The 72,089-nt window shown below is 40.9% G+C and overlaps 2 protein-coding genes and 2 long non-coding RNA genes across 9 annotated transcripts; 1 reads left to right on the top strand and 3 right to left on the bottom strand.

The window, feature by feature from the left end:
• Nucleotides 1-10,719: 10,719 nt before the first annotated feature.
• Nucleotides 10,720-11,458, bottom strand: LOC129767376 (uncharacterized). Of its 2 annotated transcripts, none has more exons than XR_008741513.1 (3): nucleotides 11,299-11,458; nucleotides 10,923-11,226; nucleotides 10,720-10,861 (listed from the first exon to the last, which is right to left on the bottom strand). It is a non-coding gene; the product is annotated as an uncharacterized LOC129767376 (long non-coding RNA). The 2 variants fall into 2 exon arrangements; XR_008741516.1 differs by having other exon boundaries at nucleotides 10,923-11,124.
• Nucleotides 11,459-22,048: 10,590 nt separating this feature from the next.
• Nucleotides 22,049-22,810, bottom strand: LOC129761303 (uncharacterized). The gene has a single exon (XM_055759022.1). It carries the CDS (start codon nucleotides 22,808-22,810, stop codon nucleotides 22,049-22,051), a length of 762 nt encoding a protein of 253 aa, XP_055614997.1.
• Nucleotides 22,811-24,925: 2,115 nt separating this feature from the next.
• LOC129764361 (inactive dipeptidyl peptidase 10) lies at nucleotides 24,926-57,965 on the top strand. 5 transcript variants are annotated; one of them, XM_055763355.1, is made up of 14 exons: nucleotides 24,926-25,434; nucleotides 25,562-25,676; nucleotides 28,271-28,369; nucleotides 28,427-28,530; nucleotides 55,096-55,184; nucleotides 55,245-55,477; nucleotides 55,535-55,679; nucleotides 55,746-56,031; nucleotides 56,086-56,912; nucleotides 56,978-57,169; nucleotides 57,228-57,280; nucleotides 57,338-57,445; nucleotides 57,505-57,710; nucleotides 57,772-57,965. In XM_055763355.1, the coding sequence occupies exons 1-14, from the start codon at nucleotides 25,372-25,374 to the stop codon at nucleotides 57,904-57,906; spliced, it is 2,655 nt and encodes an 884-aa protein (XP_055619330.1). In that variant the 5' UTR covers nucleotides 24,926-25,371; the 3' UTR covers nucleotides 57,907-57,965. The 5 variants fall into 5 exon arrangements, 4 of the variants coding, with proteins under 4 accessions (XP_055619330.1, XP_055619338.1, XP_055619355.1 ...); XR_008741126.1 differs by lacking the exon at nucleotides 57,772-57,965 and having other exon boundaries at nucleotides 57,325-57,445; nucleotides 57,505-57,644; XM_055763363.1 differs by lacking the exon at nucleotides 57,772-57,965 and having other exon boundaries at nucleotides 57,338-57,414; nucleotides 57,505-57,675.
• An 8,171-nt stretch (nucleotides 57,966-66,136) lies between these two features.
• Nucleotides 66,137-66,703, bottom strand: LOC129763306 (uncharacterized). Its single transcript, XR_008740882.1, has 3 exons — nucleotides 66,520-66,703; nucleotides 66,398-66,466; nucleotides 66,137-66,342 (listed from the first exon to the last, which is right to left on the bottom strand). It is a non-coding gene; the product is annotated as an uncharacterized LOC129763306 (long non-coding RNA).
• Between the last annotated feature and the right edge of the window lie 5,386 nt (nucleotides 66,704-72,089).

Below are 72,089 nucleotides of genomic sequence, written 5' to 3'. Positions count from 1 at the left end.
CATCCGTGTAATTTCGGTAACGTCAGAAAAATGTTGAGTTAGTTCCTTCGAGATACGAATGACATTGAGAGGTTTGGATTTTCGTCTAAAGTACACAATGAATGGGCCTTTGGAGCCTTCAGGGTATTCTTTAGGACGAAAATCCTGTTTCTCGTCGATTTCCTCGTCTTCGGAACTATCAACTTCGTAAACAGAATTTTCTACCTCAATTTCTGCTTCATCCTCCTGCTCTTCAGGAGGAGGTTCGGTATCAGAAATATTCAATTGCGTCAACGGGGGGTCCTTTCCGCCCTCAGCCATATTAGAAAAATCGGCCAACTGTTCAATATGAACAGAATATAATAATTATCAAAATGAATAAGTAAAAAAAAATATTATAAGGTTATGCTGCGGATAATATTTATATTAATTTATTTTATTTATATAAAATTCTAAAATGAAAAAAAAGACGGGTGGGTAATGTCGGGGACATAACCGTACTGACGTAGGACTATACAATGGGGACAGCTTTTGTTAAATATATATTTTAAATATATTGTTTTATTTTCTTCTCCTACGTGAATACCTACCTGTCTACCTGAAAAATGGATTAGTTTACTGTTTACTCTTTATGAATATGTTGATGGTTCTGAGAAGAACCTTTGGTGTTGTGTTTTTGTTATCACTCGATATTCCCATCTTGTTCGGTTAAACCTTCCTGTTTAGCTATTGCGTTTGCCACTCGCCACAGCTCTCACAGTTGGAAAATTTCTTCCCATCCAGCTTGAACATGTTGTTCAGTAAATTACATTGAATGCGACGTGCCGGAGAAACACTTTGCCACTCACTGAAACTAATTGTTGCCTTGATGAGCGCCGAACCGAAGCTGCTCTGTTCTTGATGCGGGTTTCCTGATTGTCGTGAGCAGCTTTGCAAGCCAACTCGAGCACTCCGACGGCCGAAACTCTATAATCGCTGTTAGGTATATTGGTGCTCCGGCACCAATCCGTTCGGCCTAGTTACCCTTGCGGAGCAATTGGCGGATACACCTACGGGGAACTGCACACCTGCACGATTCGAGTGGGACTTTGCCTTTCCCTTAACTTGTCCTCCTTTGTTACGTCCACGATGCCGATGCCGTACAACCACACGGGTTTACGGTTTGAAAGAAAATAAGATATTTTTTTGGGGTCCGCGTGTTTTATACTCTAGCGGTACACACTCACAGGATAGAGACAAATCGGCAGACTCAGCCAGAGGGGCGAGTCCAACGAGACGAACGAATGAGCGTTAAAAGGGAGCGATGGTAAAAAAATACATTCATTACGATTTGTTCGCTCGTTGGATTCACATGCAGGCTAAAAAGGGTCCTTTTCAGGATCACAAAATTCAATCTAAAGAGTTTATTGTTTTGTTTTCCGTCGATATCCCCATCTTGTTCGGCTAAACCTTCCTGTTTAGCGATTTGTTGCCACTCGCCACAGCTTTCACAGTTGGAAAATTTCTTCCCATCCAGCTTTGTGACATGTTGTACAGTAAATTACATTCAATGCGACGTGCCGAAGCGCCAATCAGTGTCGCATTGGAGGCGATTTTAACCTGTAATTGAACATTTGCGATGACAGTGGTACAGTGTCGACTTTCAATGTGGGGTCATAATTTGGATCTCTTTGTTTACAAAAATGTCCAACTAAATAAGTCGCATTACATGTCCGTCCAATTAGCTAAATGTCGAACTAATTGTAAATTACTGTACTGGAAATCTGGAAACAATTTAAGAATTGGTGAAAATTGAATAATCAGGAAAGTCCCCAACTATCAATAAGCTCAGAACAACTGCCAAATTCACATACTCATCAGATCCTGGCAAACAAATTATGAAAAAATCAATTTGTGTTTTATTATTATTTTGGATAATGTTTTAGAAAGCATTGAACTGTATTTCCTAAACTCTTTTTTGGAAGGTTTAATGGCCCTGAAAAGCGCCTTGTTTTATGGAATGGTTCCAATTTAGAAAACTTAGTACTCGTGGTTTTGAAAAAAAAACATTTCGAACGCCCTCGATGCCGCTTTGTTCTGGATTTGCCACCAAAGCAGTTTGTATACTTTTTTCCTCTGCTACCTGATGCCGTTTTGCGATTGCGTTTGCCACTCGCCACTCGCTGCAACAGCCTGTTGTCTTGATGTCCACCGAACCGAATGTGTTCTGTTCCGAATGCGGGTTTTCTTATCGTCGCGAGCAGCTTTGCCAGCCAACTCGATCACTTCGGCGGCCGAAACTATATAACGCCGGCTAGGTGGACTGGTGCACTGGTACTAACGCGCTCGGCCTAGCTACCCTTGCGGGGAACTCCAGACCAATACGGTTCGAGCGGGATTTTGCCTTTCCCTTCACTTTTCCTCCTTTGCCATGTCCAGACATGGCTGCTTGGGTTGGTTTGTTGATGTGTTGTGATGCGAACCGATGTGGTGTACAGTTTGAATGAGAATGATCGTTACGGAAGGAAGGTCTTGAATTATAGAGACTTTAAACTTTTGCAGTTCATTCGTCTCTAGCCTTGAGAATGGCCCTTTGAAAACTCTACTCTACTCTATTACTCTACTCCAGCGCTACCACCTCCGCCCTCTTGCCTTGAGAAAGGCACTCGATCCCTCGCCGTCCAGCTCGTCCAGCAACGATGTTGTCCAGTCGGTGTCCACACAAAGAAAGATCGTTACGGCAGCGGAGCGGGGATTTTTAAGCTTACTGGCTGGCTCGAGAATTACGCATGTGTGAGACTGCGACCAATGTTTCGTTCATTTTTTTCTTTTTCCTTTCCAATCGTGCTTCATTCTATTTCGCTGCTGCTCTGGTTGCCCGTTTTGGTCGGTACGATTTGAGGAGCACAAAATGGACCAATCAAAAATGGGCACATAGTGCATTTTGACAATGCTTGATATTTCACAATTATTCAATTATTTATCTCAAGAAAAATGAAATGTTATTCGTCATGATAGATGCGTAGATATATTTCCTATCAATTGATGCAAAAACTTTTGCGATCTATTGAGAAATGCTCGAGTTATAAGCGTTCCAAATCTTGCATTTTTTCCTACTTGTTCAGTGCCTAGATTTCCATTTCACCCCCTATATCTTCCGGTTAAACGTAGTCCTACGTCAAAAAAGTTCCAATAAAATTTCAACGGTAATGTAACCAAGAAAAAATAGACACCCCTAATGCCAACGTTTGCCGATTTGGTAAACACACAGATGAACAATGGTGTAAATCGAGCACAGATGGTAGAAGGAATGATAGGAGGACAAAAGAAAAATAAACTTATACTTGCCGCTGCTGTGTGGCGTGTGTGATAAATCTGTCTGAATTGTATCCTCTGCGTCTCGGTCGCGCACCACTTTGAGCTTCGCTCTACTCGCAAGCCCAACCGATGAAAAAAAACACAGTCTGATTCGATGTGGAAAAAAAACGGAACAAAACCAGCTGTTGTTGTTATTGTTGTTTTTTGTTCGATGTGCGTTGTTGTTGTTGTTTTTTGTTGGGGTTGTATTGTTATTTGTTTGTGGTGTCTGTCTTTGTTCATTTCTTGTTCTTTTCTTATCCTTGTTGGTTTGGATTTCATCTTCGGATTTTTGATCTGAATCTGAAGATGAACCTTTACCGATTTTTCTTTTATTTTTGTTCTTGCTCGGAGCATCAGAAGTATCCATAGAAATGACTGATTCGCTTTCGGATTCAGTTGTTGAACTACCAGTTGTGGAATCTGTCATGGTTGTATCGAATGTAGTGTCAACTGGGGGGATGCTTTCGCGGCTAGAAGTGGCCGAAGCGGCCGAGGCGCAGTTACATTTGCAATTGCAGCTGGGTGCTGGCTTTTGCAAGTTGGAGAGTCTGTCTTGCAGAACATTTGCGAATGTTGGAGCATTGTTTTGAAGTTGCAGCTGTTCCTTTGCCTCTTTATATGAAATTCCATTGTCGATTCTAATTCTTTCGGTTTGCCATACGGGGCAATTCCTACCAGAAGAGGAGTGGTTCCCTTGGCAGTTGACACAAAAAGCTGAAGCATTGCATACTTTGTTTGCTTCTGTTTGTTGTTCCGGGTGTTCTTGGCCGCAGTTTCTGCAAAGCGGATTTTCGCGTTTGCATCGCTTGTTCGTATGCCCAAATTTGTAGCACTTGAAGCATTGTATGGGATTGGGATAGAAATTTCTAGTCCCGACTCGAATGAACCCAAAGTAAATAAAATCGGGAACAACAGTTCCGCGAATGGTCAATATTAAAGTTGGCACAACAATGTTGTTGTCCTTTCTGGTGTAACCGTTGGTTCCAAGCGCCATTTGAGCTCCACCCAAATCCAGAAAACAGGAAATAATTTACATTGAGTCCTAATTGCCGGTTACTTGTGAGTATTCAACCCTTTTACAAATGGTTTGAGTCCTGGGTAAGCAATACCCACCGCGTTAAACTGTCCAGTTGACCTACCGTCATCAAACGGGGTTGCCAACTGGGCAGAGAAAAAGAAATCGATTGTTTCCCCACATAAAAAGCTGGAAAAGAAAAAGCTCGGTAAATGACCAGTGCCGGCAAACGACTTAAAACATTTGAGGAAGTTAGAAGTGCGCGCCGGAACAAATCAAATTTTAAATTTTGAAGCTAGTGATAAGAAGTGGTGAAGGATTACTGATAGATGAAATAGTAGGTTAATGGAAATATGAAAGTGGAAAAAGTTAGTAACATTTGGTTTTGTTTCACAGTAAATTATACAAGAGAAAGAAAGATCAGAGGAAAAAAGAAAGAGAAGGAAAAAAGAAGCAAAAAAAAGGTAACTTGTGGTTTGGTGTCTCTTTAAACCTAGCTCGTATCTTAATACGCTGGACAGGTCCGTCCAGCGGGCCTTTTTTTTTATGCGGTTTATTTCGTAGCTGTTTAGCTGCGGCAGTCATCGGCTACCAGAGGCACACGCGGACCCCACCATCTTTGTCCTGTTCGTCTACAGTATCCGCCATTGCGGGGAAACGCTGGCGAAAACCTGCAGATGGTGTAACATCTGTAGTCTGTTCATGAGACAGCTGCACCGTTAAACCCATACCCCTAGGGATACACTGAGAGCCCACACCACAGTTACCGCAAGTATCATGCATGATCGAATGTGACGTCACGTATAAAATAAATTAAAGAAAGATAGGAAATAATGAGGAAATAGTAAAAACAGGAAGAGAAAGAGTGGGGTGGAAGATTAAAATAAATTTAAGGTTGTATAGTCTAAGAAAAAACTATAATTGTTTTCCTCCACTACGACTATCCCGTGAACCTTGTCGTCCTCCGGACTCAAAAGGAGTCGCCAGCCCTCGTCCTCATTTAGTTGGAAGTAGGTGTGCTGACACTGCATAGCCTTTGAGCGAGAGCGGCTTGTGGGCTTAGCAGGTGGCTTCTTTGGTGCGTGAGGTGGTCTGGCAGTGCGAGACGATAGAGGAGAGCTCCTATTTGTGAGAGGTGAAAGTATTTACCAGCAACCGGCTAATGAATAAGCGACCCTGAGAACCCTATCCCAAATCCTAAGAGTTACAAATTGGCGCCCAACTAAACTGTGAAAACAGTCGGTTACTTAAATTTCCACCTCCTGTTCGAGGGGGGAAAATAAATTCATATATTTATATCTTTAAAAACTCGTTCTCCAAACGAATGGAATTAGAATTTATTATAATTGGTAAACAAAATAACAAAATAGTTTGTATATACAAGACTTGTGTTGGTTTTCTAGTGATAAGGAGGTTATATAATTCTTTATTATATGAGTTTAATTCTCATTATTTACAATTATACTTACTTTGATGGAATATGAAATAAGGGTATGCACACACAGAAATAAAATGTGTTGCGCATAGGTGATTTTTTTCGAAAAATATTAGAAGATCGCTGGAAGGCGATTGCGATTGCGATACGATTTTTGTAAGTTTCTGGAAACAGATTTACGCCTGAGAACCAAGCAGTTGTTTTAAAATCGGGAGTTAAGTTCTTTTGGAACATTGACTGAGAACGGTCAGTACGATTGGAAATCAGAGTGAGTCTGAAGAGGCCAGACGTTGATCTAACTGTAATTGGTTAAAATTTGTTTCACTGATTTTTAGAAAAATCGTTATCGGTTCAGGTCGGAAAATGGACATGGAATTTCAAATGCAGTACAAGAGCCTTTTGGTTCACCATTTAGAGCGACATGAAATTGAATACGAACTGAAAATTTGAGCAGTTCAATTCGAATTATCAGATAGTCGTTCTGCATTACAACGTAAGTTGCGGGATCGATTGAAAGACGAAAGAGAGAAGAATCAATTTGATATTGATTTCACGCGATGTGATATTTCTATAGATGAGGAAATAAGAATAATAGATAGAAATATTAAAATAATCAGAGAGTTTTTAGAAGGTGTGGTAAGGTTTGAAGGATTGAAAGACAGTCTTAAAACAAGATTAGTCCATTACTTCTCGCGAGCAAGAAGAGTGCAGGAATTTTCCGATATAGAAAATGTCCTCACAGACTTAGATGAAATCATCAGTACCATTAGAGGGTTAATGAATACGTATTTTTCGCAATTTTCTGCTCTGCAAGAAATACGCGAAGAAATAACACAGCAAATTATACAATCGATATCGAACCTGGAATTATCAGTGCGTCGGAATCTAACTGAAACCGATTCGGAAGATAATAGACGAGAATTCGCAAATACTCGCGAGAAAGTAAACCCAACAAATGATGAAAATTCTGAAGTTGAGATGCAGGGGACATCTGCTCCACCTTTAGTAAGAAGAAAATTAGAATCAGTACGCGAAACAAGAGACTTATCAATTGCGGGTGGTTCTCGTTATATATTACCTCAGTTCAAAAGTAAAAACCGGGTCAGTAATGAGACGATCAATAAAGAAAAGTATGTTCGTAGAATCACGCTAGAATCCAAAAATAAGGGAAAACTGCCACATCACGAATCGTCAGATTCCAGATCTGACAGGGAAAACAGTGACTCTAGTCAATCTCCCAACCGTTCGCATATCAGGGGTCGTTCAAGAACTCAACAACGTTATCCTCAAAAACGTAAGCCGATTTCCGAATGGAATCTGCTATATGATGGAAGGGATGATGGACAAGGGCTAATGAGATTTATAAATGAAATAGATTTTTATGCTAAATCAGAAAAGGTTTCTGATAGAGAATTGTTTCGCTCCGCTATTCATTTGTTCAAAGGGCAAGCAAAAATATGGTATATGACCGGTTACGAAAACGGAGATTTTAGGTCCTGGAAGGAACTCGTGCGAGAATTGAAACGAGAATTTCTTAGTCCAGATCATAATCATGTAAATGAAATACGCGCCATTTCACGAAAACAAAGTTCTAAAGAACGCTTTCAGGATTATCTCAACGAAATGCAAGAGATATTCAATGCTTTAACGAAACCATCTCAGAAAGCAAGAAATTCGAGATTGTATTTCGAAACTTACGATCGGATTATAAGGGACTTGCGGTGGCATCCAACATTGACAACTTAGCAGATCTCAAAAGATTTGGTCGAAAACTTGACGCGACATTTTGGTACAAATACTCATCAAGTTCGTACGAGACGCCCACTTCGCGAAATCGGCCTCAAATCAACGAGGTGAATTTAAGATCGAATTACAACCAAAACCTTTCTGTAAATGACGGTAAATTCAATTACAAATCTAGGAATTTGAGAAAGAGACCAGAAAACAGCTAAATATTGATCCAAGAAATAATGCACAGCCCAAAGAAAACAGACACGAAGAGAATTTCAAAGGATTGCAAACTTTGCTGGAAAATTACCAACCCCCTAAACCAGGAATTTGTTATAACTGTAGGTTACCTGGGCATCACATGAGCGAATGCGAACCCCACGTCATAAATTTTGTTTGAAATGTGGATTTCATCAGGTAGAAACAAAAAGTTGTCCATATTGTGCAAAAAACGCAGAAGAGTCGGCTTGAAGGGGCAAGTCCGCACGTTTTCAGCTTCAAATCCCCATCAGAATCAGAGCATTAAAAATAAATTATTTCGAAGAGGTTTTCGAAAATTAAAAATCAAGTATCATATCGACCACACAGACGCAGAGGTGGAGGAACTTTTCGTGTATTTGAATCACGATGATCGACCATTTGTTCAAATCAGAATATTTGATATAGTTATCCTTGGTCTATTGGATAGTGGAGCTCACCGTACTATTCTGGGTACAGGTGCTTCTCAGCTAATCGACAGGTGCAAATTAAAAATGTTTTCTTCGAATGTACAATTAACTACAGCCAGTGGTCAAATATTAGCAGTAGAAGGATACGTAAACGTCCCAATATCGTTCAACAATACAGTAAAAATATTATCTGTATTAGTAGTACCAGAACTGCACCGAGAACTCATACTAGGGTCAGACTTCTGGAGGGCTTTTGGAATCGTACCTTCAGTGGTGTCCGCCTCAGTCGAAGAAATGGAAATCAGTCTCAGAAGTCCTAGTTTGACAGAATCTCAAATGGGAGCATTAGAACAAACAATAACCAACTTTAAAGCAGCAGTTGAAGGTCGATTAGATGCTACACAGCTGATAAGTCATCGCATCGAATTAAACGAAGAAGCGCGGAAACAGGGTCCAGTACGCATAAACCCATTCCCTACTTCGCCCAAAAGGCAGGAGCAAATCAATGTAGCACTAAACAAAATGCTAGCGGCAGGGGTAATCGAACGGTCCTATAGCGATTGGGCGTTACGTCTCGTTCCCGTTGATAAGTCTGATGGCACTGTTAGATTATGCTTAGATGCACGCAAATTGAACGAAAAAACACTCCGAGATTCGTATCCATTGCCACATGCTGATCGAATTTTGAGCAGGCTGGGTCCTTGCAAATATATTTCCACGATTGATTTATCATAGGCGTTTCTAGTCCCCCTGCACCCCAAATCAAAAAAATACACGGCATTTTCTCTGTTAGGTAGAGGGCTATTCCAGTTCACCCGGATGCCATTTGGTCTAGCAAATAGCCCGGCTACTTTGTCCAGATTAATGGATCGTGTTCTGGGTTCAGGTGAACTGGAACCACAGGTATTTGTTTACCTAGACGACATAATTGTCATCAGCAATTCTTTCAACGAACATTTGAGTTTACTTCAAGAAGTAGCAAGGCGGCTCTAGACAGCCAACTTATCGATTAACTTATCAAAATCTCACTTTTGTGTCAAAGAAGTTCCATATCTTGGGTATATTTTGACCGAGAATGGTTTACACCCCAATCCTGATCGTGTCGATGCGATACTTAACATCGAAAAGCCACGATCACTAAGGGCATTACGACGGTTTTTAGGTATGTGTAATTACTATCGGAAGTTCATATCTAATTATAGCGAAGTAGTGCATTCATTAACTGAGTTGCTCAAAGGCAAACCAAGAATAGTGAAATGGAACGAAAGGGCTGATGAGTCCTTCGTGAGGATCAAAGAGAGATTGATTACCGCTCCTATTCTAACGAATCCAGATTTTAGTAAGCCGTTCTACATCCTCTGTGATGCTAGTGACACAGCCATTGCAGGAGTGCTCACACAAAATCACGAAGGAATTGATAAACCAATTGCTTATTTTTCCCAGAAATTGAGTGGCACCCAGCAAAGATACTTCGCAACTGAAAAGGAAGCTCTCGCTGTATTGAGCTCGATCAGGAAATTTCGATGTTACGTTGAGGGAACCTCTTTCACCGGTTATACAGATGCCTCAGCATTGACCTACATTCTTCGGAGCAGCTGGAGAACTTCATCGAGATTGTGTCGATGGAGCCTAGAACTTCAAAGAAATGATATGATTATCAAACATCGTCGTGGAATTGACAATGTGGTGCCGGACACCCTATCACGATCGATTGATGTTCTGGATATCCAGGAGAATAGTCGAAACGGAGACTGGTACTGCAGCCTACTCGGAAGGGTCAGAAAGGAACCTGAGAAGTATAAAGATTTCCGCATAGATAAGGGAATTTTAAAGAAGTTCGTATCCACAAAAATGAATCTGTTAGATTATCGTTTTGAGTGGAAAGTGTGTGTACCAACCAATATGCGAGAGAAGATATTGGTGGAGGAGCATGATGACTCTCTCCATTTGGGAGTAGAAAAAACCATAGCCCGACTACGGAAGAAATATTATTGGCCAGGGCTTTCAAATGACGTAAGAACATACATTCGTAGATGTTCGATCTGTCAACAAAGTAAGCCGGCAAACCGATCTTTACATCCGGAAGTAGGCAAACAACGGATAACCACCAAACCCTTCCAAATTGTTGCAATTGATTTCATACAATCTCTCCCCAGAAGCAAAGCTGGCAACTCACATTTGATGGTTATTATGGATTTTTTCTCCAAATATTGTTTGCTCATTCCGCTTCGGAAAATAGAAGCCGATAAGGTCGGTAGGATCGTTGAAGAGTGCTGGTTCAGACGATTTTCAGCACCGGAATATATAGTGACAGATAATGCTACAACGTTTCTGTCCAAAAGATTCAAGGAACTGTTACTGAAGTATCGGGTTCAACACTGGACTAACGCGAGACACCATAGTCAGTCTAACCCAGTAGAAAGACTAAATCGCACGATTAATGCTTGTGTACGCACGTACGTGCGTTCGGACCAAAGATTGTGGGATACTCGCATATCGGAGGTTGAACATGTATTAAATAATTCTCCTCACAGTACAACTGGTTTCAGCCCATACAGAATACTATACGGTCACGAAATCGTGACTAGGGGTGATGAACATCGCTTAGATCTCGATGACCTGGATATTTCGGAAAAGGAAAGAATGAAAACTAAAAACGCCATCGATCAGTTTATTTACGACCTGGTTCGAAGAAACCTAGAAAAGGGATACGAAAAAAATAGAAAATATTATAACTTAAGGTATAATACCAACGCACCTTCATACTCAGTGGGACAGAAAGTTCTCAAGAGAAATTTTAGACAGTCGTCAGCGCCAAGTAACTACAATGCGAAATTAGGTCCTTGTTACGTTCCATGCACAGTAATCGCGCGGGTTGGCACAAATTGTTATGATTTGAAAGATGAGTGGGGTAAACCCATAGGTATTTTCTCTGCGACAGATTTGAAGCCGGCAGACACCTGAAAAATAAGTTCATTTAGGTGATATATGATCCAGGATATTATTAGTTATATTGGCCGTTTTGCTCATATTCCGCCGAAGTTAAGAGAGAGAATGGACCACTGAGAAAGGAAGAAACAGTAATTAGAGTTACAAACGAAAATGCCGTTACCCAATTAATAAAATTAACTTACCATGATTATTCCGAATAGGATTGATACCTCCGATGTTTCCCTAGTTGGTTCTAATAGAGCAAAAAAAAAAACGAATAATGATTAAGAAAACAACAAAAAAAGCATATAATGAAAACATTGGAAGGTATCGACCCGGTTAAGCCAGTTAGTCATCAACCTTTTCACTACAACCATGCTAAAATATTGACAGTTATCAACTTTAGTAACTTCGTTTGGCAAGTGTTGGCACTGCTGATGTGTCATGGAGGAAAAATTTTGCAATTGGAACTTCATTTCTAGAGATTGCTGTTCCATTTGAAATATTTTCAAGTTAGAGAATTGAACTCACTTACGGCTAGAGAAAATAATGTTCGTTTATTTTCTACCTATGCGGAGGGGTAATGTAACCGTTGGTTCCAAGCGCCATTTGAGCTCCACCCAAATCCAGAAAACAGGAAATAATTTACATTGAGTCCTAATTGCCGGTTACTTGTGAGTATTCAACCCTTTTACAAATGGTTTGAGTCCTGGGTAAGCAATACCCACCGCGTTAAACTGTCCAGTTGACCTACCGTCATCAAACGGGGTTGCCAACTGGGCAGAGAAAAAGAAATCGATTGTTTCCCCACACAAAAAGCTGGAAAAGAAAAAGCTCGGTAAATGACCAGTGCCGGCAAACGACTTAAAACATTTGAGGAAGTTAGAAGTGCGCGCCGGCACAAATCAAATTTTAAATTTTGAAGCTAGTGATAAGAAGTGGTGAAGGATTACTGATAGATGAAATAGTAGGTTAATGGAAATATGAAAGTGGAAAAAGTTAGTAACATTTGGTTTTGTTTCACAGTAAATTATACAAGAGAAAGAAAGATCAGAGGAAAAAAGAAAGAGAAGGAAAAAAGAAGCAAAAAAAAGGTAACTTGTGGTTTGGTGTCTCTTTAAACCTAGCTCGTATCTTAATACGCTGGACAGGTCCGTCCAGCGGGCCTTTTTTTTATGCGGTTTATTTCGTAGCTGTTTAGCTGCGGCAGTCATCGGCTACCAGAGGCACACGCGGACCCCACCATCTTTGTCCTGTTCGTCTACAGTATCCGCCATTGCGGGGAAACGCTGGCGAAAACCTGCAGATGGTGTAACATCTGTAGTCTGTTCATGAGACAGCTGCACCGTTAAACCCATACCCCTAGGGATACACTGAGAGCCCACACCACAGTTACCGCAAGTATCATGCATGATCGAATGTGACGTCACGTATAAAATAAATTAAAGAAAGATAGGAAATAATGAGGAAATAGTAAAAACAGGAAGAGAAAGAGTGGGGTGGAAGATTAAAATAAATTTAAGGTTGTATAGTCTAAGAAAAAACTATAATTGTTTTCCTCCACTACGACTATCCCGTGAACCTTGTCGTCCTCCGGACTCAAAAGGAGTCGCCAGCCCTCGTCCTCATTTAGTTGGAAGTAGGTGTGCTGACACTGCATAGCCTTTGAGCGAGAGCGGCTTGTGGGCTTAGCAGGTGGCTTCTTTGGTGCGTGAGGTGGTCTGGCAGTGCGAGACGATAGAGGAGAGCTCCTATTTGTGAGAGGTGAAAGTATTTACCAGCAACCGGCTAATGAATAAGCGACCCTGAGAACCCTATCCCAAATCCTAAGAGTTACACTGGTGATGCGTTTAACGCCGATCACACCTTGAGCGGTGAGTTCTTTCACCAGTTCGGATTCAGGAAGGTCGATAACTTCGCTGCAAGTCACAACGCATTTGCGTTGGTTTAATGTTGGGTGGAAGATCACTTCTACAGGGGTATTGTCAATCAGTTTGGTAATAGAAAGTAACTTACACACTGTATCCTCGTCCCTGGTTGTCAAGATATACTGGAGTTTCTTTTTATCATCTCACTGTGGTTTTGCGCTGTTGATTTTTTTTACAACTGCCTTGATGGTATTGCTAACTGTGAAGGGGTTTGTTGGAGGCACCTTGTCTCCTGTAGCTCTCAGAAGCCGTATCTGGAGATTACCGTTCGAGGGGTCCGCCCATAGTGGAGCGGTGGCTTCGTTGGGCCTGTCCTCATAGAAATTTGTAGCCCGGCCTCCCGGAGGCCCGGAGCTACTTGAAGCCATGCTTCTGCTTGACTATACCTAGGTTATAGTCAGCAGGTACGAATGTAAAATCACTTATTGGAGGATTTGTGTGATTTTCACTAAGGGGTATTTTCCCAGAAAATTACACTTTGTTCTAATAAAGCACTTTGAAAAGCCACCAATGGGTGCGGAAAATTGCAAATCACACTTAAGGCAATAATTGCTTCAGTCACTTCACTTTTCACTTCTTTTTAGGTTTTATTTAATAATAAGATTCACTACACTACTGCCCCTACAATGAAATTGACAACACTCCCCGAAAAAAAGGGGGCGTGGCGTCAGTGACGCCGTAAAAAGCGCGCGCTTTTCCGGTTTGCCGGTAAGCGCCCGCTCTCCACGGTCGAAACGAGCTATTGCCTTTTCCCGCTCTCCTTCTGCTGTCACGTTCAAATATTTGCAACAAATCTCCTTCTAAAATCGCCAGGGGGGACGTCCCAGTCCGCTGTCCAGAAACGCCAAAACTCCGAGCTGCTAAAAAAAAAGCGACCTTCTCGGTCGGAGGTTAAAATCAGTATGATATATTTTTTTCGTTTCACGTTTCTTTGTTTTTAAGAGGCTTTAAACTTTGCAGTTCATTCGCCTCCAGCCCAGTGAAGAGCCACAATAAAACCAGTCCAGAGGGGACTGGCGAAAGGGAAACCAACAAAATCACTCATCAGACCTGTCCGCTCGACTCTCGGTTAAAGAAGAAGGTAGGAAGGGATCCTATGCTTCATAAGATATTTAATATATGCTGTAAAGAAAAGTAAAAATTTACTGATCCGAGGACCAAAGCAGTAACGAAGCACAAGTGACCTAGCGAAAGGCGTGTTCCAAAGCCAAAAAACAAAACGGCCCCTCTCAGGAGGATAGGAAGGAGAGGAGTGGAAAGGATTTGGGTGGGATTAGTGGAGTGGGAGGGGGTGGGAGTGGTATGGGAAGGAAAGAGGGGAGGAGTGGGTGTGGGGTGGGGTGAAATGAAATGAAATACAGTTTGAATAGATAATAAAATATAGTGGTTTTGAATTTAATGGTATACAGTATAGCTGAAAAATGGAGAGGTTTATTTAATGAATTTATTCTCCTTGGTGAGTGTGGCTGTAGGAATAGGAAGTTGATTAAAGTATAATGTAATGGATGGAAGATAGATGTGGGTATGAAAGTATATATTATATTATTTGTTATTTAATATTATTGAATGCGTGTATATACATGTATGAATACCTTCCTTCCGACCCGTACATACATGTGTATACACACATAAACACGCATACATGACTGTGAAGTGGCGAACTTTAATAAGCACTTTCCAAGGTATTTAGTATTTCGGTTTAGATTTTACCAAAGAAGTCGGTTTCTTTCAGAAACGCAATTAAATTGGTTTCTTGGGTCTCGTCTCTACTGAGGATATCTCGGAGACTCTGACCTATGTTGTGTCGGACTCGAGCATCTTTGGTATGTTGACATTCAAGTAAAAGATGGCTAACGGAAACCGGAGCTTCGTTGCAAGCACATTGGGGTTTTTCGGCTCTGCAGAACAAGTGTGAGTGGGTGAAGTTAGTGTGCCCAATTCGAAGACGGGTAAGGACTTGCCTTTCCCTACTATTGAGGCGGTCATCCCAAGGGAGAGTGGAATTTTTAATTTTATGAAGATGAGTGGGACGGCTGTTTATCCAGCCTATGTCCCAGCTTTCACGGACTTGCTGTTTTACCCAGCGGACAATGTCAGATGGAGGACAGGGCATGTCTGGGGGATCTATTTTGCTGCCCTTGCCGGCCAGTATGTCGGCGGCTGTGTTTCCACGGATTCCTGAGTGACCAGGAACCCAGCAGAAGGAGATGTTTTTATTTGAAGCAGCCTCTTCTGTTTGCTTAATCCATGGGTGTTTGCTGTTTCCACTCAGAAGATCGTGGAGACAGCTAGCTGAGTCTGAGAATATTGTGGTAGGAAGAAACTCATGGGTGCATTCTTGGGTAGCTATTAAAAGGGCGAAAGCTTCCGCACTGAAGATGGAGCATTGCGGTGGAAGAGAAAAGCTACCAGTGTATCTACTCTCAAAGATTCCACATCCAACTCCATCGGCACTGACTGAACCATCTGTGTATACCTGGTGGTTGATTTGAAAATTGGATGCAACGAGGTTATTGAAGCAGGCTTTGACTTTTGGAGAAGGGTCTCCCGCTCGAACTGTCTTGAGAAGTTCAAGGTTAATGTTCGGCGGTTTGACGTTCCAATTTCTTCCCGTCGCAGATGAACGTTCACATATATCGGGAAGATCTTTGTTCGTGAGATTTTTGAACCATGTTTTGGCTCTATGTATTAATGGGACATTGTGGTCGCTTTCGGGGAGTGACAAGTGACGGATGGCTTTATTGGTGATGGCTTTTGTTACCAGGTGGGTGAAGGGAAGTTGCCCACTTTCTGCCATTACAGCAAGAGTGGGACTGGTGGGAAAAGCGCCAATTGCGAGCCTAATTGCTTTATTGTAAATTGGTTGAATGGTGTTTAACACCCTGTCCCCTCCACGGCTGAAGGTGCCTATTCCGTAAAGGATTTGTGGGACCAACCAAACATTTACAACATTTAGCAACGTCTTTCTATGACCAGAGGCTAGGTTGCCTGCGATAGACTTGATGATGTTCAATTTCTTTCTGGTGGCTATTTTGGTCTTTTGGGAATGTGATAGGAAGTTGAGTTTCTTGTCGAAAGTAACCCCTAGTATTTTCAATGTCCTCATTGTAGGGATCGGGATTTTGTTGAGCTGAAGATAGGTTCTCCTTCTGAGAGCTTTTCCGATATGTATGTGTTTGGATTTCTCCGGGGAAATTTTAAAACCTGTTTTTAGAGCCCAGTTTTGGATGGAGTCTAAGGTTTTTTGAAGCCTCTTTCTCTGAATTAAGCCGAAGCAGCTCGTAGAGATAAGAGTGATGTCATCTGCATAGACTATGACCTTTATATGGTCCGGGATAATCTCGAATAGAGATTGCATGGCAATGTTGAAGAGGGTTGGTGAAAGTGCTGAGCCTTGTGGGAAGCCGTTTTCTGGGATTTTTAGAGAAGATTGGTGGTTGTTAATAACGGTTTTGAAAGACCGGTTTTCTAGAAAACTTTTAACGAAGAGACCTAATCTCCCACGAATCCCCCAGTCGAAAAGGCTTTTCAGCACTGGGTACCTCCATGCCCGATCGAAGGCCTTGGATAAATCCAGGGAAACAATATCAATGTGGTGTAATTTTTCAGTTGCGTCGTCTAGGATTTTTTCGATTGCTACAAGGCAATCTTCTGTACCTTTTCCCGCACGGAAGGCGAATTGTCTGGGATCAATCAGCTTATTTGACTCTAGAAAAGTCGTTAAGCGTCGATTGACCATTTTTTCCAAGACTTTCCCAACACAACTTAGGAGAGTGATGGGGCGGAAATTGTCAAGAAGATGGTTGTTCATGTCTGGTTTCGGGATACAGATCATTAGACCCTCTTTCCAGCAACTGGGGAGGGTTCCACTGTCCCAGACTTTGTTGAGGAGCTTCAGAAGTGCTTTTTTCCCGAGATGGGGTAGATTCTTAAGCATAGGGTAGCTAATGTCATCAGGTCCTGTGGATCCTTGTTTGACTTTGTTCAGTACCCAATCGAGCTCTTTGAGGGAGAGGTTTTTGTTGAAGTCAAATTCCACATCGGTATGAAAATCGATGGGAATTCTTTCGCATTCCGTTTTGTGGGTTAGAAAGGTTTGGTCGTAGTTTTGATTGGAGGAGGCGGAAGCAAAGAAATCTCCAAACGCCTCGGCGATGATTTTCCGGTCATTGGTGTATTGACCGTTAATTAGAAGATTATATTCTTTGCTTCTTTTCTTTCCATGAAGCCTGCCAATCTTACTCCATAACTCCTTTGTTGACGCGTTGGGATTAATTTCGCTGACGAATTTAACCCAACTGTTGTGCTTGGCTGTGTTGATAGCAGTCTTAGCTTCTTTGCGAGCCCTTTGGAACTCTGCAAGCAGAGTGGGTCTCAGTGGGCTGTCCGGATGGGCCTTTCTTAATTTGCGTAGGGCCTTACGTCGACCTTTGATCGCTGCCTTCAGCTCAGGCGACCACCATGGGACACATTTCCTGCCAGGGATGCCACTGGTTCTGGGGATGTGCACCATTGCAACTTCTAGGACAACTTTGGAGAATTCCTTGGCTGTCCAATCTCGTTTAGCGGAGAGGCGGTTTTCAATGTCAAACTGATAGCCAGCCCAGTCAGCGTATTCAAATTTCCATCTTGGCCTTGTTGAAAACTCTGGAGAAGTTTGGCCGAAGGAAGTGAAGATTGGAAAATGATCGCTTCCGCAAGTATCATCGTGGATGTTCCAAGAAAGTTTTGAAGATAGTTTGTCTGATACTATAGTGAGATCGATGGCTGAAGTAGTACCAGAATAATGGATTCTGGTGTGTTGGCCGTTGTTAAGAAGGAGAAGAGAATGGTCGGATATGAAATCCTCAATGATGGATCCTTTTCGATCGAGGTATGCACCTCCCCAGGCGTATGAGTGGGCGTTGAAATCACCCATAAGCATGATTGGGGCGGGAAGTTGGGCGAACAGATGGTCCAGTTGGCCGCGTAGAGTGTTCGGATCGGAATCATTAGTGATGTAGATGCTAACGACGGTGATTGGAAAGGGGTGTTTAATGCGCACTACCACTGCCTGAAGATCAGTGGTAATGGGAAGAAGATCATGTGGAGTGCCATCTTTGATTGCGATTGCAACTCCGTTTTTTGAGGGGTTGGGACCCTCTTTGAAGTATGTGATATATTTTGAGATGAAGTGTTTATCGAAGTTGTTTGGAGTCATAGTTTCTTGAAGGGCTATGACTGTGGGATTAGAGTTTGAAATAAGCATTTTCAGTTCTAGAATATTTCGTCGGATACTTCTGATGTTCCATTGTATCCCGAATTTCTGTGTTGGAGTGAATGTGTTGGTGTTTTTAACTCTAATTCCTAAGTCTTAATTGTGTGTATGTTTGAACTATTCAAAGAGAATTAGTTCGATGGTCCTTTACCCTTGGAAAGAGAAGCTTTCTTTGAGGTATTGGTGTTGTTTTTGTTTGGTGTAGAAGTCTTTGGAGTGTTTGTTGTGTTTGTGTTGTTTTTTGTTGAATGTGCGTTTCTGTTGTTGTTATTGTTGTTTTTTGTTTGATATGTGTTGTTGTTGTTGTTGTTTTCTGTTGGGGTTGTATTGTTATTTGTTGTTGGTGTCTGTCTTTGTTCATTCTTAGTTCTTTTCTTGTCCTTGTTTGTTTGGGTCTCATCTTCAGATTTTTGATCTGACTCTGAGGATGATCCTTTAGTTATTTTTCTTTTGTTTTTGTTTTTGTTTGGAACATCAGACGTATCCATAGAAATGACTGATTCGCTTTCGGATTCAGTTGATGAACTACCAGTTGTTGAATCTGTCATGGTTGTATCGAATGTAGTGTCATTTGGGGGGGTGCTTTCGCGACTAGAAGTGGCCGAAACGGCCGAGGCGCAGTTACATTTGCAGTTACATGTGGGTGCTGGCTTTTGCAAGTTGGTGAGTCTGTTTTGCAGAACACTTGCGAATGAAGAGCCATTGTTTTGTAGTTGAAACTGTTCCTTTGCCTCTTTGTGTGAAATTCCATTATCGATTCGGATTCTGGTAATTTTATTTTCATTTTGCCATACGGGACAATTCCTACTGGAAGAGGAGTGGTTTCCTTGGCAGTTGACACAAAAAGCTGAAGCATTGCAAACTATGTTTGCTTCTGTTTTTTGTTCCAGATGTTCTTGGCCGCAGTTTCTGCAAAGCGGATTTTCGCGCTTGCATCGCTTGGTCGTATGCCCAAATTTATAGCATTTGTAGCACTGCATGGGATTAGGGTAGAAGTTTCTAGTCCCGACTCGGATGAACCCGAAATAAATGAAATCGGGAACAACCGTTCCACGAATGGTCAAAATTAAGGTTGCCGTTGGGACAACAATGTTGTTATCCTTCCTGGTAATACGCTTGACATCGATCACACCTTGATCGGAAAGCTCAGTAACCAGTACGGATTCTTTGATGTCAATGACATCACGGCAAGTGACAACGCATTTGCGTTGATTTAATGTTGGGTGAAAGATAACTTCAACAGGGGTTTCATCTATCAATTTAGTTATTGAAAGGAGCTTACCAATAATATCCTTGTCCTTGGTTGTAAGAATATACTGCGTCCTCTTTTTTTCGTCTCGTTGTGGTCTCGCGCTGTTAAATTTATCCCCCGCAACGTTGGAGATAGTTTTACTAACTATGAACGGATTGGAAGGGATCACGTTCTCTCCTGTTGCACGAAGGAGCAGAATCTGCAAATTGCCGTTGAGTGGGTCGGCCCACTTTGGGGAGGTACGTTGGGTAGGTTTCCCTTCGTACAGGTTTGTAGCCCGGCCTTGAGGAGGCCCGGAGCTACTGGAAGCCATTTTGTTGTCGGCTACACCCTAGGTATAGCCGACAAGTGGGTTTCACTTTGCACTAAAGCACTGAGTTATTCTTGTGAGGGCTTGACACTTGGGGATATGTTCCCAGAAGATACTACTTTTTATACAAGAGCACTTGAAAAACCACCAATATCGCGGGTAAACTTTTGGAATTATTCCCTCTTGTCACTTCACAGTCCGTACGCGTGCGTCTTCTTTTTAAATTTTATTTTATTTTGTAAACACTAAGCACTACTTTTAAAATTGGCAACACTGCCAGAAAAGAAAAAGGGGGCGTGGCGTCAGTGACGCCGCAAAAGCGCGCGCTTTTCCGGTTCACCGGTAGGCGCCCGTTCCTCACGGTCGAAACGAACTGTTGTTTCCTGCTTCTTTTTCTGCTGCCACACTAAAACCGATGAAATCGCTCCTTTCGAAAACGCCGGGGGGGGACGTCCTAGTCCGCTTGTCCAAAACGTCCAACTGCTAAGCTGAAAATAAAAGCGACCTTCTCGGTCGGAGGTTAAAATCAGTATGATATTTTTTTTTTTTGCCATCGCTGCCTTTTAACGCTCATTCGTTCGTCTCGTTAGACTCGCCCCTTTGGCTGAGTCTGCCGATTTGTCTCTATCCTGTGAGCGTGTACCGCTAAAGTACAAAACGCGCAGACCCGCTGAAAAATATATCATTCTATTTCAAACCGTAAATCAGTGTGGTTGTATGACATCGTTTCACATCGCATCGCATCAAATCAACAAAGCAACACAAGCAGCAACGTGGACGTGTGGACGCGGCAAAGGAGGACAAGTTAAGTGAAAGGCAAAGTCCCACTCGAACCATGCAGGTTTGCAGTTCCCTGTTGGTCGCATTCACTGATTGCTCCGCAAGGGTAACTAGGCCGAACGGATTGGTGCCGAAGCACCAGTATACCTAACAGCGGTTATAGAGTTTCGGCCGCCGGAGTGCTCGAGTTGGCTTGCAAAGCTGTTCACGACAATAAGAACATACCACATTCGGTTCGGTGGCAACAACTAGTTTCAGCGAGTGGCAAACGCAATCGCAAAACGGCAGCAGGTAGAAGAAGGAAAAAGTTTGTTTATACATACTGCTTTGGTGGCAAAATCAGCCACCGTAAAACACGGCGCTTTTCAGGGCCATTAAACCATTCAAAGAAGAGTTATTAAAAGTTATTCACAATATCAATGCATTCTAAAGTGACATAATATGAACTGAATTATTTTGTTTATGCCTGTTTTCGAACTTATTGGTGGCTGGGGACTTTTAAATTGATCATTCAGTTTTCACAAACCTATGCATGGTTTCCGAATTGAAAGTGGCTTCAAATTACAACACATTGTATGCATGATGGCATTAACGAATTTTATCGGTAGCAAGAACTGCTTTCTTTGGTTGATAAGTGATGTTGATAACTGATGTTGAAAATTGACTGACGTTACATCTGCATTGTATAGAAACATAACTAAGAAGCAATATGATGAGCTATGCATTTCCTGCTGCTTTGTTCTTATTTTAAAGGACTTTAATCCGAAGGTCATCCGTCCCTGTATTTACTGTTGGTTTTTTCAGAACGCTTATAGCTCGTCTATTTCTCGACAGATCGTACGGTTCGTCTCCAAAACCTCAGTTCTTTTTCATTTTTATTTACTTTGTTTGCGGAGATTCAAATCTTACAATTCATTCGTCTCCGAAACCACAGTTTAAGGGACGGTAATGTGCTCAATAGTGAATTATATGATAGGAAATGAGCTGATGACCACCTATGCATTCCCTATCACAGCCATCATTTTGATTGTACGATATGTGCATACGCCGAAAGATGTCCGGCGTTGAACATTTAATAAGTACAAAACCTTCAGAAAAAAATCAAGAATCAACTTGAGAAAAAAAATGAGAAAGTTTGTAAAAAAACCCAAAAACACAACATCAAAGGTTCTTTTCAGAACTCCCAACATGCTCATAAAGAGTAAACAGTAAACTAATCCATATTTCAGGTAGATAGGTAGATATTCACGTAGGAGAACAAAATAAAACAATATATTTAAAATATATATTTAACAAAAGCTGTCCCCCTTGTATAGTCCTACGTCACTCCGGTTATGTCCCCGACATTACCCACCTGTCTTTTTTCTCCATTTCTTCCTCTCGTGTTTCCGAAGGATTTTCTCCACAAAACATCTCTCGTACCCATTCAGCTCTGCAGCATGGTAGATTCTATTTTTTCCGCTATGTAATCATCTCTCTCCATTGGTATGTTGAGGAGACGATACACCATGGAGTGGAAGGCTGCTTGTTTTTGTGCGCCGAAGTGATTAGAGTCGGAAGTTATATATCTATCCGTAGACGTTGGTTTACGGTATATCCCAAACTTTAGTCGATTATCTTCCTTCCGGGTGATGTACAGGTCCAGAAAAGGAAGTGTACCGTCTTTTTCTTTTTCGACGGTAAACTTAATCGTCCTATGTCGGGAATTCAACAACTCCAACGTCTGCTTCAAGTAGCGTTCTTTCACAACTGCGAAGATGTCATCTACATAGCGTCTCCACATTCGAGGGAAGAATTTTTCTTTCGCCAACTCTGTTTCAAAATCTTTCATGAAAACCTCCGCCAGGAGTGGCGGTAGCTTGCTACCCATACTGAGACCAAACGTTTGCTTGTAGAATTTTCCCCTGAACGAAAAGAAGTTCTGATTCATACAGGTTTTCGTTACCAAAAGATATGCTCCGATCTGATTGGGTGGTACGCGTTTCCGTTCCATATGTTTGCGCAAACTTTCTACCGCCTCTGTTACTGGCACGTTCGGAAAAAGAGCTGTAACATTGAACGACACCAGAATTTCCCCTCGCCTAACCTCGAATCCTTTCAAATGGTCTACCAACTCAAACGAATTGTTGACATTTTTACCGTGAGTTATGGGATATTTTTTCAATTCTTCAACCAACCAAGCAGCCATTTAGCCAAAATTAAGTGAAGTATGTAGCAGTGTGTATGTATGTAACAGTTCGGCTGAAAAGATCATAACGTTGACGTCTAGATGGCACCTCCTTCAAAAATCTACTTGAGTATCACAAAATACCATCTTTCAGCAATCGGTTGATTGGTTCATGAGTTGAGAGTGAAGCAACTTTTGTTATTGTGAAAAAATGGAAAAATCACAAATCAATGAAATGGCAAAACTGCATGAATTGGGCTTCGAATTGCTTCCGCATCCACCGTATTCTCTAGATCTGGCCCCCAGCGACTATTTTCTGTTTGTAGACCTGAAGAGAATACTCGCTGGCAAGAAATTTAAGACCGATGATGAAGTGATTACCGAATCTGGGGCCTATTTTGAGGAAAACCCGAAAGAGTACTATAAAAATGGTATCAAGTTGCAAGATAGCTATAATCGCTGTATCGCCCTCGAAGGAAATTATGTTGAATGATAAAATTAAATGTTGCAAAAAAAAATTGTTTTACTGTGTAACGTTATAAATTTTTCAGCAGAACTGTTAGATAGTCACCAGATGATAAAGGTTCTGGAATTTCAAGTTTTCATATTTCTAATATTTTATGTTTCTGTGTTCTTGGTTAACAAAAACTTAATGCCTGTTTTTTGATGGACATAAAAGATGATATAAAAGGATTTCTAGGAACTTCCTGCGACTTGTTTTCACGTCGATATTTTTCAGCTGTAAAATAACCATCCCCGAAACTGTAACTATAAAAAATAACCATAAGCCACCGATTAGTTTATAGTTTACAGTTTACAAGTCTCCCGCAAGTGCAATTCTTTCACAAGTGTGTATATTTGTGACCATTGTATTTAGTGAACAACTAAGTCGAACATTTATATTTTACTTTTGCACGTATGAATCTAACGACGAATAATATATGGATGTGTTCAATCCGGTGACAAAAAAATAAAAATTATTCCTATACTCGCGTCGGTGTCTCGAACTGAAAATGGTAAAAAAGTGATAGAAATCCCCTACGACTCGCAAAGTCGTAGTGTTGATGTTTTCTGAGAAATGAACGAATTATTGATTTCTCGGTCTCACAGACCTATGCGCGAGTATTGGAGTGTTATATTGGTTTGAGCTCTTAAACTCTTTCGCATTCCAACGTTCTCGACTTAAAACTTACAATTGCGATCGCTAATTCTATTCGCTATCCTTCGAATAATTGACCAGTGATTTTTTCGTCCCATTGAATTACCATTCGCCAAATTTTTTGGAGAAGAACGAAGAACATCAAAAAGTAAGACAAAGGAACAGCGATCGCCATCAAAACTCTAGGTACTTTTATTACAGTTGAATACCTTTTAAAAGTAACACAATATCATATAATTAGTCATAGAAACGCACTTGGCATAGAAATGCGTCTACAAAGTCTCCGGCCAAAATTTGTGGCCAGTCGATGATCGACAAGTAGTTGTTCACTGCGACGTAGCCACAAAGCCAGAAATTCAGGAGAAGATTCGCAATCGAACGTGACCATTGAGTTGCATTGAGCATCCAGTTTCATGATGAACGGTTCGTGATGATGGTCAATTATGTAGGCTCAAAAAGGCTAACAGTGTCTGGTTCGCTGATGAAGGTAAAATCAAAAAAATTCACTTGAGTTAGTCCGCAGGCAAGCATCGATCTGGTGAGAGCTTTTTTTCAAAAAAGATGTTCAGAAAACGACTGGTTATAATTTAAATCACAGGGGTACGAGCACAACCCTCGTTTCCTTTTTGAACAAAATGTTACATCTTCTTATGTTGCAAAACATGTTAGGTGGATGATCGATATAATCAAGGACGCTGTCAAATATTAATCAAGATGGTATTTATTTATCGCAACTTGATGATTAGATCTTCGAGTAAACAGACAAAAAAAGCCTTCAGCTCAACTGAGGCTCAAAAATGAGGAGCTAGGGTGGTTCAGTTAATGCTATTTTCGTTAGATTCGTTTTTCACGATAGTTGTGACGTTCAATATCGATATCATTCGAGTGAAGATAAATTCGACCCTGCCCGAGAGAAAAGGGTGGTTGGAGGCGCCTTATCACGCATGACAATTTTTCCGTGATAGCAGCGCAGTGAGTCTGTCGTTGTTTCTATATGTTTCATAGATTTACACGCTCTCTACCACACAGCGTTTTGTTTCACACAGATTTCGTATTTTCTCTTATTAAAGAAAATGAGTTCGAAATAAATCGAATATGGAAAATGATTTCTCCTTATTGTAGGAAACAATTTCGAAATAATGTTTACTACCAATGTTCCTCGGAAATGTAGAAGAATGGTACCTGTTATCGAGAAAGTGTCCGTGCATTTTCTTTGAATATAGTTGAGTGGTCTTTGTGATGAAACACCTTCAGAATAAGAAAAAGGTTAATTATTTGACTTCTCAATGAAATGGCAGGGGAATTAAAGTAGTGAATATGATATTCAGAATTTCGAGGGCAGTGGTGTGATAAAACTAAAGTTGATTCGAGCACAGTGAGAAAGATTGATGAATAATCGTTCTTGTATTGAAATCGTGTAGTGATGAATACTGTTCAAAGCACAGGACATGCAAGTGTTAGAAATAAAAAGGACTCACAGTTTGAGGTAAACCCGTCTTGAAAGATTCTATCTTCTATTGACAATACACCAGATGCATTTCTACATATTCTATAAACATACATGAGACAAGTGATATAACGAAAATCTACTTTCATGTCTTTTTTTCATATAGGAGCTAACTGTTTCTTCTTCCGAAAAAAGAAATTGGAGAGGAATTTTTATAGCTCTTTTAGTAATAGCCGCAGTTTTGGGTCTTATTGTATTTTCTATTCTGCTTCTTTCACCAGGTGCATTTTTATTCTAATTTCTTCGTATGTATACTATAAATGTGAATGTTTGCTTTTTCCTTCTAATTTTCAAAATCTTTTTTTCTCAATGTGTACATAATATTCATTCCAGCTGAGTGCAGAAATGTGAGAGATAAAAATTAGTGACACTTTATAAACATTTTATTGCATACTGTTAACCTCTACACAAATATAATTGTTCAATGTGATAATGTTCAATGTTCAATGAATTGTTATCCTAGGTTAATCATTCTTATTCCTTTTCATATCCCACCACTTTGTGTGTCGCAAAGATTGATTTGATGATAATTAGAGTCAACAGCACTATTTTTCTCATAATGTCGTATATTGTTGAAGGAATCACATAGTTCAGAATATAGAGATATTGGAAACATGGAGATCTATAAATAACAAAAACTATTGTACGGTTTCGGAAAATGTAAAAATAATTGTGTGTTTCGGTAACTTAAAATTTACGGTTGGACTATATTGTTCTTACCCCCAAAAACAAAACTATTTCAATGTCAATGTCATGAGAGTTATCCCCATTCATAGGGACTAGAGAAGAATGAAGCAGTGTCGGACCTGTTAATGCAATTCATGCCCGTCAACCCAAACATTTTTGGCGTAATGCTTTCATCAACTTTGATGATACAATCTTATATATATATATATATATATATATATATATATATATATATATATATATATATATATATATATATATAAGATTGTATCATCAAAGTCATTCACCCGAAACACGTTTACCCGGAGCACATTTACCCGAATGCAATACATACCCAAATGACATTCACCCAAGTGTAACAAATACCCGAATGCAACATATACCCGAATAATATGTTTACCGGAATGAAGAATGAAAAATTCCGACAAATCAGATTATGAGTTTGGTCGAATCTCATGTTACGAAGTTACGAATTAAAATGAGAAATTGTAATGAGTAAATCCGAAAAAGATGTTGAAGACTTCGCTGTGTCATTTTCGGAAATTAGAGTAGGCACAATTGACATGCCGTCTTCTTTCCTTTCCGTATTTATCTTTAAGGCCAAGGCCAAGAGATCATTCAGAAATGAGCACAATTTCTCAGAACTTTAATGCAATTTCATCAGCGAGCGAGTAATTTGGTCGCGTTCACAGCTCAATCCGAAACGAAGACATGTGATGACGCAAAACAAGGAAGAACAAGCGATATTCATTGCTTTGAATACAGAACGATACTGAAAGTTTGCCTTCCTTCCTTACTTGATACTTCAAACTTCTTCAGTACATTCATCTGTAACCTTCGAAAAGAGCCTAGGAAAACTTTACTTTATCCATAATATCACTCCTCCACCCCCATTGCCTTGAGAAAGTCATTCGATTCCTCGCCGCCCAACTCGCCCAGCAACGATATTGTTCAGTCGATTTCCTCACGAAGAATGAAAATTTGCCTCAGCGAGATCCACTATTTATACTCTAGGCAAATATTCCCCTTCGTTCTTCTTCTTTTCCTTTGTTCACAGAGACTTTACATATCACGATTTCCCCTTCGTTGCTCGTCGATAAGTTGCTCGTTATTGACAGCTCTGTTCGGGAAAGCACACAAATGGACAGAACAAATGTATGAGGAAATGGGTATGCTTCCAATTTTCAATAATTGAAACCATATACATACTATGGGATTATAATATATAGCATATCAAACAAATCTTAGGGAATTTCCGATTCGTTTGGTATGTAAATCGCCAAAATTTTATTTCATGAAAACGTGATCTGTTTCCCGATTTGGCACCCTTAACGAAAGAGTATTTCTATGTCAAAAATAAATGAAAAAATTAAATGAATAGATAAGAAAAAAATGGTACTTACGTTTTACCATCGCAGTGCAGTTTTTATCATGAATTTATTATTTCTTGATGAAATTTATTTTGAGATCAATGTAATGGAGGCGAAATCCCCATTAAACCAGGATAAGGAAATGAGGTGGCACCAAGCCGCCGAGGTGACGCAATCCGAGTCGGCCGCCGACCCGCCGTTGGAAGCGGCGGCCTCTCGCAAGCAAATCCTGTGTTCGGGTAACTGTCGCAATCGGGTAAGTGAAATTCGGGTGGATGTTCGGGTGAGTGGGTTTCAGGTAAACGTGACACAATCGTTAATTTCACTTAACCATGTTATGCACTCAGCTGTTTATTAATAACATTTATATAAAAAAAGAAATAAACAAACGCTTGAAAAGGCAACAGTTAACGGTTTTAACCTTCTCACGTACAACATCGAGTCTCACTCGATGTGATGTGATTGTGCCAAAACGTACAACATCGAGTCTCTCTCGTGGTGCGCTTGCATATCACAAGGCGCTAAGACTCTCAGCAGAGTAGTGAAATCAATCGATGCGTGACCCATTGAATCGTTTGCATTTGGTCCGGTCTTTTGAAAATTAAATCGTACGGAAAGGGGTTAACCGTCCGTGTAGATCGAAAACCAGATTTCCTGGTTTCAATTCTGAATACTTTTCAAGCGTTAGTATTTTGATCAATTATGATGTTTGCACGATTGAAATATAGTGTAATTATTAAATTGTATGTTAATTTCAGAAATCGAATCTAATCGACTCAATGGAAGACGAATACATTTATACGATGTCCAGAGTGATCAATATCAATGGAGGGAGAACAATGGAACCTGGTTGAATAGTAAGTTTATTGATTCCTGTTAAAACGGGTGATATTGTTTTTTTTTCAACATTTCAGAGCAAGAATTCGTGTTCGTCAACACTGATGGAGGGTTATCTTCGCTGTTTCTCAACGATGCACAGAACATAAATATTAAGGTGTTCATGAATAATTCCACCTTTGTAAGTAACATTATGAATATCAATTTAAATGGTTTTTAAGTTTCATGAATTTGCATTGCATTGGATGGAAGTATGTTATAAATCTTGACAATGTGTTCTGAACACTCGTATATCATCAGAAAAATGAATATTATATTGTGTCACACTGAGGATAATTTCAAAAAAAAAAAGATGATATTTCAAAAACATACTTTTAGCTATGGCTATTATATCCTTGAATCAGTAATTCTCGAAATTACAAACCAATACTATTACGATGCTCCTGTCGTTGTAAAAATGTATGTAACAATCGTTGACATTTATTCTATATAAATATATAAAAATGGAGTTCTGTTTGTCTGTCTGTCTCTGGAGCGTTCTGCTATACAAATGAAGCACAAATTTCTGCATAACTCTAGAATTAATTGAGCAAATGGAGCCAAATTCGACATGTGAAGATTTTAGGGGACACGAAATGCTTCTATGGCGATTTATCACTTCTCCCTTCTCTCAAAGCGGGGACTGTCATTCAAATGGAATACAAATTTTTGTCGCCCCTAATCAAGGAAATGGAACAAAATCTGGCATGTGGAGGTTTCAGGAGGGGAGAAATGTTTCTAAGGTGGTTCGACACTCCTTCCTCTTGTCTAAGGGGAGGCTGCCATACAAATGAAGCACAAACCACTTTATCCAGCCAGGAAGGAATTTTTAACGTTCAATAGAGTAAATGATTCCTCCTCTGAAATACCAAGCTCAAATCATAACCTCCCCCTCCTTCTTCCTCATTGTTCTTCTTCTTAAATGGCACAAACGGGCCTCTTTCCTCCTTCTAAACAATTTGAATCATCGAACGATTACGGCATTCGTGTACATAATGAGTTATAATAATATAATAACTGCTTGATATGGTGAAATATTCTCTAATCCATATGATTCATTTCGTATTCCCTGTTATCGAATCCATAGCCAATGGAACCATTTATAAATCTATATCGAATTATCATCGACACTTCGTGCAGTCCGGTGGCAGAAAAGAAATGAGATTGAGAGAGAATATCAAAGTGTTTAGGCGAGCGAGTGAGCGAGCGAGATTATTTCCCTGTCACTTCGCAATTACAACTAAATGGATTTCCTTCCTCCCTTGTTTGATTATAGAGACTTTAAGCTGCTTTTCATTCATTTGTCTCTATCCCCGAGAAGGGCCCTTGTGGAAAATAACTCTACTCAAAACTCCTTTTTAGCCTGCTTTGATAGAGACACTTCGTTGTCGTTCGACGCTCCTCAGCAAACCGTGTCCGCTTCCAACAACATCAAACATCGTTCATGATGGGTTTCCGAGAGGGCGCCTTTTTTATAAGCCACTAGTGTTTAGGCGAGTGAGTGATCGAACGAGACCACTTCCCTGTTACTTCGCAATTACAACTAAATGGACCCCCGGACACCGGCTTATAAACCTCCATTCAATTCGATGGCAGAAAAGAAATGGATTGGGAGAGAAGATCATAGTTCTTCGTAAAACATTTCTTTGTAGAATACTTTTGTACAGAAACTAAATAGAAATTTAGTTCATATTGCAAAAAGACGGGTGGGTAATGTCGGGGACATAACCGGAGAGACGTAGGTCCATACCAAGGTAATTTTACAGCGGCGGCCAAATTGGATTTTCAAGATAATGGAATACGCACTATTATGATGACAGCAGAGATAAAGATGTGTCTGATTTCAGATCAATTATTCAAAAGGGATGGTGAAAAATTGAAAAACCCTACAGACATACAAACAGGTCAAGTTGAATTAAATTTAAAAGTTTATGAAAGTAGTTGACTATTTTGTTACTGCAGCCATCTTGGATTTGAATTTTCCATAAATAGCTATAAATGGTCAATAAATAGTCAAGCTCCCTCATTTGATATCCATTCTGATGGGGTTGCGAAAAAATATGTATGTCGCCGTTTAGTGGTGGCGGCCATTTTAGATTTGCATTTTTCATAAATAACTGTGTTCTACTAGTCAATCCCTTTCATTTGATACACATAATGATGGGCTTTTGAGAAAATATGTACTTCACGATTTTGTAGCGGCCGCCATCTTGGATTTTCAAGATCATAAAATACGCAGTTTTGTAATGACTGCAGAGATAAAAATGTGTTCCGAATTGAAGATCAATCGGTCAACAGGAAGGGAGTCAAAATTCTATTAATGTGATACAGTGCTATAGACAAACATGTTACATACGAACATACACACATGTTACATCTAAATAAAATCGTTTAAAAACTCAATCAAATCGAGGGCGATAGCATCTTCTTCGTCCGGCGCGATACTTCCACCGCTTTTAACACACTTCGATAAGCGATTTGGCTCTCCTGCTCCACATCCCCTAGAAACTCCTGTCTTTTCCTTTTGCGGTATTGCTCCGCATACATCGCACGCAAATGAATCGATATCTGCTATGCCGAAAACCAATCTCAAGATAGCGTCCGGTTCTTTTTATTTCTCAATTTGGTTTACATTATAATATAATACTACATTTCAAGTGATCAACCCAGGGTTCTACATCTTTAAATTGCAATGTCAAGTTCTGTAAAGATTTTCATCATACACATTATCCGTTTGTTTCATATTCCTATTGTAAAATCAAGCCTAAACTTTTTTAGTTTTTTGTTACCTTTTTTTTTATACCTAAATCTAACTTATAAGATACCCTCCCCAAATTATTTACATTGTCCCAACTTAAACTACTTATCTAACTGGAAATAAATATATCTACCCTAATCCCAAAGCTAAAACTGTCAGGTAGCATAATCATACAGATTTTGTATTATTCCGTGTATTGAGAGAGCGCAACTCTGTTCAAATTTCATACAATTACTATTGATAATTTCATCCAAGGGGTTAATCCCGGCCAGCTGATGTATCTCCGAATTTCACGTTCTGGGTGGAGAGTTTAGAATCATACGAAGAATTTTGTTTTGTATGCGTTGAAGTTTTAATTTGTGTGTTGGAGCACAGTTACTTTAATTTGTGTGTTGTGCACCCGTGGCCGAGTGGTTAGCATCATAACTAACATGCCGGGTGTTCGGGTTCGATTCCCGTTCTGGTCGGGGGAATTTTTCGTCAAAGAAATTTCCTCCGACTTGCATTGTGATCACGCGTATTCTAGAGCTTGCCACTCAGAATGCATTCAAGGCGTGTTATTTGGCATAGAAATCTCAACTAAGTACTAATAAAAATGACGCAAGTAATACTACGTTGAGACGGCGAAGTTCCTCTAGGAACGTTAGTGCCATTGAAGAAGAAGAAGATGGAGCACAGCACTCCCAAACGGGTATCGCATATGCGATAACTGGAAATATTATTTGTTTGTATACTGCAAGTTTATTCGTTAGAGATAATCGAGAGTATCTATTGATCAGGGGATACAATGACCTGATTAAAATGTTGCATCTTGTGTCTGTTTTGTCAACGTGTGCTCTGAAGGTAAGCTTTCGATCGAAAGTTAGACCCAGATACACTACTTCTGAAGACCATTCAATACTATTGCCATTAAGACTGACTGTCATATTTTGAGGAGGAACAAGCTTTGGAGTGTTCTTGTGGGGAAACAATATGACTTGTGAATTTGCTGCATTTATGCATATTTTCCAATTATTGAAATATCCAGACAAAGCGTCTAATCCTTTTTGAAGTTTAGATCTTAGTTCTGTGATACTTCTGCCCTTGTAAATGATGGCAGTGTCATCTGCAAATAATGACAGTTTCCCATCAGATGGGAGTGCGGGAATATCTGATGTGTAGATATTGAAAAGAATTGGTCCCAAGATGGATCCTTGAGGAACACCTGCATTCACAATGAATTTCTCTGATGAAATATTGTTTATAGAAACATTGAACGCTCTATCAGAAAGATAATTTTTGATAATTTTTATCAAGTATGTAAGAAAACCAATGTTCTGAAGCTTGTAAATGAGACCATTATGCCAAACATTATCAAATGCTTTTTCAACATCAAGAAGTGCCATGGCAGATGATTTTGAAACTGACTTGTTTCGTCTGATTGTATTGTATACTCGACGAAGCTGGTGAATTGTAGAGTGACCTTTTCGGAATCCAAACTGCTCATCCAAAAATATATTGTGCTCATCTGCAAAAGCAATAATGCGCGTTAATATAATTTTTTCGAATACTTTCGAGAATGCTGGGAGAAGGCTAATTGGTCGATAGCTCTTTGAAGAAGAAGGATCTTTTCCGGGTTTTAGTATCGGGATCACTTTTGCCATCTTCCAACTCGAGGGGAAGTAGCCAAGTGATAGAAATATGTTGAAGACAGAAGTCATAATTTCACATAAGTTGTTACTAAGATGTTTCAACTCAATGTCAAATATACTGTCGAAGCCGAGGGCCTTCATATTCTTCAACGAGCGTATAACCGATATAACCTCTGCAGTCGAGATGATTTCATTCTCTTGAGGTACAGAATGGATATTTTCAATAGCCCTTACAGTATCATTCACCGAAGCTTCAAATGAACTTGTAATGTTCTGGCCAAGATTGGGTGAACTAGCGAAATGGTTGCCAATTGCATTAGCCTTTTCGGCAGGTGTTATCAATCGTTCTGAATTGTCAGGTTGAAGAAGAGGAGGAATAGGATTAGACTTGGTCTTGAGAATTTTAGCGAGCCTCCAAAATGGCTTGGAGTTATTCGGAAGTTTACTAGTATCTCTTGCGAATTTTTTGTTACGGAGATCAATCATTCTGGCCTGGATAACCTTGGTTAACTGATTATACTGTCGTTTCCTCTCTCGAATACCAGTACGTTGGTACTGCCTTCGATAGAGGTTCCGAAGCCTAATCAAATGTTTAGTAATGGAATCAATTTGAACAGAGTCACTCACCTGAATCGTTTCTGGGATGTGGTTTTGGCGAGCCTGAATAACTGCAGTTTGAATAGAGCTGACTGTTGCTTCGATATCTTCGGGAGATTCAAGAGGCTAATCGAGATCAATGTTGTTGTCAATAAGCTGCTGGAATTCCACCCAATTCGCACGATGATAGTCCCGTCTACATTGTGGCCTCCTGACTACGACATTCACTCCCAATTCAACCATCACTGGGAAGTGATCCGAACTCAACTCGTTAAGTGCAATAGGATCACCGATGTGGCGATCCATGTTGGTAATGAAGAAATCAATTATGGAATGTACTCCAGAACAAGAAATGCGAGTGGGGGTTGCTGGACTAAGAATCCTGTAGTGCCCACACTGTAGATCATCATTTAGATTCACTCCATTTTGATTCCTCCTTTGGTTTCCCCAGGACTGATGTCGAGCATTAATGTCACAGCCGATGACGTATTTCGACTGCTTTCGTGTTAGCTTGATGATATCGTTTTTAAGAAGCAACGCCGAGCCATCCCTGATCGACGTCTGTTTGGGATAGTAGACCGCAATCACGATAATAGGCCCAATCGATGTTGTGATTTCCGCCCCAATAGCTTCGATGATGTTGAGTTTCAGGCACGGCAAAAGTCGATATCTGATGTTATTTCTGATGGCTAAGGCAACACCTCCTCCACCAGAACCAGCACTATCCATTCTCAATAGACGATAATACGGGACTCGAATATTAATATTCGGTTTAAGATGCGTCTCAGTAACGATAGCTACGTCGATGCTGTTTGTCACCAGGAAGTCAGTGAACTCGATGAGCTTACTCTTAAGAGAGCAGGCATTCCAATTAATTAGCCTTAGAGATGACCGATCCATGGTTATAATAAAAATGTAGCATGACTTGTACTTGTTCCTGTCCTTGTACTTCTAGTCTGTCGATCTAGTTCAAGAAACAGGGTTGCAAGTTCTTGCATGCTATAAAGATCCTCAGTAGGAGAATGAGGTGATGGTGTTGGCGTAGGTGGTAAACCAATAGCTGCAACATTACTATAGCTCGGTTGCTCCTTTTTTGGCTTTTCGCTAGAAGAGGCCGTTTGGGAGCGACCTGCAGGAAGTGGAAGAGGAGGAAGAACAGGAATCGTACGAGAAACCATTGGAGGGAACTCTTTGTCAGTAAGTTTATTTATTTATTTATTTATTTCCATCTAGCTTGATGCCTTAATGAAATGTTTCATGATGAGGAAAAGCCCTTTCGAGTTAACGTACTCATGAGGGCATAAAAACCTCATATCTTTTCGTGTTTGAAAAACAATAAAATAACAATAAATTTACAATAAACGGTTAAGTTGAACTAGAACATACATAAAAACATATTGCACATCAAAAAATAAAATCAAACTATAAACAAAATAAAAAATTCTTAGAACTAAGTCATTGTTGGCTTGAAACGTTATTCACAAAATCATGTTACCGGTAGAGTTAATATCTTCTGCTCAACAGTCTGCGCTGAAATATTGCCGCTGAAGTATTGAAGTCGAAATGCTCATAAACTTCGTTAAACCTTGCCGCCATAAATCTGATTGGGTCGTGTTGTCCATAACCTGCATTACGTGCATCAAGTAGTAGGAAGTCTCTTCGTCTTAGAACTCTCTCCGGTGCGTAAACGTTGAATTGTGACAATATTTCCGCTGCATCGGTTTCACCCAACAAAATTTTTGCAACAAATACAGCTTGAGCGACAGATCTCCTACGTTCCAGTGTATCAAGTCCAAGCAGCCTACATCGATGTTCATACGGTGGTAAATTAACGGGATCTCGCCAAGGAAGGTTGCGTAGAGCATATCTCACGAACTTTCTTTGTACTGACTCGAATCTATTTATCCAGGTGCTATGATATGGACACCACACGATAGCATTTGAATCTAAAATCGAGCGTACAAGTGCACAATACAGTGATCGAAGGCAATGAGGATCGCGAAATTCGTTGGCTATTTTAAAAATGAAACCTAATTGTCTATTGGCTTTTGCGATGATTCCATCGTAATGAAGGCGGAACGTGAGTCCTGAATCAAGGATAACTCCCAGGTCACGTATATGATTAACGCGTACAAGAGGTTGGCTGGAGATGTTGTAGTCGTAGGTAATCGGATTCAATTTCCGATGAAACGATATTACATTGCATTTCGAAATGCTTATAGTTAATAAGTTTTTGGAGCACCATTCTTCAAAAGTATCAATCCATTGTTGCAAGAGAAGACAATCTTCAATATTGTTTACTATTATGTATATCTTGACATCGTCTGCGTAGAAAAGGCGGCATCCTGGCGGTAGTAATTCCGATAATTCATTCATAAAAATTGAGAAAAGGAACCTTCTTTCTATTCTGCGTTTTATCAGTAGCTTGCTTCCGGATGCGTTTAAAATCCGCACGTTTTGTACAACTACGGCTGGTGGCTTGGTGACTTTCGTCACAGTTAACGCACTTGCGAGGTTCTTCCTCTGGAAGGCTGCAAGTGCTAGTTAGGTGGTTAGCAGCACACTTGCCACAACGAGTTTTCATGTAACAGTTTCTTGTTCCGTGTCCGAAACCAAGGCAATTCGAACATTGCATTACATCCGGATGTTGAGGTTTGTATCGGTCCCATTGTACCGAGATGTTGAAAATCTCACTGATTTCTCTCAGGCGAGTTATGTTGGCTGATCCTTTCTTGATATGAATCAGATATAAGACATTGGAATACCCATTGTCTGGTGTTTTATGCCGAGTCATCCGATATACAGCCAACGAATGAATATTGTGTGATTGTTCCAGATCCTTTTTAATATCCTCTAACTCAATAGCAGGAAGACCTCTCAGCACCACTATTCACTCGCGAGACGCGACACGGAACTAGGACACAGCACTTATAATCCTTACAAACATTAAAATGGTTAAAATTACCTTTTTCGTCGACCGGTTTCGGGCTCGATGTTGCCCATCTACTGGACGGTGTCCGACTGGTTACGATGGAGCACTAACACATATTCATACGGTTATCAGTACTTGTCGAAGATATAGTTTGCTGAGTTATCAGCTTCGTCAGATGGAAGAGTTGAGATGATATTGGTGCATCTTCTTCATTCATAAGTGGGGAATCGCTGGTTGAGATGTACATTGATTCCCATGCATTCAACTGTGAGGCTTTTCGTACATTTCTAATAATTTTTGCCTTCTCCCAGTCTACGCAGTGGGCTTGAGTTAAAGCATGTGCTGCCACACTTGATTCGCTGGCTCGTTCATTATCCACCGCATTCTTATGTTCACGTAGGCGGATTTTGAATTTCCGACGAGTTTGACCGATGTATACACTAGTACAGTCTTTGCAGGGAATCTGATAGATCCCTGATTTTTCATCCGGTGGAATTCTATCTTTCAGGTTGCACAAAAGGTCTTTCAGGGTGCTCTCACTTTTGTACACCACATGAAATCCGTGTTTCCGGAGTGTAGACTGGACTGTGTTGGTTATTTTGGGATAGTACGGTAGGCTGATCCTTTTGTGTTGTTCCTTCTCAGGCTCTAATGTGGTGTTGTTTTTTCTCCATTTCTTCTTCTCGTGTTTCCGAAGGATTTTCTCCACAAAACATCTCTTGTACCCATTCAGCTCTGCAGCATGGTAGATTCTATTTTTCTCCGCTATGTAATCATCTCTCTCCATTGGTATGTTGAGGAGACGATACACCATGGAGTGGAAGGCTGCTTGTTTTTGTGCGCCGAAGTGATTAGAGTCGGAAGTTATATATCTATTCGTAGACGTTGGTTTACGGTATATCCCAAACTTTAGCCGATTATCTTCCTTCCGGGTAATGTACAGGTCCAGAAAAGGAAGTGTACCGTCTTTTTCTTTTTCGACGGTAAACTTAATCGTCCTATGTCGGGAATTCAACAACTCCAACGTCTGCTTCAAGTAACGTTCTTTCACAACTGCGAAGATGTCATCTACATAGCGTCTCCACATTCGAGGGAAGAATTTTTCTTACGCCAACTCTGTTTCAAAATCTTTCATGAAAACCTCCGCTAAGAGTGGCGATAGCTTGCTACCCATACTGAGACCGAACGTTTGCTTGTAGAACTTTCCCCTGAACGAAAAGAAGTTCTGATTCATACAGGTTTTCGTTACCAAAAGATATGCGTCGATCTGATTGGGTGGTACGCGTTTCCGTTCCAGATGTCTGCGCAAACTATTTACCGCCTCTGTTACTGGCACGTTCGGAAAAAGAGCTGTAACATCGAACGACACCAGAATTTCCCCTCGCCTAACCTCGAAGCCTTTCAAATGGTCTACCAACTCAAACGAATTGTTGACATTTTTACCGTGAGTTATGGGATATTTTTTCAATTCTTCAACCAACCAAGCAGCCATTTTTTCAGTTGGAGTGCAGATGTTAGACGAAATCGGCCGCATCGCCACTGGATTTTTATGTATTTTTGGGAGGCAGTACAACAATGCCACTTTTGGATTGGGTACATTCAATTTTCGTTCAAGTTTATCCCCACCCATCAAGTGTGTGACTTTTTGGCGAACAGAATTAGCTTCTTCAGTCATTGCATTAAGCGGATCTTTAGGTTTCCCATTTTTGAAGCAATGCTCTTCATACGGACCGGAGCGAATCATGTCAAGAACCCGTAAGTCATAATCATGTTTATCCATGATCACAACTGCATTCCCTTTATCTGCCCGTGAATAAACTACATCGCGAGCTTTTAGCTGTCGTATTGCACACCAGGTATCAAAGCTCGTCTGTTTCCCACTTTCCGTCTTGGGTACTGTTTTTAATAAAAATTGCTCAACGTCGTACCGTATAGCTGATTTCGACGTGAAAGTGTTGTACTGTATTGCGCTTTCAATATTGTTTACTGTGTCGGCGATGGGGGGGCGCGAGGGGGAGATGGCAAAATTCAATCCCTTGTTCAATAGATCCAGCTCAGTTCTAGCGAACTGTGCGGACGAAAGGTTGATAACAAAATTGTCGATGTTTTGTGGAGATCGTATTACCTTCTGTGGCGCCTGCGTCAGAGCGAGATGTTGTAGTTTTTTGTGATGCCTTTCTTTCGTTCTCCTTACACGTCCCTGGAGATTGCGACTTATTTTACACATCACTGTTTGCCAACAATCGTTGTTCCCTTCTACACACCGATGAACAATACACTCTACAGCACTGTGGTAAACAACTTGCTTCAACAGCTGTAGGTGCAATGAATACAGCTGTTCTTCGACAATGGACAGCGCTTTATGTTTGCACCTTATTTCTTCGGCTAGCCAAAGTACTCGGGCACGTTTGGCTGCCTTTTCACTGGATGCACTACTTATTGAGGGTTTAATTTGAATAAAGTTGGGAATAAAACCTCTTCTCTTGCACCGTGTTAAGAATTGAATACTCATTAACAGAACTTTCTTCTTCGTAACCAATCGGCCATAAAGGCGAAAGCACTTTGAGGTAGTTGCCTCCATTTCACTTATTTTTGGTTGTGCTAACGTAAGGATATTTATCACTATTCACTCGCGAGACGCGACACGGAACTAGGACACAGCACTTATAATCCTTACAAACATTAAAATGGTTAAAATTACCTTTTTCGTCGACCGGTTTCGGGCTCGATGTTGCCCATCTACTGGACGGTGTCCGACTGGTTACGATGGAGCACTAACACATATTCATACGGTTATCAGTACTTGTCGAAGATATAGTTTGCTGAGTTATCAGCTTCGTCAGATGGAAGAGTTGAGATGATATTGGTGCATCTTCTTCATTCATAAGTGGGGAATCGCTGGTTGAGATGTACATTGATTCCCATGCATTCAACTGTGAGGCTTTTCGTACATTTCTAATAATTTTTGCCTTCTCCCAGTCTACGCAGTGGGCTTGAGTTAAAGCATGTGCTGCCACACTTGATTCGCTGGCTCGTTCATTATCCACCGCATTCTTATGTTCACGTAGGCGGATTTTGAATTTCCGACGAGTTTGACCGATGTATACACTAGTACAGTCTTTGCAGGGAATCTGATAGATCCCTGATTTTTCATCCGGTGGAATTCTATCTTTCAGGTTGCACAAAAGGTCTTTCAGGGTGCTCTCACTTTTGTACACCACATGAAATCCGTGTTTCCGGAGTGTAGACTGGACTGTGTTGGTTATTTTGGGATAGTACGGTAGGCTGATCCTTTTGTGTTGTTCCTTCTCAGGCTCTAATGTGGTGTTGTTTTTTCTCCATTTCTTCTTCTCGTGTTTCCGAAGGATTTTCTCCACAAAACATCTCTTGTACCCATTCAGCTCTGCAGCATGGTAGATTCTATTTTTCTCCGCTATGTAATCATCTCTCTCCATTGGTATGTTGAGGAGACGATACACCATGGAGTGGAAGGCTGCTTGTTTTTGTGCGCCGAAGTGATTAGAGTCGGAAGTTATATATCTATTCGTAGACGTTGGTTTACGGTATATCCCAAACTTTAGCCGATTATCTTCCTTCCGGGTAATGTACAGGTCCAGAAAAGGAAGTGTACCGTCTTTTTCTTTTTCGACGGTAAACTTAATCGTCCTATGTCGGGAATTCAACAACTCCAACGTCTGCTTCAAGTAACGTTCTTTCACAACTGCGAAGATGTCATCTACATAGCGTCTCCACATTCGAGGGAAGAATTTTTCTTTCGCCAACTCTGTTTCAAAATCTTTCATGAAAACCTCCGCTAAGAGTGGCGATAGCTTGCTACCCATACTGAGACCGAACGTTTGCTTGTAGAACTTTCCCCTGAACGAAAAGAAGTTCTGATTCATACAGGTTTTCGTTACCAAAAGATATGCGTCGATCTGATTGGGTGGTACGCGTTTCCGTTCCAGATGTCTGCGCAAACTATTTACCGCCTCTGTTACTGGCACGTTCGGAAAAAGAGCTGTAACATCGAACGACACCAGAATTTCCCCTCGCCTAACCTCGAAGCCTTTCAAATGGTCTACCAACTCAAACGAATTGTTGACATTTTTACCGTGAGTTATGGGATATTTTTTCAATTCTTCAACCAACCAAGCAGCCATTTTTTCAGTTGGAGTGCAGATGTTAGACGAAATCGGCCGCATCGCCACTGGATTTTTATGTATTTTTGGGAGGCAGTACAACAATGCCACTTTTGGATTGGGTACATTCAATTTTCGTTCAAGTTTATCCCCACCCATCAAGTGTGTGACTTTTTGGCGAACAGAATTAGCTTCTTCAGTCATTGCATTAAGCGGATCTTTAGGTTTCCCATTTTTGAAGCAATGCTCTTCATACGGACCGGAGCGAATCATGTCAAGAACCCGTAAGTCATAATCATGTTTATCCATGATCACAACTGCATTCCCTTTATCTGCCCGTGAATAAACTACATCGCGAGCTTTTAGCTGTCGTATTGCACACCAGGTATCAAAGCTCGTCTGTTTCCCACTTTCCGTCTTGGGTACTGTTTTTAATAAACATTGCTCAACGTCGTACCGTATAGCTGATTTCGACGTGAAAGTGTTGTACTGTATTGCGCTTTCAATATTGTTTACTGTGTCGGCGATGGGGGGGGCGCGAGGGGGAGATGGCAAAATTCAATCCCTTGTTCAATAGATCCAGCTCAGTTCTAGCGAACTGTGCGGACGAAAGGTGCAAGGTGCGAAGGTGCAAGAGAAGAGGTTTTATTCCCAACTTTATTCAAATTAAACCCTCAATAAGTAGTGCATCCAGTGAAAAGGCAGCCAAACGTGCCCGAGTACTTTGGCTAGCCGAAGAAATAAGGTGCAAACATAAAGCGCTGTCCATTGTCGAAGAACAGCTGTATTCATTGCACCTACAGCTGTTGAAGCAAGTTGTTTACCACAGTGCTGTAGAGTGTATTGTTCATCGGTGTGTAGAAGGGAACAACGATTGTTGGCAAACAGTGATGTGTAAAATAAGTCGCAATCTCCAGGGACGTGTAAGGAGAACGAAAGAAAGGCATCACAAAAAACTACAACATCTCGCTCTGACGCAGGCGCCACAGAAGGTAATACGATCTCCACAAAACATCGACAATTTTGTTATCAACCTTTCGTCCGCACAGTTCGCTAGAACTGAGCTGGATCTATTGAACAAGGGATTGAATTTTGCCATCTCCCCCTCGCGCCCCCCCATCGCCGACACAGTAAACAATATTGAAAGCGCAATACAGTACAACACTTTCACGTCGAAATCAGCTATACGGTACGACGTTGAGCAATGTTTATTAAAAACAGTACCCAAGACGGAAAGTGGGAAACAGACGAGCTTTGATACCTGGTGTGCAATACGACAGCTAAAAGCTCGCGATGTAGTTTATTCACGGGCAGATAAAGGGAATGCAGTTGTGATCATGGATAAACATGATTATGACTTACGGGTTCTTGACATGATTCGCTCCGGTCCGTATGAAGAGCATTGCTTCAAAAATGGGAAACCTAAAGATCCGCTTAATGCAATGACTGAAGAAGCTAATTCTGTTCGCCAAAAAGTCACACACTTGATGGGTGGGGATAAACTTGAACGAAAATTGAATGTACCCAATCCAAAAGTGGCATTGTTGTACTGCCTCCCAAAAATACATAAAAATCCAGTGGCGATGCGGCCGATTTCGTCTAACATCTGCACTCCAACTGAAAAAATGGCTGCTTGGTTGGTTGAAGAATTGAAAAAATATCCCATAACTCACGGTAAAAATGTCAACAATTCGTTTGAGTTGGTAGACCATTTGAAAGGCTTCGAGGTTAGGCGAGGGGAAATTCTGGTGTCGTTCGATGTTACAGCTCTTTTTCCGAACGTGCCAGTAACAGAGGCGGTAAATAGTTTGCGCAGACATCTGGAACGGAAACGCGTACCACCCAATCAGATCGACGCATATCTTTTGGTAACGAAAACCTGTATGAATCAGAACTTCTTTTCGTTCAGGGGAAAGTTCTACAAGCAAACGTTCGGTCTCAGTATGGGTAGCAAGCTATCGCCACTCTTAGCGGAGGTTTTCATGAAAGATTTTGAAACAGAGTTGGCGAAAGAAAAATTCTTCCCTCGAATGTGGAGACGCTATGTAGATGACATCTTCGCAGTTGTGAAAGAACGTTACTTGAAGCAGACGTTGGAGTTGTTGAATTCCCGACATAGGACGATTAAGTTTACCGTCGAAAAAGAAAAAGACGGTACACTTCCTTTTCTGGACCTGTACATTACCCGGAAGGAAGATAATCGGCTAAAGTTTGGGATATACCGTAAACCAACGTCTACGAATAGATATATAACTTCCGACTCTAATCACTTCGGCGCACAAAAACAAGCAACCTTCCACTCCATGGTGTATCGTCTCCTCAACATACCAATGGAGAGAGATGATTACATAGCGGAGAAAAATAGAATCTACCATGCTGCAGAGCTGAATGGGTACAAGAGATGTTTTGTGGAGAAAATCCTTCGGAAACACGAGAAGAAGAAATGGAGAAAAAACAACACCACATTAGAGCCTGAGAAGGAACAACACAAAAGGATCAGCCTACCGTACTATCCCAAAATAACCAACACAGTCCAGTCTACACTCCGGAAACACGGATTTCATGTGGTGTACAAAAGTGAGAGCACCCTGAAAGACCTTTTGTGCAACCTGAAAGATAGAATTCCACCGGATGAAAAATCAGGGATCTATCAGATTCCCTGCAAAGACTGTACTAGTGTATACATCGGTCAAACTCGTCGGAAATTCAAAATCCGCCTACGTGAACATAAGAATGCGGTGGATAATGAACGAGCCAGCGAATCAAGTGTGGCAGCACATGCTTTAACTCAAGCCCACTGCGTAGACTGGGAGAAGGCAAAAATTATTAGAAATGTACGAAAAGCCTCACAGTTGAATGCATGGGAATCAATGTACATCTCAACCAGCGATTCCCCACTTATGAATGAAGAAGATGCACCAATATCATCTCAACTCTTCCATCTGACGAAGCTGATAACTCAGCAAACTATATCTTCGACAAGTACTGATAACCGTATGAATATGTGTTAGTGCTCCATCGTAACCAGTCGGACACCGTCCAGTAGATGGGCAACATCGAGCCCGAAACCGGTCGACGAAAAAGGTAATTTTAACCATTTTAATGTTTGTAAGGATTATAAGTGCTGTGTCCTAGTTCCGTGTCGCGTCTCGCGAGTGAATAGTGATAAATATCCTTACGTTAGCACAACCAAAAATAAGTGAAATGGAGGCAACTACCTCAAAGTGCTTTCGCCTTTATGGCCGATTGGTTACGAAGAAGAAAGTTCTGTTAATGAGTATTCAATTCTTAACACGGTGCAAGAGAAGAGGTTTTATTCCCAACTTTATTCAAATTAAACCCTCAATAAGTAGTGCATCCAGTGAAAAGGCAGCCAAACGTGCCCGAGTACTTTGGCTAGCCGAAGAAATAAGGTGCAAACATAAAGCGCTGTCCATTGTCGAAGAACAGCTGTATTCATTGCACCTACAGCTGTTGAAGCAAGTTGTTTACCACAGTGCTGTAGAGTGTATTGTTCATCGGTGTGTAGAAGGGAACAACGATTGTTGGCAAACAGTGATGTGTAAAATAAGTCGCAATCTCCAGGGACGTGTAAGGAGAACGAAAGAAAGGCATCACAAAAAACTACAACATCTCGCTCTGACGCAGGCGCCACAGAAGGTAATACGATCTCCACAAAACATCGACAATTTTGTTATCAACCTTTCGTCCGCACAGTTCGCTAGAACTGAGCTGGATCTATTGAACAAGGGATTGAATTTTGCCATCTCCCCCTCGCGCCCCCCCATCGCCGACACAGTAAACAATATTGAAAGCGCAATACAGTACAACACTTTCACGTCGAAATCAGCTATACGGTACGACGTTGAGCAATGTTTATTAAAAACAGTACCCAAGACGGAAAGTGGGAAACAGACGAGCTTTGATACCTGGTGTGCAATACGACAGCTAAAAGCTCGCGATGTAGTTTATTCACGGGCAGATAAAGGGAATGCAGTTGTGATCATGGATAAACATGATTATGACTTACGGGTTCTTGACATGATTCGCTCCGGTCCGTATGAAGAGCATTGCTTCAAAAATGGGAAACCTAAAGATCCGCTTAATGCAATGACTGAAGAAGCTAATTCTGTTCGCCAAAAAGTCACACACTTGATGGGTGGGGATAAACTTGAACGAAAATTGAATGTACCCAATCCAAAAGTGGCATTGTTGTACTGCCTCCCAAAAATACATAAAAATCCAGTGGCGATGCGGCCGATTTCGTCTAACATCTGCACTCCAACTGAAAAAATGGCTGCTTGGTTGGTTGAAGAATTGAAAAAATATCCCATAACTCACGGTAAAAATGTCAACAATTCGTTTGAGTTGGTAGACCATTTGAAAGGCTTCGAGGTTAGGCGAGGGGAAATTCTGGTGTCGTTCGATGTTACAGCTCTTTTTCCGAACGTGCCAGTAACAGAGGCGGTAAATAGTTTGCGCAGACATCTGGAACGGAAACGCGTACCACCCAATCAGATCGACGCATATCTTTTGGTAACGAAAACCTGTATGAATCAGAACTTCTTTTCGTTCAGGGGAAAGTTCTACAAGCAAACGTTCGGTCTCAGTATGGGTAGCAAGCTATCGCCACTCTTAGCGGAGGTTTTCATGAAAGATTTTGAAACAGAGTTGGCGAAAGAAAAATTCTTCCCTCGAATGTGGAGACGCTATGTAGATGACATCTTCGCAGTTGTGAAAGAACGTTACTTGAAGCAGACGTTGGAGTTGTTGAATTCCCGACATAGGACGATTAAGTTTACCGTCGAAAAAGAAAAAGACGGTACACTTCCTTTTCTGGACCTGTACATTACCCGGAAGGAAGATAATCGGCTAAAGTTTGGGATATACCGTAAACCAACGTCTACGAATAGATATATAACTTCCGACTCTAATCACTTCGGCGCACAAAAACAAGCAGCCTTCCACTCCATGGTGTATCGTCTCCTCAACATACCAATGGAGAGAGATGATTACATAGCGGAGAAAAATAGAATCTACCATGCTGCAGAGCTGAATGGGTACAAGAGATGTTTTGTGGAGAAAATCCTTCGGAAACACGAGAAGAAGAAATGGAGAAAAAACAACACCACATTAGAGCCTGAGAAGGAACAACACAAAAGGATCAGCCTACCGTACTATCCCAAAATAACCAACACAGTCCAGTCTACACTCCGGAAACACGGATTTCATGTGGTGTACAAAAGTGAGAGCACCCTGAAAGACCTTTTGTGCAACCTGAAAGATAGAATTCCACCGGATGAAAAATCAGGGATCTATCAGATTCCCTGCAAAGACTGTACTAGTGTATACATCGGTCAAACTCGTCGGAAATTCAAAATCCGCCTACGTGAACATAAGAATGCGGTGGATAATGAACGAGCCAGCGAATCAAGTGTGGCAGCACATGCTTTAACTCAAGCCCACTGCGTAGACTGGGAGAAGGCAAAAATTATTAGAAATGTACGAAAAGCCTCACAGTTGAATGCATGGGAATCAATGTACATCTCAACCAGCGATTCCCCACTTATGAATGAAGAAGATGCACCAATATCATCTCAACTCTTCCATCTGACGAAGCTGATAACTCAGCAAACTATATCTTCGACAAGTACTGATAACCGTATGAATATGTGTTAGTGCTCCATCGTAACCAGTCGGACACCGTCCAGTAGATGGGCAACATCGAGCCCGAAACCGGTCGACGAAAAAGGTAATTTTAACCATTTTAATGTTTGTAAGGATTATAAGTGCTGTGTCCTAGTTCCGTGTCGCGTCTCGCGAGTGAATAGTGATAAATATCCTTACGTTAGCACAACCAAAAATAAGTGAAATGGAGGCAACTACCTCAAAGTGCTTTCGCCTTTATGGCCGATTGGTTACGAAGAAGAAAGTTCTGTTAATGAGTATTCAATTCTTAACACGGTGCAAGAGAAGAGGTTTTATTCCCAACTTTATTCAAATTAAACCCTCAATAAGTAGTGCATCCAGTGAAAAGGCAGCCAAACGTGCCCGAGTACTTTGGCTAGCCGAAGAAATAAGGTGCAAACATAAAGCGCTGTCCATTGTCGAAGAACAGCTGTATTCATTGCACCTACAGCTGTTGAAGCAAGTTGTTTACCACAGTGCTGTAGAGTGTATTGTTCATCGGTGTGTAGAAGGGAACAACGATTGTTGGCAAACAGTGATGTGTAAAATAAGTCGCAATCTCCAGGGACGTGTAAGGAGAACGAAAGAAAGGCATCACAAAAAACTACAACATCTCGCTCTGACGCAGGCGCCACAGAAGGTAATACGATCTCCACAAAACATCGACAATTTTGTTATCAACCTTTCGTCCGCACAGTTCGCTAGAACTGAGCTGGATCTATTGAACAAGGGATTGAATTTTGCCATCTCCCCCTCGCGCCCCCCCATCGCCGACACAGTAAACAATATTGAAAGCGCAATACAGTACAACACTTTCACGTCGAAATCAGCTATACGGTACGACGTTGAGCAATGTTTATTAAAAACAGTACCCAAGACGGAAAGTGGGAAACAGACGAGCTTTGATACCTGGTGTGCAATACGACAGCTAAAAGCTCGCGATGTAGTTTATTCACGGGCAGATAAAGGGAATGCAGTTGTGATCATGGATAAACATGATTATGACTTACGGGTTCTTGACATGATTCGCTCCGGTCCGTATGAAGAGCATTGCTTCAAAAATGGGAAACCTAAAGATCCGCTTAATGCAATGACTGAAGAAGCTAATTCTGTTCGCCAAAAAGTCACACACTTGATGGGTGGGGATAAACTTGAACGAAAATTGAATGTACCCAATCCAAAAGTGGCATTGTTGTACTGCCTCCCAAAAATACATAAAAATCCAGTGGCGATGCGGCCGATTTCGTCTAACATCTGCACTCCAACTGAAAAAATGGCTGCTTGGTTGGTTGAAGAATTGAAAAAATATCCCATAACTCACGGTAAAAATGTCAACAATTCGTTTGAGTTGGTAGACCATTTGAAAGGCTTCGAGGTTAGGCGAGGGGAAATTCTGGTGTCGTTCGATGTTACAGCTCTTTTTCCGAACGTGCCAGTAACAGAGGCGGTAAATAGTTTGCGCAGACATCTGGAACGGAAACGCGTACCACCCAATCAGATCGACGCATATCTTTTGGTAACGAAAACCTGTATGAATCAGAACTTCTTTTCGTTCAGGGGAAAGTTCTACAAGCAAACGTTCGGTCTCAGTATGGGTAGCAAGCTATCGCCACTCTTAGCGGAGGTTTTCATGAAAGATTTTGAAACAGAGTTGGCGAAAGAAAAATTCTTCCCTCGAATGTGGAGACGCTATGTAGATGACATCTTCGCAGTTGTGAAAGAACGTTACTTGAAGCAGACGTTGGAGTTGTTGAATTCCCGACATAGGACGATTAAGTTTACCGTCGAAAAAGAAAAAGACGGTACACTTCCTTTTCTGGACCTGTACATTACCCGGAAGGAAGATAATCGGCTAAAGTTTGGGATATACCGTAAACCAACGTCTACGAATAGATATATAACTTCCGACTCTAATCACTTCGGCGCACAAAAACAAGCAGCCTTCCACTCCATGGTGTATCGTCTCCTCAACATACCAATGGAGAGAGATGATTACATAGCGGAGAAAAATAGAATCTACCATGCTGCAGAGCTGAATGGGTACAAGAGATGTTTTGTGGAGAAAATCCTTCGGAAACACGAGAAGAAGAAATGGAGAAAAAACAACACCACATTAGAGCCTGAGAAGGAACAACACAAAAGGATCAGCCTACCGTACTATCCCAAAATAACCAACACAGTCCAGTCTACACTCCGGAAACACGGATTTCATGTGGTGTACAAAAGTGAGAGCACCCTGAAAGACCTTTTGTGCAACCTGAAAGATAGAATTCCACCGGATGAAAAATCAGGGATCTATCAGATTCCCTGCAAAGACTGTACTAGTGTATACATCGGTCAAACTCGTCGGAAATTCAAAATCCGCCTACGTGAACATAAGAATGCGGTGGATAATGAACGAGCCAGCGAATCAAGTGTGGCAGCACATGCTTTAACTCAAGCCCACTGCGTAGACTGGGAGAAGGCAAAAATTATTAGAAATGTACGAAAAGCCTCACAGTTGAATGCATGGGAATCAATGTACATCTCAACCAGCGATTCCCCACTTATGAATGAAGAAGATGCACCAATATCATCTCAACTCTTCCATCTGACGAAGCTGATAACTCAGCAAACTATATCTTCGACAAGTACTGATAACCGTATGAATATGTGTTAGTGCTCCATCGTAACCAGTCGGACACCGTCCAGTAGATGGGCAACATCGAGCCCGAAACCGGTCGACGAAAAAGGTAATTTTAACCATTTTAATGTTTGTAAGGATTATAAGTGCTGTGTCCTAGTTCCGTGTCGCGTCTCGCGAGTGAATAGTGATAAATATCCTTACGTTAGCACAACCAAAAATAAGTGAAATGGAGGCAACTACCTCAAAGTGCTTTCGCCTTTATGGCCGATTGGTTACGAAGAAGAAAGTTCTGTTAATGAGTATTCAATTCTTAACACGGTGCAAGAGAAGAGGTTTTATTCCCAACTTTATTCAAATTAAACCCTCAATAAGTAGTGCATCCAGTGAAAAGGCAGCCAAACGTGCCCGAGTACTTTGGCTAGCCGAAGAAATAAGGTGCAAACATAAAGCGCTGTCCATTGTCGAAGAACAGCTGTATTCATTGCACCTACAGCTGTTGAAGCAAGTTGTTTACCACAGTGCTGTAGAGTGTATTGTTCATCGGTGTGTAGAAGGGAACAACGATTGTTGGCAAACAGTGATGTGTAAAATAAGTCGCAATCTCCAGGGACGTGTAAGGAGAACGAAAGAAAGGCATCACAAAAAACTACAACATCTCGCTCTGACGCAGGCGCCACAGAAGGTAATACGATCTCCACAAAACATCGACAATTTTGTTATCAACCTTTCGTCCGCACAGTTCGCTAGAACTGAGCTGGATCTATTGAACAAGGGATTGAATTTTGCCATCTCCCCCTCGCGCCCCCCCATCGCCGACACAGTAAACAATATTGAAAGCGCAATACAGTACAACACTTTCACGTCGAAATCAGCTATACGGTACGACGTTGAACAATGTTTATTAAAAACAGTACCCAAGACGGAAAGTGGGAAACAGACGAGCTTTGATACCTGGTGTGCAATACGACAGCTAAAAGCTCGCGATGTAGTTTATTCACGGGCAGATAAAGGGAATGCAGTTGTGATCATGGATAAACATGATTATGACTTACGGGTTCTTGACATGATTCGCTCCGGTCCGTATGAAGAGCATTGCTTCAAAAATGGGAAACCTAAAGATCCGCTTAATGCAATGACTGAAGAAGCTAATTCTGTTCGCCAAAAAGTCACACACTTGATGGGTGGGGATAAACTTGAACGAAAATTGAATGTACCCAATCCAAAAGTGGCATTGTTGTACTGCCTCCCAAAAATACATAAAAATCCAGTGGCGATGCGGCCGATTTCGTCTAACATCTGCACTCCAACTGAAAAAATGGCTGCTTGGTTGGTTGAAGAATTGAAAAAATATCCCATAACTCACGGTAAAAATGTCAACAATTCGTTTGAGTTGGTAGACCATTTGAAAGGCTTCGAGGTTAGGCGAGGGGAAATTCTGGTGTCGTTCGATGTTACAGCTCTTTTTCCGAACGTGCCAGTAACAGAGGCGGTAAAAAGTTTGCGCAGACATCTGGAACGGAAACGCGTACCACCCAATCAGATCGACGCATATCTTTTGGTAACGAAAACCTGTATGAATCAGAACTTCTTTTCGTTCAGGGGAAAGTTCTACAAGCAAACGTTCGGTCTCAGTATGGGTAGCAAGCTATCGCCACTCTTAGCGGAGGTTTTCATGAAAGATTTTGAAACAGAGTTGGCGAAAGAAAAATTCTTCCCTCGAATGTGGAGACGCTATGTAGATGACATCTTCGCAGTTGTGAAAGAACGTTACTTGAAGCAGACGTTGGAGTTGTTGAATTCCCGACATAGGACGATTAAGTTTACCGTCGAAAAAGAAAAAGACGGTACACTTCCTTTTCTGGACCTGTACATTACCCGGAAGGAAGATAATCGGCTAAAGTTTGGGATATACCGTAAACCAACGTCTACGAATAGATATATAACTTCCGACTCTAATCACTTCGGCGCACAAAAACAAGCAGCCTTCCACTCCATGGTGTATCGTCTCCTCAACATACCAATGGAGAGAGATGATTACATAGCGGAGAAAAATAGAATCTACCATGCTGCAGAGCTGAATGGGTACAAGAGATGTTTTGTGGAGAAAATCCTTCGGAAACACGAGAAGAAGAAATGGAGAAAAAACAACACCACATTAGAGCCTGAGAAGGAACAACACAAAAGGATCAGCCTACCGTACTATCCCAAAATAACCAACACAGTCCAGTCTACACTCCGGAAACACGGATTTCATGTGGTGTACAAAAGTGAGAGCACCCTGAAAGACCTTTTGTGCAACCTGAAAGATAGAATTCCACCGGATGAAAAATCAGGGATCTATCAGATTCCCTGCAAAGACTGTACTAGTGTATACATCGGTCAAACTCGTCGGAAATTCAAAATCCGCCTACGTGAACATAAGAATGCGGTGGATAATGAACGAGCCAGCGAATCAAGTGTGGCAGCACATGCTTTAACTCAAGCCCACTGCGTAGACTGGGAGAAGGCAAAAATTATTAGAAATGTACGAAAAGCCTCACAGTTGAATGCATGGGAATCAATGTACATCTCAACCAGCGATTCCCCACTTATGAATGAAGAAGATGCACCAATATCATCTCAACTCTTCCATCTGACGAAGCTGATAACTCAGCAAACTATATCTTCGACAAGTACTGATAACCGTATGAATATGTGTTAGTGCTCCATCGTAACCAGTCGGACACCGTCCAGTAGATGGGCAACATCGAGCCCGAAACCGGTCGACGAAAAAGGTAATTTTAACCATTTTAATGTTTGTAAGGATTATAAGTGCTGTGTCCTAGTTCCGTGTCGCGTCTCGCGAGTGAATAGTGATAAATATCCTTACGTTAGCACAACCAAAAATAAGCTCTCAGCACCACCTTAAATGGTTTTTCAGACGGGGTATCGTGAGTGTAAAACTCATGATTTTTTGATTTCAGGTATGAACCAATGATTTTGTATTTTTCCAGAGTGGGACTAGTAATTTTAATGCCGATGCTGCATATTTTAAAAACTGGCTGCAATTTCAGCGCCAGCAGTTCAGACCTCAAAGTCCCTATATCTCTCGATGTTGTGAAATAAGGTGGTACTTTCACCTTTTTCTCAACATTAACGTTTTCGGTTGTTGATTCCTCCTCGGTATGGCCATCCAATAAAGCATAGCGGTTTCTTTCTAATATTGGTTCCTCGCCGGTGTCCGATCGATGTCGTTTGTTGGTGCCATGTAGTATGCCTGGGTCGGTTGACCGGGTTTTCCTCATTATTGGCAGACAGGTAGTTGATGAATCGCAGGTAGACAATCTGAAAAGAGAAATAAATAGCTTTTTAAAAATCAGGTAATGAATGGAGCTACAAACACGTCCGTCTCTGTCGACGGTCGGAGTGGAATGTGGCCAAGCACCACCATCGCTCACTTTATATAGCTATATAGTTAACGTTGTTGCGATCGCGTATATTTATTCATAATCTCTTTTGCGTTCACCACTCGTCTTCACCTTGTCCCTACGTTCACCCGTTCCTGTGGTTGCTTGTAATGAGTAGCTGTTTGCTGCGTTTTTTTTTTTATAAATTCGTTTATTTTTACAGGCTCAGTTACATAAGTTTAAAGGAGCCGAAATCTTAAATATATTTTTAAAACTATATATATGAACAATTTTCTTAAATCTATGGTTAGTAATGTGGGAAACCGATTACTCGTGGTGGACTCGAGATTAAAAGGGTGACATTTTCTCAGGAAAAGGATGGGGTATAAGGAAATTATTACAATGTTGATAATCACACACACTCAATTCTTAAATCTATTCGTACATCAGTTGTGAATTTACATTTCATTCTTCTGTTTATAGCAAGCGGACCAATTACTCACAAAGGAAGAAATGGAGGGTATAAGGATATAAGGATAATCACACACGAACATCGATAGATTTAAGGAAAACATATATTTGGGACATGTAATCAAGGTCTAACCGAGCCAACATATCTCTCACCGGCACATTGGGCTGCCTTCCTCTAGCCCGAAGGGAGTTCTCTAAATTCGATCTGGCAACAAGATACACCTCACACGACCAAACAACGTGTTCGATGTCGTGGTAACCTCGGCCACAAACGCAGATATTGCTGCCGGCCAGATTGAAACGAAAGAGTAGCGCGTCTAACGAACAGTGATTGGACATGAGTCGGGAGAAGGTGCGAATAAAGTCCCGACTCAAGTCCAGACTTTTGAACCATGGTTTGAGGCTAACCTTAGGGATAATCGAGTGAAGCCACCGTTTGCTGCGTTAGCGCAGCCAAAATGTATGGGAAACTAGGAATTTCTTTCTTCCAATTTTCATCAAATTAAGCTTTACATTAACTGAAAAATCGTAATGTAGAGCATATAAAAAATTGCTGAGGATACTTCCTATCAACACGTGTATTTGAAATCAAAATCCATCAAATAATTTTTTACATTGAATAATTGAAATGGACCCCTATATTGAAGGGTTAGACGTAGTCCTACGTCAAAATTGCATGAACTCAGAGGCTATTATTCATATTTTTCATGTACATTTTCCATGGTGTGCATTATCCGTGAAAACATGGAACTCGCTAATTCTAATGGACTAATCCTATAGACTCTTGCTCTTTTGTTTTGGTCATGACTGTCACATTATCTGACCACTTGTGTACACGACCTTACAAATAATTAATTGATTGATTTCTGTACCGATAAAACATAGTTGTCATGTTGAAATATTTTTTCGTGTTTATACCTTTTTAGACCTTTGTTTTCGATTTTTGTTATCCGTCGTAACATTCCCACATCATTCCGTGGATAATCGGGGTTCTACTGAATTTGGTTTTTTGATAGTTCGAACAAATGCCATGTTAGGCCTATTCATGCATTGTGATGTTTGGTATGATTCCTAGGACTTTTAAAACATGTGAATGGGGGAATTGTTATATTGCCCTTTGAAGAAGATCTCTCAAGTGTACGTACATCTCTAATCGCGAATTTGCTTGATTTGATGAATTTCGGAACAAAAATGTCCCTCACATGCATATGCAAAGTTCCCCAGGCATCTTGGTTCTGAAGTATGTGTTAGGGAAATACATTTCAGTGGGAACAAATTTCTGTTACTCCGGTTGCTTCATTTGGTCGGAAAAATTTGAGGATCACAAATCGGACTAATCAAAGCGTGGCAGTTAGTGCGTTTAGATATTGCTTAACATTTCACCATTTTTTAATTGTTTATCTCAAGAAAAATAACATTTTATTCATTGTGATGCATGCGTAGAATATTTACTATCGATTGATGCAAACTTCTTCCCGATCTATGAGGAAATGCTCGAGTTATAAGCATTCGAAATCTTTCACGGAACAATCGATCCGTTGGACCTAATTTTCCACTACTCGGCCACACCGGAAAGTTACTTGACATAGCCCCATAAAAAGAAATCAAATGGCGCCAAACGGCATGAGCGAGGCAGTTAATCGACGGGTACCTTTTTAGGAATAACACACTCACCAAACTTAGTTTTCAATCAATTTATTGTAACGTGCGCTGTGTGGTAAGTGACAACGTCTTGTTGAAACCACATACCATTGATGCCAAAACCTTCCAATTTTGGTTAAAAATAGTCTTCCAACATATCGCGATAGCGTTCTTTATTGACGGTAACATGACATGACGGTAACAGCTCATCAACGAAGAAATACGCCTCAATCACTCTTCCGGACAATGACCAATAACGCATATTTTGCTTGTTGACAAAGCCATTTAGCCTCATCGCTGAGAATAATTTTGTGATGAAAATTATCATTTTCCCCAGAGTCAGAGCCCAATCGGATATGTTTCGGCACTTCATATGGTCAAGTGGCTTTAGTTCCTGAGCGAATTTGATCTTGTAAGGAGATAGGCCAAGAACTTTTCGCAAAAAACGCCACAATGAGTTTTGGGAGTTGCCCAATTCTAGAGAATGCCGTGCAAATGACTAGATTGGGTCATTTCGGATAGATTCACTTGCTTATTTTCGTTGTTTCGTGCGGGCAGCTTCTCGTTGGTACGAGAATATTCAACAGCGAAAATGTCAACTGAAATTTGGTCACCAAACTATGTACAGCTGCGACGATTATTATGGCCGAAAATTGGAGTAAGTGCTCTTAAAGTTGCAACCACCGACGCCGAATTTCGGTAGTAATTTTTAATAATTATTAGGCGTTGCTCGTTCGTGTACTTCATGACATATGATAAAATCTCTATAGGACTAATTATTCTACTCCCAACACGATATAGCTAACGCACATTTTTTCCATCCCATTTATGCGGCCAGAGGCAATTAAATGTTGATAAATACATTGTTTCACCGGATCAAAATTACGTTCTTTTATATTCAACATCTCAAATAGCAGAAAATACCAGGTAACATAATACATCGGACGACAACAAAAAAGCGAATACTAACCATTTGACTGCGTTAAGTTATTTTATTTACGAATTAGCTACATCAAACATTTTTCCTCTGTCAACGAAAGAAGGTGATCAGTCTGCGCCAAGTTTGCAGCAGGTACTATGGGCTCCACGGCATTTACCGACGGATGTCAATGGGAACAGCGAAAAGGGGTCTTCCCAGGGCATTGCGTTCGTTCAGGAAAGCGACATATATTATAAACCTAAAGTGCAGGGTGATCTCATATGCAGAATAACTACTAATGGTAGGTTCACAACATAAACTCTGAACACTTTTGTGACATTCTATTCTTTTTGCGCAGGAAATAATAATGAAATTCTAAATGGGGTGCCGGATTGGCTATATTCGAATGTAGCTGAGTTAAAAAGTTCTTCCTTGCTTTTTTCTCCAGACGGTCAATATTTATCTTACCTCTCCTTCAATGTATCTAATGTTCATCAGTACCAGTAAGTGCTCCAGTGCCCCAGTTCGCTCGTTCGAACCTCGTTCTAAGATGTTTAACTCATTCACAGCTACGTATGGTATGGTGATAACGACCAATATCCTAGCATTAAAAGCGTTCGATATCCTAAGACAAATTCACCTAATCCAAACGTAACCGTTCACGTCGTTAACCTGAGTGTTTTAAAATTTATATCTCGAAAAGTTATTACACTACCCGCTTACATTAGCAACGAAAGCTATGTGGGTGGTATGCAGTGGCTATCACCGATAGAATTATCTGTTACATACAGCAATCGAGAGCAGAATGTGTCACATGTATTTCTATGTACTGCGCCAAACTTCATTTGCAACGAAGTATAATGGTATCCTAAAAGATGTGTACCATCATTAATATTTTACAATTTGTAGATTTTCAGTGAGCGAGCAGTTGAAAATGGATGGGTGTTAATTGGTGAAAGTCCGTTTTTTTTAACAGCTGAAGTCAGCCACGTCGCTAACGCTACGCATGAAGATAGTAGCACGACGTCGGATGCAGAACCGAGAACAGATGTAAAATCTGGAACGAGTGTTATGAAACGGAGCATTTTTATGTTGAAGCGCCTCGATGTACGTGATGGTTCGCATGGATATTTCAGACAAATTGGTCTCATTCCCATCGAAACTAAAAGGCCTATCATTTTAACAATTGGACTTTCCGAAGTAACAGAAATCCTGGGATATGATCATAGGCAACGTTTCGTTTATTTCATCGCAGCACCACATCGAAAACCTGGTCAACGCCATTTGTATAGAGTTTCGTTGAGCTTGAATGAAGGCATAGAATCGATTAAAAAGACGTTAAAGAGTATGTCGCCTTACTGCATGACTTGTGAATCGACGCCGAACGATTCCTTCAGCTTGTTAATAAAAACTAACACAACAATTGAGCAACTGAATATTCCGAACAACTGTTTGTACAACAAGATATACTTCAGTACTGACTATACGTATTACGTACAGGAGTGTTTAGGCCCCGAATCGCCTTCGTTATACATCGTAGATGCTGTAAGCCTAAAAAAGATTTTCATCCTCAACGACGGTAACCGGTTACGACAAGGATTGACCGAACTAGCTAAGCCACAAATAATGACGTTCAGCGTGGAAATCAAGTATGATTTTAACGCGCAAGTAAAACTGTTTCTACCACCTGGAATCAAAGAAGATGATGATATGCTGCTTCCACTGATATTGCAAGTGTATGCACCAAAACCCCCCCATGCAATTCAAAATCATTAACTTTCAATGATAATTCAACTTTCAGAGACGCGACACCAGAATCGCAGTTGGTGTCTGAAAAATACAGCTTTGATTGGAATTGGTATTTGTGTAGTTTTCAATCCTATATCATTGCTCAAATTGATGCACGAGGATCCGGCTTCCAAGGGGAGGCACTAAAGACACAAATTCGTGGTAAAGCAGGAATCGAAGTGGAGGATCAGCTATCCGTTTTAACGTAAACTTTGAAAAAGTGAGACAGAAGCATGAATTTTCATATGTATCATTTATTTTAGTTATCTGCGGAACAATTTGAAACTGGTTGATCCAAATAGAATTTGCGCCTATGGTAGGTCATTCACTCTTGACATATGCTTATTAAGGAAATAATAGATTCTATCATTAGGATGGGGATATGGTGCATATATTGTGTCGATGATGCTGGCTAGTGATTCTGAGAATGTTCTAAAATGCGGAGCAGTGGTAAATCCTATTGTATCATTCAAATATTACTGTAATGAAATACAACGGATAGTCAGGTACAACAACTAAGAGCAAATGTTTTTTTTTCAGATTCGTTCTTCACGGAACGTTACGTAATTCAACCGGCCGACAATGGCCGTTCGCTGCTAGATTCGGACCTATCGATGAAAGCCGGAAATTTCGCTAACAAGAAGTATCTGATAATACATGGGACGGCTGATACGCAAGTTCATGAGCAACACACAGCCTTATTGACTAAATCGTTGATCGAAGAGGGTGTTATGTTCAGGCATCAAGTAATATTTATGGTATTATGTTGCATTAACTTGTTAGCTTATATGAGTTTTGTCCCCATAGGTCTATGTTGATGAAAACCACCAACTCACAGACGTAGTTTCACATGTTTATCACACAATCGAATCGTATTTTGAGGAGAACTTCTTGAATGATAACCAGGACTGGACGTCTGCTTTCTTCCTATCGAAAACATAATTGTTCAATTTTGTTCCAATCAAATTGATTTGTCAATAAATCATCGATTTCATTTCAAATTGTGTTTTTCCGGCTATTGTCATGAGCACATGTCTCTTTGATAATGGTATTTGAGAGTTTGAATATCACCAGGCGGGGGGAAAACCCCTTCGTTTGGGCTTGTCATTGAACCAATACAGGGTGTTGACTCAAAACTCAAAAAAAAAATTCCCTGCTATTCCCTGATTTTCCCGAATTTTTTCCGAAAAACTCCAGATGTAGACTAATAATAAAATTTTCTACTCAGATTTTCGGGAAAAGTGGTAGTTTTGTTCTTTTTCGCAAAACATTAGACCCGTATTTTTAATTTTTTTGTTAGGGTGCCAATTTTCATTTTAGGTTAACTTTTTACCCTTTTTTTCCAAAAATGACATTTTTCAAAAATTCATAACTTGTGAACTACTGAACCAATTTAGACGGTCGAAATATCAAACTAAAGCTAATTAGCTCATTCTTGGAAAAATATATATTGTATAGCTTCTGCCGAACTTGTAGCTTCGACAGCCGGTTGCCGTACACCACTTGAGTTGCCTAGCAAGAAATGGTTCGGCGTGAGTGCCTCATTCTCTTCCGATGTAAGTGGTAGATATGTTAGAGGACGGCTGTTCACAATAGCTTCTGCCTCAACCATGAATGTCTCCAACGCCTCATCATCCAACTTCCGATTGTTGTTGTACGCCGTTTCCATCACCGGTTTTATGGAACGAACCATCCTCTCCCAAGCGCCACCCATGTGGGGAGTGTTAGGAGGGTTGAAGATCCACTTGGTAGCAGTACCAGTAAACGTTACAGCCATTTGCTCAACTTGCTCCTTTAGTAGTCTATCGGCGCCTTGGAAATTCGTCCCGTTATCCGAATAGATTACAGCTGGTGATCCTCGGCGACAGATGAACCGACGAATACATTTCATGCAGGAATCCGTAGATTAGTTGTGAGCCACTTCTACGTGCACTGCACGTATTGTCAAACATGTAAACAGTGCTATCCAGCGTTTTGCATTGCTCCTTCCAATCTTCACCGTCCGGGGTCCAAAAAAGTCCAGACCAATATACGTGAACGGTCGTACAAACGACGCAATCCTTGCAAGAGGCAACGGTGCCATACGTGGAATATTCGGTTGGTACTTGTGAACTCGACACCACTAGCATGCTTTCGCTACTTTTCTGACTGCCGAACGAAGTGCTGATACATGATAACGCTACCGAACCTCGTTCACTGCTGTTTCTGAGTTACCGTGATGATATCTACGATGATGGTTATCTAAAACCAAATTTGTCAGCAGATGATTGCTCGGTAGAATTACGGGGTATTCCTCTACCTTCCTACCTATGTATCCTTCTCTACATTTGGTGCCGCTCCAATTCTGCCATCCACTCGAAGAATACCTTGCTCATCTAAAGTGGGGCAAAGCTGATACAGAGAACTGTTTTTTCCTACGCCTGTTTTTTCGTTGATCGACTTTGTCCTATTGCGTATCAGCACCATCATCTCATCCGGATATCTTTGCCACTGTGCCTCACAGATTAAAAGGATTTCCGCCTTTTGGAGCTCTTCGGATGTCAATGGACCTGCTAAACTTTCTTTCCCGATAATCTTTTGTTTCGAGTTTTCTATGTATCGGTATACATAGGCAACAACAAGAATGGCTTTGGTTAGTTTAGAGAAACGTTCTATTTCGACTAAGCGTTCGGGAATCGGATTTGCTTTATGAGCATAACAGGGACGTAACTCTTCGTCAGTTTGTTTGCTGGACAGTTTTTCTTTCGGCCATTCTGTTTCTGCCAGCCGTAGAAACGAGGCCCTTGAACCAAACACTGCTTGCAGACAGATCTGGTCCATTTCCCCACTTCGTCGCAAGGTCCGCCGGATTTTGCTTAGAGGGAACCCAACGCCAGTTCGTTACATCGGAGATCGTCAGAAATTCACCGATTCTACAGGCGACAAATTGTTTATAACGACGATGGTCAGACCATAGCCAGGCTAATACGGTAGCTGAGTCACTCCACAGGATCTTCCTGGTGATGGATAGTGTGTGGTTTTCGTTGATGAACTGTGCTAATCGACCCCCAAGCAAAAAAAAAAGCCAAAAGCTCTAACCGTGCTACTGATTGGGTCTTCAAGGGGGTAACTTTTGTCTTCGCCGCAACCAGTATGCATTCCGGTAATCCGTCAGGGTTCAGTTCGGAAATACGCCGCCGCACAATACGCAGATTCACTGGCGTCCACGAATATGTGGAGTTGTAGATCCCTGTAGCGCTAATGAGTTGCGACTGGGAAGTAGCAGCGAGGTATTTTCAGGTCACGAACGTCGACTAACAGGTTGATCCATTTTTTCCACCTTTGGTGTAGCTCATTCTTAACCTTTTCATCCCAATGTGTTCCAGATCTCCACACCTCTTGCAGTAAGATCTTCCCGTGTACTACAAACAGACTTAGCAGACCTAGCGGATCGAAAAGTGACATCAAACATCTTAGCAGCTGTCTTTTCGTAGGACTTTCATTGCTGTTGAGCAAATCAACAATTTCCTGCTTCATCTCGGTTGCGAAACTGAAGGTATCTTCTTGTGTTGACCACAGAAGACCAAGAACTCGTTCGGGGTCATTGTGTTTATCCGCCGCAAACGATTTATCTTCCTCGAGGTTTGTTTCACCCAGACCTTCCAAAACAGTGTTGTCGTTGGACAGCCAGTTCCTCAGCTCGAAGCCACCTTGCTCATGGACGAAGCGCATTTCCCGTGAATCTTTAATAGCGTCTTCCACGGACTCGTTGCTCTCCAGAGAGTCGTCCACGTAATGGTTCTTCACTATACCTTCAACAGCTCGAGGATACAGTTCTTTGAATTCTGCGGCGTTCTTGTTTTTTTTATGAATTGCGCTGATGAGCACGTAGAGCCGAAGGTCGCTACATCCATGAGAAACACATCGGGAGTCTCGGAGGGATTATTGTGCCAAAGAAATCTTTGAGAGTTGCGATCTTCTTTCCGTATGAGAATTTGATTGATCATTTCTCTTATGTCAGCCGAAACGGCTACGTTGAACTGGCGGAAGCGTACGAGTACACCGGGGAGTGATATCAGCTGATCTGGACCCTTTAATAGAACGGAATTAAGAGAAATTCCGTTTACGGCCGCTCTAGCATCCCAAATCATGCGTACCTTTGTGGGCTTCCGAGGGTTCACTACAGCTCCTAGTGGAAAATACCATACACGTCGCAAGTCTGCACTGTTCAGTTCTTTCTCGGTTGCTCGATGGGCGTAGCCTTTGAATTGGTAATCTTCCAATTGTTGTTGTAAAACCTGCTTCAGATCTGGATTACGATGCATTCTTCTCTCCAAGCATTCAAGTCGACGTAGAGCCATATTATAGCTATCCGGCAATTCTATATGGTCGGACATCCAAAGTAGGCCGGTTTCACAATGACTGCCTACTCGAACTATAGTATCCTGCAACAATTGTTGAGCACGTTCATCGGATTTCGACAATAGTGGAGTTCCAGGTAAAAATCCGACTTCATCCATGGTAACGAATTCATTGACGATGTCATGAAGAGCTTGATCTGACTCACATCCGCAAGCATGGCAATTGACAGATAATTTTCGACCATTGCTTGCTCTGCCTCCGTAGATACACCAACCAAGTCTCGTGGCGATTGGCTCTTGTCTGGATCCTTCGCGAATTTTCAGTGGAACCATCAAGTTCAAGTTTTTGACTCCAATTAGAAGTTTTGGAACAGCTTTTGAATAGCTTATGACAGGTAGTCATTTAAGATGAGATTACTGCTTCGAGAGATATTCATACGATAGTGACTGCGTGGGTAGCGACAATTCTTTAACCGTTTGAACCTCCTCCAAAGTAAATTTCCTTCCTCCAGTTGAAGAAACGGCCAGTGATATCAAAGCAATTCTTTCTCCACTCTGGTTACGTTGGCAGTCCACAACAGGCATAGAGGCATCATTACACCATCTACGCCAAGCTCCCTAGCTAAACTATTCTCGATTATGGTCAAGGATGAACCATCGTCTAGGAACGCGAAGGTGTCCACAGCTCCTTTGGGTCCATGTAATGTGACAGGTATTATCCTGAAAAGTAGTGTCTGTTTCACTAATCGCTGTGAATGATTTTCTGCAGTATTTACTACGGTCTTTACATCTGAACTACTACGCGATGAATGTAGAAGTGGGTGATGGCGGAACTCACATCCGTTTATTCCGCAGTTGGACGGTTTTCTACAACTTCTTCTGCCGTGAGCGTTCAAACAGTTTCGACATAGTCCACCGGATTGCACATACTTCCAACGGTCCGCAACAGAAAGGGATGTGAAGGTTGAACAGTTCTGGATCCGATGACCGTTATTCTTACAAGCTGGGCATGTCCTTGCTTCCTCTCGGTTGGTAAACGACTGGATTCTAGCACTTTCTTCCATATCACATTGATGCGTGTTCATATTTCCTTTTGTGTGCATGGTATTCTTCACGATTGCACCTGAATTCACACTGCTGTTGGCATATACAGTCACTTTGCTCACTGCTTTCACTACACTCGACATAAAATATCCAAAAGTTCTAAGATTAACTTCCGGGAATCCCTGAACATACGAGCCCCACTCCATTTGAAGATGAGGGGGAAGTTTGGCGACGAGTTCCGCGGAAGAAAGGGGTTTGACAGATGTGTGCTTTGACCGGCGACTTCTAAATGATCGCATAAAGTTTGGATAGACAATCCAAAGTCAATGATGGTTTGGAATCTTTCCATTTTAGGCGGAGGCGTTGCTCGCACCTTTTCCAGGAGGGCTGATATTAGTAATTCAGGCCGACCGTAAAGCAACTGAAGTGTCTCCATGATATGGGGGACGGATTCAGGAAAGAGCAAACGACTTTGAACAGCTTCGTATGCGGCGCCCTTCAGGCTACGTTGAAGGCGGCAAATATTTTCAGCGCTCAAGTATCCACAAGTTAATGTTGTGTTTTAGGCGGACTTTAGGAGCACTGGCCAATCAGTTGGATTTCCAGAAAATAGGGGTAAATCCAGCGACATGACTTGCCTGACGGCCAACTGCGAGGGGGTAGGGGCATAGGTGGCTAAATTCATGTTAAACAATGGCGATTGCGAGAGTGACAAAGCAATACTACCGAATTGTTTCATTAGATGTTTAATGTTCACATCGTTGATGTTTGGTGGTATATTCGGATTATTATCTGAGCTACCTGGTGGCACAGGGAAAGATACTTCTCTTAGTAACAATGCGGGGTGAGTTTGTGGTACAGTTGTGACAAACGGATTCACCGCTGGAACCGATGCTGACGTCATCGCTGGTGGAGGAGCCAACTCAGGTTCAAGGGCTGCAGGAGCTGATGCGAATGTGAGTGGGGGCGGCAATGCTGACTCCGGTTCACGAGCTGTCACAGATACTGGCATTATTGCTGGTGAATTGGTTACTACACGTTCAGGATCAGGCGAATTAATCAGTAGCGCAGGAACGTTGGTCGCTTCCAAGGTGGGATGCTGCTCGATGAGTTGCACAGGTCCTGGGGTAGATTGTGCCAGAGGAACTGTTTCTGCTATTCTGTTGAAAACAGCATGTCTTGTTGGTTGTTCATACTGTTTCGGATCTGTTTCCGATTTTCCCAATTCCGGCACGAAGATCATTGAAGGAGGCACAGAGCGTTGCTTAGGCAGCGATGGATGGTACAAGGGACTTTGATGAATATCGTTAACCGGTAGCTGCTGCTGGTACGGAATATGACTGCTTACCAGTCTTCCATGTTTCACAAAAAACACTGCGTCCGGAATAAACATGTCCACGCTGCTGTTCACAGTTTTGTGTTTGAGTACAAACATGATTTTTTGTATGTTAGAAAATGTGACATGTTTGTATTCGTGGTATGTTTGGACATACGATGTTTAATCCCAATGTTTCACATGATGTTCGAACATGGTGTACAGTTTCTCTTGCATTTTCACCCCAAGCACCGGCAGTGCGTAGAGTAGAAGAAGCGAATCGGACACCACACCACCACCATTCAACGCGTGGTGTGTTGGTATGTTTTGAATTGGAAAAAATGCTTTCCTATCATGACAATGGTTGATTCGTTTAAAATATTGGGCAAATAAAATAATCCTCTTTGTCTGTTCTGAACAAAATAAACGTCGATTGATATCAGAGTTTTTTACAATTAATATCATTATTTAGTGCACGCATTTATATTCTTGTAACATTCGCTATTATTAGCTATTTGAACAAGTACTAAAATAGAATTATTCAGCAGTGACATGTTAGGCGTGACGCTAACCACTCGACCACGGGAGCAACAATTTTGGCTGGATCTTTGAATACAAATGGCCAATACTGCTTGTTCGCGACGATCGCGTCCCGAGCTATAAAACGAGCGGAGAAGAGAAGAAGAAAGGATGATGCAATCGCATGCACACATAGCATATGTAGTGCAGTGTAAGTGTAGCTTTTAGTTTTTTCCTTCATTCAGTTTATGATAACATCGAGAAATTAATGGTGTGTTTTAGCCGCTGAAATTTTTCTGCTGGTTCTGCTGTGTGCCGCTGAAGGTTGCATCTAAAACTAATTTTTGGGTATTAATTTTTTTGGTCAGCATTTGTACGACGTCGCCCGCTATGCAGTCGGCTCCCCAGACTTTAATTGCCAACATGCACGAAAAAAAAAATAGAAAGCTTCTTTCTATTCAGAGAATGTTTTCTTTGAACGAAACCAAGGATTATTTAATCAGACTTGCAAAATGTGCATTAACGATCTATAAACTTTTACTTAGTCGCGGCAATACATACACACACTCTTTACAGATACACGGGACCGTTGTGCAGTCCACTGATCATTCAACAAGAGCCAAAGGTTGTACCGCTCATGACAACTCTACATGAGCTGATGATTGCGCCGGCTAATGATCATTCTATCCTGGATTCCTCGAGTCGAAAAAGACGCACCACGCTAGATATGGGGTGCAGACTAGGGGGTCGTTGCTGATCAACGGTCAGCTGCATCCCAATAGGAAGTATCCCATGTCGGGCACACGTACAGAGCACTGAAGACTGCAACATCCCAATTATGAGAACACTTGTAATACTAACCTCGAGCCAATAATAATGTAATACTAACCTCGAGCCTTGTAATACTAACCTCGAGCCAACCGCGAGTAATCGGTTACATATTACTAACATAGTAAAAATATATATTTTGGTGCATGAACTTATAGCCTCTTAGTTCGTGCAATTTTTGAAATGCGAACTAAATTTCAAGTTCGTTTCTGTGAAAAAGTATTCTACGAAGAAATGTTTTGGGATGAATAATTTCTCTCCGTGTATGAAAATAAACGAAACGAAAGCAATGAATACTGCGACATCGGGTGATATGTTTGTACATGATGTTCTTGAATTATAAACATCGTGTTTGTTTTCACATGTCTATGTTTGTGTATCATTGTTCGTGTTGGGGATAGACACTCAACATTAGCGAGAATCATGTTCGAATTCAAACAAAAACATGGAATTTTCACATCGCGTGGACATGTGTAAGTGTTTCTCGGAAGACTGCTGCTTACTGCAAAGGCGTCCACGTAGATGGGAGGCACCGGGTGCATTGAATTTTCCATTTCCGGCACGACGATCATCGAGGGAGGCGCAGAACGTGAATATTTTTAACCGGTGGCTGCTGCTGGTGCGGAATATGACTGCTTCCTGCAACGGCGTCTACGTATGTGGGAGGCACTGGTGGCATTGGAGTGGCGTCCTTCGATGTAGGAACATTTGCTTCCTCCTCCTGCTCTGCACATTTACTCACCCAAGTTGCGAGACGAGAAAATCTACTCTGCTTGCTGGTCCGGCTACGCTTGCTCAGGACACTACCGTTTTCCTCTTCAGGCTCCAAATGAGACTCGAGCAATTTATATTTTTCTTCGACGAACTTGGCTTCGATGGCTTGGAGTTTCTCCAGCTTCTCAAGCGGTAAATTTACTTTTGCTGATTTATTAGACATTCGCTATCTTCGTGACGTAGATGCGATACTCTTTCGGCAGTCCACATGTCATTTAGTGCATGACCATGATCGATCCTTGATCGACCCGGAAACACCGGCACACGAGAAATGCCACCATAACTGGCAATCATCACACTGCACCATACTTTCATCGCCGTTCCGGCGGTCGCACTGTACGCAATCTGTCCGATTCTCGTCGAGCGTTTGTGTGTCTTGCAATGTATAGCCGCAGGGCTTCTCTGGAATCACTTTCTTTGGAGTTTGATTCATACCGGCGAGGTCAACTGCGGTCGATTTTTCAAAAAAAAAGTTGCGGTAGTTAGGTTAGGCGCGATCCTTTGTTCGATTTCGTCGAGCAAATTACAAAAGACGTTTTAGTTGTAATGTAGCTTTTGCTGCAAATTTTATTACAGTTAATTTTAATTCACATATTTTATGTTCTTTACTTACAAAAATCGGTTGCATGGATGGAACAGCGCACGACTCTAACCTTTTTTTATAAGCATTCACACGTGGAATCTGCATGCATATTTTAATTAGGTTAAGTTTTAACAAATGAAGAAATTACTTACAGAATGTTATGCCTATATAATTTTAGCTATGTATTTAGACTTAAGTTTTACTAGCTATAAGCCTTAATTCAATTTGTTTTAGAAATCAATGTTTCAATATAATTCACTGTTCGAATTCACTATATGTGCTTATGGGTTTTCGAATGGTAATGAGCGGATCTTGTAAAATGCATTGCTTTTTTCTTTTTTTCCCGATGGGACTGTCACCTTGACAACCTACATGTTAGACCGATCCAATCGTCACAGGATCGTTACCACCAGAGCTGCCAGTACCAACACTGAGGATTTCTCACATAACATATCTCGAAATAAGGAAGGCGTTTTTTTGTTTTTGAGTTATGATTTTCCAAAGTTAACCGATGGTCCAAAAAATCCTTTTTTTTCTCATTTTTCCAGTACAAAAAATCATAACTTTTTGATCTACTAGACCGATTCAGATGATCGACATATCAAATTAAAGTCAATGAGCTAGTCTTGTTCGAAAAAAATATTACACTCTGAATAAAATGGATTTTGTTTTCGTAATTATTGATAACATTTGTTTTTTATAGCTTACATCGTTTCGGGACGAAGGGCGCCATATTTTTTTATATTTTTTCCTGAAAGCTGAGTTTTTTTCACATAATATATCCGAATACCAGAGAAGTGTTATTTTCCGTTTTTAAGTTATGATTTATCAAAGTGAACATGTTTTCAGTTTTCATTCAATATTTCTATGTGACAAGACTGGATGTATGTGACTATAATTCAATTAATTGGCAAGTGTGTAATTTTTTTTCAAAAAAGGCTAGCTAGTAGGCTTTAATTTGACATGCCGATCACCGGAATCGGTCCAGTAGTTCAAAAGCAATAAATTTTCGACAAAAGTCATTTTTGGAAAAAAGGGAAAAATGATTTTTGGACCATCGGTTAACTGTGAAAAATCATAACTCAAAAACGAAAAAAAACACCTACCTGGTTTCGAGGTATGTTCTGTGAAAAATCCTCAGCTTTCCATAAAAAATATAGCGCTTTGCCCCGAGACCATGAAAACTATAAAAAAAACCAATACAATCAATAATGACAAAACCAAAACCAATGCAATGTTATCATGTATTCGTAAATTGTTAGAGAAAATGATTCTACTTCGTTTGGACAAGTGGGTCGAAACGAACAATTTGCTGTCAAATACGCAGTTTGGCTTCCGCCGAGGTAAAGGGACAAATGATTGTCTCGCGCTGCTATCTTCTGAAATCCAAATCGCATTTGCTCGCAAAGAACAAATGGCTTCCGTTTTTCTCGATATCAAAGGGGCATTTGATTCAGTTTCCATGGAAATTCTCTCAGAGAAACTTCATAATCGTGGACTTTCACCAATTCTTAACAATTTCCTGTACAATTTACTGTCAGAAAAACACATGATTTTCTTTCATGGCAGCTCGAAATCTTCTCGTTACAGTTTTATGGGCCTACCACAAGGCTCCTGCCTAAGCCCCCTCTTGTACAGTTTTTACGTCAATGATATGGATGATTGTCTAACTAGAGACTGCACGCTGAGACAACTTGCAGACGATGGAGTTATTTCCATCACGGGTACTAATCCCGTCGTTCTGCAAAAGTCGTTGCAAGATACCCTGAACAATCTGTTCACGTGGGCCCTCAAGCTGGGTATCGAATTCTCTACGGAGAAAACTGAAATGGTCGTTTTTTCTAGGAAGCACGAACCCGCCCAATTCCAGCTTCACCTATCCGGCAAAACGATCCAACACTCTATGTTTTTCAAATACCTGGGTGTATATTTTGATTCTATGTGTACCTGGGGAAGACACATTGCGTATTTGAAACAGAAATGCCAGCAAAGAATCAACTTTCTCCAAACAATTACCGGAACATGGTGGGGTGCCCATCCAGGAGACCTCATTCAGTTGTACAAAACAACGATATTATTTATTTATTCATTTCGTCAAACAAATGTAGACTACACACTTATACACTAATGTTACAATGTTTTCTTAGGTTAAATATTATTTTTGCGGTACTAGTTTCTTTTTAGCTGTTTTTTATTCATTGTTGTGTCAATTATTTCGCAGTGCTGATTTTATATACGCATCATGCGATTGATAGGGCGTTATTTGCATAATTTGTTCTGGATGTTTTGGTTAGAAACAAATTTCGCGTTCTTAGTTGACGCCCAGGTACATAGAAATTTAGTTTTTCTAGTAATTCAGCTGACTGTACTCGTTGCGAAATTAGGTCATTAACAAAAGAAAGCATTGCAAATTCACGGCGTTCTTTTAGTGTTTGGATGTTTATGAGCATGCAACGTGCTTCATATGAAGGAAGTGGAAATGAGGTCCAGTTGAGTTTACGAAGTGCAAATAGAAGAAACTGTTTCTGGACTGACTCAATGCGTTCTTCATGTACGACCATATACGGGTTCCAAACGATGTTACAGTATTCCAGAATAGGCCTTACGTATGTAATATATAAAAGCTTTATTGTGTATGGGTCCTGGAAGTTATGTGAGAAGCGTTTGACAAAACTTAACACACTATTCGCCTTATTTATTACAGAGTTGTAGTGTTCTATGAATGTGAGTTTACAGTCCAGGACGACGCCTAGATCTCTAACTATTTCACATTTTTCTACATTTTGATTTCCAAGACATATTACAATATTTGGTACATGTTTTTTTCTGCTAAATGTTATAGAGTTGCACTTTTTCACATTCAGTGTTAGTAGATTTTTATCACACCAAGTATGGAATACATGTATTTCGTTTCGAAATGCTTCGATGTCGTTTTCATTTCCAATTTCCGCGAAAAGCTTCATGTCGTCGGCATACACAAGTACATTGATACGCTTGAGAACGAAGGAGATGTCATTAACGTACAGAATGAAAAGAAGAGGACCAAATGAGAGCCTTGTGGGACTCCCGATGTGACTTTTACTGGATTTGAAAGAGAATTTTGAAAATGAACAATTTGTTCACGGTTTGTTAGATAAGAATTGAGCCAGTTTAAGAGTCTTTGTTCCATTCCTATTTTCTGCAATTTGAAGAGTAGTAATGGAATGTCGATGCGGTCAAATGCTTTACTGAAGTCAGTGTAAAGAGTTTCTACATGATTGCCATTTTCCATTGCATTCAAAATAAAAGTCACAAAAGCCAACAGATTAGTTGCAGTTGAACGGCCTTTGAAGAAGCCATGTTACATACACGTAATTCTATTCTTTACTTGTTGGAAGACTTTTTCGTTGACTATTGCTTCGAATAGTTTAGGAATGCAAGAGATAATGGCAATTCCACGATAATTACGTACGTCAGATTTAGCGCCTGATTTAAAGATAGGTACCAAAAAAGATTGTTTCCATTTTTCTGGGAATATTCCAGTTTGTAGTGACATTGAAAATGCAATGTAAGGGAAGGGTGAGTTCCTCAGCCAGGTTCTTTAGGAATATAGGTGCTATTCCGTCAGGTCCTGGTCCTTTTGTTCCGTCTAATTTTTTTAGTGCATGGCATATTTCCTGTTGTGAAAGATAGTTCACCGATATGTCATTTGGATAATCCGGTAAAAATGAAAAGTAGTTCCGATCGCGATTTTCTTCGGAAAATGTGGTATATACTTCCTGAAAGAAATTTGCAAAGAGATTACAAATTTCGTTCGAAGAATTCCTCACATCCTCATCGAGATGCATCTGTGATGGGAAGTTATTGCTTTTGAGCTTAGACTTTACGTAATTAAAGAATTTCTTCGGGCATGATTTGACTTCAGTTTCGACCTTTCTATTGTACTCTTCGTGTGCACTTTTAATTGCAAAATTTAATTCTTGGGAAATATTTTGATATTCAAGCAAATTTTGATGGCTTTTGTCTATTTTGTATTTTTTACGTGCTTTTTGTTTTTTATTCTTTAGATTTCTTATTTGAACGTTAAACCAAATAGGATATTTGCTGGTTGAATTTCTTCGTCTTCTTTTCTTCGGCACAAATTCTGATATTATGTTATTCAGAATTTCGTGAAGCATATGTACAGTTAAGTTGACATCTCGTTCGCTGTTTAATAAAGTTTGCCATTCTATGGCTTGTAGGCTACATTTGATTGCTTCAAAGTTCGTCTTGTTATATTCCGGTACATCTTCATACTCCCAGTCGATGGGCAATTGTCTATTATGTATAAAGATTGAGTATTCAATTGCTGTGTGAAATTTTTCATTTTTCCAAAGAGGAGTCATGGACTCATTCACACAAAAGTCGTCGGTGATGTTAGTGAATAATAGGTCTAGATAATATTTTTGGAAATTTTTTACATGATTTATTTGGTTAAGACCGAGATGTGCAATTTCGTCAAATATATATTGTAGGATTTCATTTTCCCCGACGACTGGGAGTAGAATGCATTCATTATTATTATCACGTTTCACGTTTCTTTGTTTTTAAGAGGCTTTAAACTTTGCAGTTCATTCGCCTCCATTATTATTATCGGGAATGAAGTCTACTTTATTTTGATTGAAGTCGCCATAGATATGCAATTTCACTTCTGGTTCTAGTGTTTCTGCAATTCGATTTGCCGTCTGAAAAAATAATTCATACGACTTTTTATTTGCATGTTCGGGTGGGAAATACACAGAAGCAAATATGTGTACTTCGCCAGCTATAGATAATTTTGCCCATACATACTCAAATTCTTTATGTTTTTCGGTTATAAGTTCCTCAGAAGTGAAATTTGCATTAATGGCAATGAGGACCCCTCCTCCAGACTTCTTCTGAGATAACGATAAGTTGCGGTCGTGCCGGAATACGTTAAAATTATTTCCAAAAACTTCTTCGCTTCTGAATTTCCTTCATTTTTGCTGGGCTTTTCATGCGATTGAAGTTTTGACAGTATATCAAAATTTCAGTCGCATTTTGTTGAGAAGGCGGAGAAGTTTTTGAAAGACTAATTCTACTTACTTTACTGTTTTGATTTTTTCGACTACTATTTCCCTCTAAGGGGCGCGTCAACGTCGTTGAAAATTTAGCGGACTGTAGAACTTTGTAGATGCTTCCCTAGCATGTTGTAGCCGTTGCGTGTGTTCACTGGACAGGAATGCTCGGTGTGATGTGAGGTCTGCCAAGGCGTCAATGCGTGAAACTCCCAGCTCTTCGTGTACTTCCAGGAAAATTTCACGCAAAAGGTTTGTGTCTGTTGGTAGACCTTCAGCTGCGAGCATTACTGATGCACTAGTTCTTGTTATTCCACGAATACAAACAGCCGTTGTTTGGTCGTGGAGGAAGGACAGATACGTCCTCACTGTGTCCATTATTTTCGAGTCCCGTAGGCGTGCCTTCAAAAAGCGTCTGTCGCCGGCAGCAGATTGCTCCGTAATTCTTATTATAGGAGGTCGCATTGGGTCTAGAAGAGGAGAGCCTTCTCCAGGTGCTGAATTCGATTCCACAACTGTTAGAGGAGTGGAATTTGCGTTTGACGTTGATTGGGTGCTGTTGTAATGTGGCTGATTTTCTGCTCGGTACGGGTTGATTGTTTCGCCCTTCCTGAAATTGATGTATTTCGGGACCGAGAGGCCAGCAATTGGATGGTCGGTATTTGATG

The sequence above is a fragment of the Toxorhynchites rutilus genome, chromosome 1 (genome assembly GCF_029784135.1).
Source record: "Toxorhynchites rutilus septentrionalis strain SRP chromosome 1, ASM2978413v1, whole genome shotgun sequence".
NCBI lineage: Eukaryota > Metazoa > Arthropoda > Insecta > Diptera > Culicidae > Toxorhynchites > Toxorhynchites rutilus.
The sequence above is the reverse complement of the archived record's forward strand: the minus strand, read 5'-3'. Positions and strand labels throughout refer to the sequence as shown.

Excerpts from the sequence above, each read along its gene's own strand:
- LOC129761303 (XM_055759022.1), bottom strand. The coding sequence starts at position 22,810 with ATGGCTGCTTGGTTGGTTGAAGAATTGAAAAAATATCCCATAACTCAC.
- LOC129764361 (XM_055763355.1), top strand. The coding sequence starts at position 25,372 with ATGAATACTGTTCAAAGCACAGGACATGCAAGTGTTAGAAATAAAAAG. Across the intron at positions 25,435-25,561 it reads AAAAGGACTCACAGTTTGAG|GAGCTAACTGTTTCTTCTTC; the intron begins GTAAACCCGTCT and ends TTTTTCATATAG. Across the intron at positions 28,370-28,426 it reads CAATGGAACCTGGTTGAATA|AGCAAGAATTCGTGTTCGTC; the intron begins GTAAGTTTATTG and ends TCAACATTTCAG.